The sequence below is a fragment of the Sciurus carolinensis genome, chromosome 7 (assembly GCF_902686445.1).
Source record: "Sciurus carolinensis chromosome 7, mSciCar1.2, whole genome shotgun sequence".
In the NCBI taxonomy this organism is placed as follows: Eukaryota; Metazoa; Chordata; class Mammalia; order Rodentia; family Sciuridae; genus Sciurus; species Sciurus carolinensis.
Window position 1 is genome coordinate 60,300,121 of NC_062219.1, and position 72,089 is coordinate 60,372,209.

A 72,089-nucleotide genomic window follows, 5' to 3' on the forward strand; every position below is an offset into this window, starting at 1 on the left:
TTCATCCCTGAAATGCAAGGATAGTTTAACATCCATAAGTCAATAAACGTTATCCATCATGTCAATAGACTTAAGGATAAGAATCATATTGTTATTTCCATTAACACAGAAAAAGCATTCGACAAAATACAACACCCCTTCATGCTCAAAACACCAGAAAAAATAGGGATAGTAGAAACATACCTGAACATTGTAAAGTCTATTTGTGCTAAGCCCATGGCCAACATCATTCTTAATGGAGAAAAACTCAAACCATTCCTTTTAAAAACAGGAACAAAACAGGGATGTCCTCTTTTACCACTTCTATTCAACATTGTCCTCGAAACTGTAGCCAGAGCATTTAGACAGACTAAAGAAATTAAAGGGATACGAATAGGAAAAGAGGAACTTAAGCTGTCACTGTTTCCTGATGACATGATTCTATATTTAGAGGATCCAAAAACCTCCAGAGAACCTCTCGACCTCATCAATGAATTCAGCAAAATAGCAGGCTATAAAATCAACACGCATAAGTCTAAAGTATTTTTATACACAAGTGATGAAACATCTGAAAGGGATATGAGGAAAACAACTCCATTTGCAATAGCCTCAAAAAAAAAAAAAAAAACAAAATACTTGGGCATAAAACTAACCAAAGAGGTAAAAGATCTCTACAATGAAACTACAAAACATTGAAGAAAGAAATTGAAGAAGACCTTAGAAGATGGAAAGATCACCCATGTTCTTGGATAGGCAGAATTAATATTGTCAAAATGCCCATACTACAAAAAGTGCTATACAGATTCAATGCAATTCCAATTAAAATCCCAATGATGTACCTTACAGAAATAGAGCAAGCAATCATGAAATTCATCTGGAAAAATAAGAAACCCAGAATAGCTAAAGCAATCCTTAGCAGGAAGAATGAAACAGGGGGTATCGCAATACCAGAACTTCAACTATACTACAAAGAATAGTAACAAAAATGGCATGGTATTGGCCCCAAAATAGACAGGTAGATCAATGGTATAGAATAGAGGACATGGACACAAACCCAAATAAATACAATTTTCTCAAACTAGACAAAGGTGCCAAAAAAATGCAATGGAGTAAAAAAAAAACCTCTTCAACAAATGGTGCTGGGAAAACTGGAAAACCATATGCAACAGAATGAAACTAAACCCCTTTCTCTCACCCTGCACAAAAATCAACTCACAATGGATCAAGGACCTTAATATCAGACCAGAGACACTGAATCTTATAGAATAAAAAGTAGGTCCAAATCTTCAACTTGTTGGTTTAGGATCAGACTTCCTTAACAGGACTCCCATAGCACAAAAAATAAAAGCAAGAATCAATACAAACTAAATAGCTTTCTCTCAGCAAAGGAAACTATCAGCAATGCCAAGAGAGAGCCTACAGAGTGGGATAAAATCTTTGCCACTCATACTTCAGATAGAGCACTAATTTCCAGACTATATAAAAAAATCTAAAAACTCTACACAAAGAATACAAATAATCCAATCAACAAATGGGCTAAGGATATCACAGACACTTCACAGAAGAAGATCTACAAGCAATCAACAAACATAAAAAATGTTCACCATCTTTAGTAATAAGAGAAATGCAAATCAAAACTACTCTAAGATTCCATCTTACCCCAATTAAAATGGCAATTATCAAGAATACAAGCAACAATAGGTGTTTAAGAGGATGTGGGGAAAAAAGTACACTCATACATTGCTGGTGGGGCTGCAAATTAGTGCAGCCACTCTGGAAAGCAGTGTGGAGATTCCTTAGAAAACTTGGAATGGACCCACCATTCGACCCAGCTATCGCACTCCTCAGCCTATACCCAAAGGACTTAAAATCATGTTCACAGTTGCTCAATTCACCATAGCCAGATTGTGGAACCAACCTAGATGTACTTCAATTGATGAATGGATAAAGAAAATGTGATATCTATATATATACAATGGAATATGATATATTCCAAATGTGATATATATATATATATATATATATATATATATATATATACAATGGAATATTACTCAGCCATAAAGAATAATAAAATTATGGCATTTGCAGGCAAATGGATGAAATTGGAGAATATCATGCTAAGTGAGATAAGCCAATCTCAAAAAATCAAAGGACGAATGATCTCGCTGGTAAGCGGATGATGACACATAATGGGGGTTGGGAGGGGGGTAAGAATGGAGGAAGGAGGGACTGTATAGAGGGGAAAGAGAGGTGGAAGGGGTTGGGGGAAGGAAAAAATAACAGAATGAATCAAACATCATTACCCTATGAAAATGTATGATTACGCCAATGGTATGCTGTTACTCCATGTACAAACAGAAACAACATGTATCCCATTTATTTACAATGAAAATAAATTAAAATAAAAAAGAAAGATACATTATAAATGACACACACAAAATAAAAAGTTGACATATTTTCAACTTCATATCTATATGAAGCACTAAGGAATGCAAGATACTTTAGCAAATATAATTTGATCATAAAAGAATCCTATTTTGTATAAGGAATTGTTAAATGCCACATAAAATTAAAATATCTAAATTTATAAAAAAAATTCTTAAGATTTAAAAAGATTAAACTATACCTAAGGTTAAAAAATAATGACTAGGAATCATAATAAAATTATATGATAGGACACAAAGTGAATTAGAAGAAATTTATTCATGCCATACATAGTCACAGAAGGAACTTTTTAAATATACTTTAAAACTGGATTATTTAGGCCACTACTTATTTATCAATAAGAAGAATATTCACTGGAATAAAAAAGCTAACCATCGTAAATAACAAAATAAAGACACATAAGAGAAAGAAATAAAGCATATAATTAGTCAAATATTTTAAAGTATAAAATTAGTAAACAGAACACAAAATAAAATATAGAAATAATATAAATATGGTTCTTGATGCTCTAAAATCAACTATTAAAAAACAATAAATGGATGATGATACATAAGAATGGGGTAAGGGAAGAATGGAGGAAGCATGGATTGTGTAGAGGGAAACGTGGAATGAGGAGGGTTAGGGGAAGGAAAGATAACAGAATGAGACAAACATCATTACCCTCTGTATATGTATGATTACATGAACAGTGTGACCCTACATTGTGTACAATCATAGAAATGAATAGTTGTACACTATTTGTGTACAATGAATCAAAATGCAGTTTTTAAAAATAAACATTTAGAAAAGACTTGCATTTTCCAAACTAAAAGTAAATCAGTCTTTAAACATGTACACAAATATTTCAGAAGTAAAATGATACATAAAAATTACAAATAAAATATCTACCTATGATCTTAGATTTTAATACAGTAAAGAAAGATAAACCTAAATTTTATTACATTAAGAAAACATCTAACAGCAACAGTATCATCTATTTTCAGTAATAAATAATGTTTGATAAATAGCTATCACTTGTATCAGAAAACATAATGATTAATAATAAAATATGAAGAAAATACTTCAAATGGAGAGCTCAAGACCACATCTATTCAACATTGTCCTTGAAACTCTAGCCAGAGTGTATATACAGACCAAAGAAATTAAAGGGATATGAACAGGAAAAAAACTCAAGCTATCCCTATCTGGCCATGATATGATTCTATATTTAGAGGACTCAAAAAATGCCACCAGAAAACTTCTGGAATTCATAAATTCAGTAAAATAGCAGGATATAAAATCAACGTTCATAAGTCTAATGCGTTTTTTCATGAGTGATTAATCACCTGAAAGAGAAATTAGGAAAACTATCCCATTCACAATAGCCTCAAAAAAAAAAAAAAAAAAAAGAACTTGGGAATCAACTTAACAAAAAAGGTGAAAGACCTCTACAATGAGAACTACAGAACACTAAAGAAAGAAATTAAAGAAAACCTTAGAAGATGGAAAGATCTCCCATGTTCTTGGATAGGAAGAATTAATATTGTCAAAATGACCATACTACCAAAAGTGCTACACAGATTCAATGCAATTCCAATTAAAATTCCAATGATGTAACTCACAGAAATAGAGCAAGCAATCATGAAATTCACCTGGAACAATAGGAGACCCGGAATAGCTAAAGCAATCCTTAGCAGGAAGAGTGAAGCAGAACTTCAACTATACTACAAAGCAATAGTAACAAAAACGGCATGGTATTGACACCGAAATAGACAGGTAGATCAATGGTACAGAATAGAGAACACAGAGACTAACCCACATAAATACAATTTTCTCATACTTGACAAAGGTGCCAAAAACACAAAACACAAAATGGAGAAAAGATAGCCTTCAGCAAGTGGTGCTGGGAAAATAGGAAATCCATATGCAGCAAAATGAAACTAAACCCCTTTCTCTTACACTGCACAAAACTCAACTCAAAATGGATCAAGGACCTCAGAATCAGACCAGAGACCCTGCACCTTATAGAAGAAAAAGTAGGTCCAAATCTTCAACTTGTTGGCTTAGGATCAGACTTCTAAACAGGACTCCTATAGCACAAGAAATAAAAGCAAGAATCAATAATTGGGATAGATTCAAACTAAATAGCTTTCTCTCAGCAAAGGAAACTATCAGCAATGTGAAGAGAGAGCCTACAGAGTGGGAGAAAATCTTTTCCACTCATACTTCAGATAGAGCACCAATCTCCATAATCTATAAAGAACTCAAAAAACTCTACACCAAGAATGCAGATAATCCAATCGACAAATGGGCTAAGGAAATGAATAGACACTTCACAGAAGAAGATCTACAAGCAATCAACAGATTATGTTCAACATCTCTAGTAATAAGAGAAATCCAAATCAAAACTACCCTAAGATTTCATCTCACCCCAATTAAAATGGCAATTATCAAGAATACAAGCAGTAGTAGGTGTTGGCGAGGATGTGGGGAAAAAGGTACACTCATACATTGCTGGTGGGGCTGCAAATTAGTGCAGCCACTCTGAAAAGCAGTGTGGAGATTCCTTAGAAAACTTGGAATAGAACCACCATTTGACCCAGCTATCCCACTCCTTTGCCTATACCCAGAGGACTTCCAATCAGCACACTACAGTGATTCATCCACATCAGTGTTCATAGCTGCTCAATTCACAATAGCCAGATTGTGGAACCAACTTAGATGTCCCTCAATTGATGAACGGTAAAGAAACTGTGGTATATATACACAATGGAATATTACTCAGCCATGAAGAAGAATAAAATTATGGCATTTGCTGGTAAATGGATGCAGTTTGAGAATATCATGCTAAGTGAGAGAAGTCAATCCCCAAAAACCAAAGGCCAAATGACCTCTCTGATAAGCAGATGATGATACATAATAGGGAGTGGGAGGGAGGCAAGAATGAAGGTAGGATGGATTGTACATAGGAAAAAGAGGTTTGAGGAGGGGCAGGGCAAGGAAAAATAACAGAATGAGACAAACATCATTACCCTATGTACATGTATGATTACACAAATGGTGTGACTCTACTTCATATACAACCAGAGGAACAACAGTTGTACCCCATTTGTGTACAATGAATCAAAATAAATAATAAATAAATACATATAAAGAAGTTACCACTCCAAATCAATGATTAGTATTGGTATTAATAAAGGTGGTGAAGCAAAATAGTATATGTCTGCTACATAAAGCAATACAGATGATGGCACATCATATAAGTTGTTCCAAGTCAAGAATTTTTAAGTTTATTCAATTCTTTTAACCTATTTACATTTAGCAGGAAATATAGCAAATGGAGAAACAAAGATAAAAATCACAAAATGCAAGGTCTTGTGATAAAGTGAGTGTTGTGAAGAAAATAGAATATTTAGAAAGATTGCTGGAAAATTAACACTCTAGATTAAATACTGTTTTGGAGAAATTATTGTAAAGAACAGTTTGGAGATAAATGTCTTTGGAATAGAATATAGAACGTAGAACCGAATAGATATAAGTCATCACTAAATTTGTTGTGTATAATAATGACATTTTGTACATTTAGATTTTTTCTTGATTTTACAAATGTATTATTTTGGGTCAAAATACCATAATCTATCATTTGCATGTTTACAGTTTACATTTCACCATAACATGATGACTTTAAAATATTTAGCATAAATCTTCTCAATGTTTTCTGACATTTTAGTTTGTTCAACAAAATTTTCTTTTTATGCTCATGTATAATTTTAGTTCATTTGTACTTTATTTTTTAATAATCATTTCTCAAGCTTTACCAAATTTATTAGATTTTCAAGGAAACTGCTTAAATTATCTTTATTTTCTATGTTACTAAACTCATTGCACTTAATTTTTCTTATTTCCTGTTTTTAATTTTTAATTTTTGCATATTAATTATGCAGATAATGGGTTATATTGTTGCATGTTTGCACATATGCATAAGATAATTTGGTCAATTTCAAAATAGAGAGTTTTTCTGTAGTTCTTCCAACTGAGTTTGAATGTAGTTTGTTTTATTTTTAATCTTGCTTGTATCGTGCTTTTAAAATTTGATCATTGAGTATGAGCTCCTGGCATTTTTTTTTTTTTTTTTTTTTTTTTTTTTTTTTTTTTGTGACGGTTGAGGCCAAGGCAAGAGAGGGTCCTTTCAGATAGCATTTTATTTATTTGCCAGGTTCCCAGAGTCACTAAAACTTTGGCACCAGTTTAAACTTGTGACTTTAATACGTATGAATTTAGAATTTAAAACTGCATGAGAAGAAATACCTAGGAAATACTTGCACAGAGTTTTCTCCCCTCGTGAAAGTATTTCTGGCAAGCAATTGCTTCACTCTGCTAGTAGTGAAGTTGAAGGGCATATCTCCTTCTATCACACCTTTCTACCAAGTACAGCCCTTAACAGTCGCAACATTACGTAGGGTTTTGGAAAATAGACTCTTCCATTCTCCATGAAAACTATTCTGTTCTTATTCCTAAAAAGAAATACAGCTTAAAATATTGAATATGCATATATGTGTGTGTGTGGTGTGTGTATGCAGTAGATTATAAGAAATAAAGAGAAACCCTCTTAAATGCCAAAGCATTTCATATGATAGCTTCACTTTTCTAGTTAGATGAAATTATTTCAGAATATATTAATGAAATCTGTGAATAAATGAATGTATAAGAAGTAAAAATCAATTTCTTGAGTAAACCTGCACAGTCAAGTGTCATCATAAGTACCTTCATAGGTTAAATAAAAGCATCTTAATATTTTAATGCTAAATGGTGCTTTAAATGTTGAAACAATTTTTTTTTTCTATTTCTAAGGGTTTCCTTGAGGCAGAGGTTGGATATAGAAGAAAAGAATGGTTCTTTTCCCATCAATGTTTATTACCATAGTGTAAACTTAATGAGGCTACTTAGCATGTTTCAATTTTCATTTATTCACAAAGAAACATAAATAATAACTAACTTTCATATTGACTTTCTGATTAAAACCAAGCATATAAAGAACCCAATATTACTAAATAAGGTTACTTTTCTTAATCTCATCATTGCCAGATGGTTGAACAATCCAGTAGCAGCATTCAAAACAAAAAAAAAAAAAAAAACAGAACATACAGACTAAGAACTAACAAAAATTCTTTATGATTCAGAAAATTGTTTACTACATGATTTTCTTAAAACCCTAAATGATGAGATTTTTAAGAATATTATTTCATTATTGAGCCTACTTCCATATTCAGAATCGCCATAGTCTATAAAATACATCTAAAATATTAAAACCAACTCTAGTAATGATATCTTAAACTCTTTTTCTCAAATAAAAAAAGGGTATTGGATAGTGGTCCCAGGTCAGTATAACATAATCTATCATACCTCTCAGGTCATGCTATCTTAGTTGCTCTAGTAAATAACACAAGCAGAAATGATTGTGAGTAGATTTTATTACTCCTGTAGTAAATCCTTTGCATCCTAGATCTCCATTGAATATGTTATGAACTCTTGGGTTTCAGTAGAGTAGGTTTTGCCAGTTGGGGAATAAATTACTTAAGCATTTTTTTCAAAATAACTTTATGATTAATTTATTTTGAACTTCTAACATGTTTTATCAGCATGTAATGGATTTATTATGTTTTTTATAATTTTGAGTACTTTTACCATGAATTATGCTGAGATTCATTGAATTAATCATTCTGATAATATTGGGATAGATCCTTTTTATTTTATTATGTATTTTTAAATTATGTTTTTTATTAGCTTCATTTGACTGCTATCAAAATTTACCATGAACTTATTGCCTTGAAACAAATTTTTATTTTACAGTTCCACAGGTCAGAAAAATCAAAATTGGTACACTGAGCTAAAATCAAGGTATTGTCAGGCTGTCTTCCTTTCCAAATCACCAGAACAAAATTATATTTTGTTTTGCTTTTTGTACGTGTTGTTTTCTCTTGCCTTGCAGATACCACATCTTGGTTTGTAGCCCATATGTATGTATGTATGTATGTATCTATCTATCTATCATCTATCTATCATCTATCCATCTATCATCTCTCTCTCTCTCTCTCTTTCTCTCTCTCTCTCTCTCTCTCTCTCTCTCTCTCTCTCTTTCCTCTTTCTTTCTTTCTTTTTTTCCCCCCTATTTTCTTTTATCACTGGGGATCAAACTCACACAAGCTAGGCAAGTGTTGTACTTCTGAACTATATCCCCAGACCAACACATTTCCATCTTAAAAACCAGCAATGTGCACTTAAGTCTTTCTTATATCTCAGCATTTTTATATGGTTTCTTGTGATTGTGTTGGGCTTAAGAAGATATTAAATGATAATTCATTTACTTAGCATCCCACCATTTAATTTCATTAGCACCTATACCACTATCAGCCCTGTCCACGTAATAACATATTCATAGGTTCTGGGGATTGGAATATGCTCATCTTTGGGAGCCATTTACATTGACTTGGAGATAGATTTATAGAAAATGTAAAAAGAAGACAGATGAAACAGAAAATTTGTGTAAGTTCACAAGTCTGGGATTCTGATTAGAATAAGATATAGTCTATGCTTGCACAATATGTCAACATAGATTCTACTACTAAGTATAACTTAAAAGAACAAATAAAAATGAAAAAAAAATGTCTCGTATATTTGTGGGGCTGGTTAAACAAGCCCAAAGTCTACAGTGCAAGCCTTCAAGAAGGGAAGAAGGACAAATGAGCCAGAACACCAAGAGGCTGCATTTAAGGCCAGCACCAACCCCAGTGAGAGCCCTTTATTGTCTCTCCTTTGTCATTCTGAGCGTTACTTTCACCTCTTGACACCCTCCATTCTCTTTTGCTCCCCATCCAATATCTCTGCAAGTCTCAAAGAAGGAATTAGATAATATCATAGAAACCAGCTGAGCCCCTCACTGTGACCCACACCTCAGGTCCAAATTCAAAGTATCTGCATATGACAAATTACAAGATGCCCAAGGCAAAGGTAATTTCAATGGAATTTAATATGTGACATTGAAGAATGTCAGAATAACAGAAAAAGGATTAAAAAGACAAAGGAATAAAAAGAGTGAAAGTGGTGAAATAGAAAAAGTTTATCTTATTTTTTGATGTTCTAACAAAGTAACTGAGACTTGGTAAGTTATAAACAACATGTATTTATTTTTTTCTGGTTGTAGAGACAGAATTCCAAGATCAAGGTGACATCAAACTCAGTGTCCAGTGAAGGCTATTCTTTGCTTCCAAGATGGAGCTTACTGTTACAGTGTCTGGAAAGGATGAAAACTACGTCCTCAAATGGTGAAAGACACTGAAAGAGTGGAGGCACTCCTGTAAGACTTGTCATAAGGTCCTTTACCCCAAACATGTGGCTCCACCCTCATGACTTAAACACATGCTGAAGTCTCCATCTCTTACCATCACACTCATGATTAATTTTTTCAACATATAAATTTTGGAGATTGTACTTAGATCATAGAACAAGTAAAATGAAATATTAGTAAAGGCATCACAATTTCAGAGTAAAAAGGAAATCCTACAACAGAAAATTTGTGAGCATTCAGATATGAAATAAGAAGGAATAGAAAAAAATAGATATTATCTGTTTACAAGTGACCTTGTTGCATCTCTTCCTTTTTAGTTTTTCCAATTTTTTTTTCATGTCAAGGAAATGAATAAATAAAATGAAAAAAAATTGATAAAATTATCCTTGTTCAATAGGCCCAACAAATGTTAGCAGTGACATTTTGTCAAAATTCTCTTAGACAACTACACTGTTTTTAGGAGTAAGGGAGAAACAATAGTAGACTGTTGCCTAGGTCTGACCCAGGTTGACCAAGATAGATAAAACATATCTCTGTGGAGGTTTTTAAAACCCAGTTTCATGCCAAATACTCAACTACACTTAAAACCACAAAGTAACCAGGAGAAAGCCACATGAAATTGGGACACGTGCCACAAATGATCTTCAATAGTCAAAGCCCCTTTCCTGTGTTCACAGGTTACTGTTGAATCATGAAACCTATGAAAGAGGACTTCTGTTCGACCCTCTCTGGTTGCCCTGCCTTGCTTGAAGATCTGTAGGTTATAAAGACTTTTAAACTTCCACATAGTGGTGCGTCACTGAAGCCATGCCCACAGTCCATCACTTGACAATGAGGCTGCCCTTAAAAAACCCTTTCAGTGGATTCCTGGAGTTTGCTCTATGTCTGGGACTTTGGTGATATCAGGGACAGCTACTCTCAGCTATATTAACAAATAAATAGTTCTGCTCAAAACTGTCTTCAGTAGCTACTCTATTCAAATTAACAAAATTATTTTTGTTTGTATTAACATAAGAATTTTCGGATTGATTCTAAATGCTTTTTACTTCACCAGTAGTCAAAAAGTCCCGGGCGGGCCAAGATGGCGGACTAGAGGGCGGCTGCATTTCACGCTGCTCCAGGACGCAAGACTCAAAAGAGGAGATAGTGAGAGACTTGGGACCAACTCAAAGCTGCCGGGTGAGTCTCTCCTGTTGGGGAGGCGTCCCGGATGGGGCGGTAGCCTCGGAATGCAGGGAATTTGTGAAGTGGAGTTGCTCGGCCAGACGCCCCTCCCCCCGCTGGAGCGGTAAACACGGACAACTGGGATCATCGTAGAGGAGGCGGCTCAGCATAGCGCTTGGACTCGAGCAGCCGCTGGGGCTCCGGGTGGCTGCCTGGGGAGGAGCTGCGTGGCGAGCTGTTTGGACCCAGAGTGACCGCTTCCGAACACCGGGGGATTCCCCGGAGGAGGAGGAGAGGCCCGGCAGGTCGCTTGGGTCTAGGAGTGACTGCATCAGAGCCACGGGCGGTTGCCAGAGGAGGAGCTGCGTGGTGAGCTGTTTGAACTCAGAGTGGGCGCTCCTGAGCGCCGGGGGACTGCCCGGAGGAAGAGGAGGAGCGCGGCGGGACGCTTGGTCTGGGAGTGACTGCATCAGAACCACAGGCGGTTGCCAGAAGAGGAGCTGCGTGGTAAACTGTTTGAACCCAGAGCGAGCGCTCCTGAGTGCCGGGAGGTTGCCCGGAGGAGGAGGAGGAGCGCGGCGTGTTGCTTGACCTGGGAGTGGCTGCATCAGAGCTGCGGGCGGTTGCCAAAGGAGGAGCTGCGTGACGAGCTGTTTGAACTCGGAGCAGCTGCTCCAGAACACTGGTGGCCTGCCTGGAGGAGGAGAGCGGTGGGACGCTTAGCCTGGGAGTGACTGCATCAGAACCACAGGCGGTTGCCAGAGGAGGAGGCGAGTGGTGAGCTGATTGGACTAAAAGCAACCGCTCCTGAACACCGGTGGCCTGCCTGGAGGAGGAGCGTGGTGAGTCACCTGGTCTCGGAGCCACCGTTCCTGAACACCTGGGGGGCTACCCCAAGGAGGAGGAGGAGGAACAGGGCGGGTCACTTGGACTTGGAGTGACTGCCTAGGGCTACGGGTGGTTGGCGGGAGGAGGAGACCCGAAGTGAGTTGTTTGGATTCCTAGTGACTGCGTCGGAAACCGGGCGGCTGTCCGGAGGAGGAGGTGTGTGGCGGGTCTCTGTGTCTCTGAGCTATTGTACGGGGCTCCAGGTGGTGGCTCAGGGGAGGGGCTGCATAGCCAGGCGATTGGTGCAGAGTAGGGTCCCAGGAGCTAGGTGGCTTCTTGCTGGAAGAGCCGCACAGAGACACGCCTAGGGGCGGAGCGAAGTTTCCAGGGCGGCGGACAGATTCTCTGGGAGAGGTAGCCTAAGGAGACTCGCCTGCGAAGGGTGAGGCTCCCAGGCCCAGGACGTAGGTCCGGGCCCCTGGGATCGTTACAGAGGAAGATAGCCCAGCCCAGGTGGTAGTTGTAGATTGAGGGGAACCTCTAGGAGGGCAACTGACCAGGGAGACGTCCCCACCGAGTGACTCTTCCCGGCCGGGGGAGGTTTCCCACAGGGACGGTAAAGCCAGAGACATAGGCACAAACAGGCCTTGCCTCAGCCCACAGTCTAGTTCCCCATTGGATGACCATTGGTCAACAAGTGGAGGCACCTCCGCCCACTAGCAGGGAATATACGCCACCTGAGGGTTACCACACCTAGAGAGGCAGCTTCTTTGTGGAGCTCTGCATTATCAACCTCCTCCAAGACTTCAGGCTACTGAAGGATAAGAGGGGATATACTAGCAATCTTCAGGGACATTATAAGTTGATAGAGGAAATCTGCAATATCTTAATGACCCAATGATCCCTGAACAATATGAGAAAACAAGGGAAGAAAATGCCCCAAACAAATCTAGATGTTACATCAATAAAATCCAACGACAGCATGGCAGAAGAAATGACAGAAAGGGAGTTCAGAATGTACATAATTAAAATGATTAGGGAAGCAAACGATGAGATGAAAGAGCAAATGCAGGCATTGAACGATCGCACCAATCGACAGTTAACAGAGCAAATTCAGGAAGCAAAAGATCATTTCAATAAAGAGTTAGAGATATTGAAAAAAAACCAAACAGAAATCCTTGAAATGAAGGAAACAATAAACCAAATTAAGAACTCCATAGAAAGCATAACCAATAGGATAGAACAGCTGGAAGACAGAACTTCAGATATTGAAGACAAAATATTTAACCTCGAAAACAAAGTTGAACAAACAGAGAAGATGGTGAGAAATCATGAACAGAATCTCCAAGAACTATGGGATATCATGAAAAGGCCAAATTTGAGAATTATTGGGATTGAGGAAGGTTTAGAGAAACAAACCAAAGGAATGAACAATCTATTTGAAGAAATAATATCAGAAAATTTCCCAAATCTGAAGAATGAAATGGAAAATCAAGTCCAAGAGGCTTATAGGACTCCAAATACACAAAATTACAACAGACCCACACCAAGGCACATTATAATGAAAATACCTAACATACAAAATAAAGACAGAATTTTAAAGGCTGTGAGAGAAAAGAACCAAATTACATTCAGGGGGAAGCCAATACGGATATCAGCAGATTTTTCAATCCAGACCCTAAAAGCTAGAAGGGCCTGGAACAACATTTTTCAAGCTCTGAAAGAAAATGGATGCCAACCAAGAATCTTATACCCAGCAAAACTTACCTTCAAATTTGACGATGAAATAAGATCATTCCACGATAAACAAAAGCTAAAAGAATTTACAAAAAGAAAGCCAGCATTACAGAACATTCTCAGCAAAATATTTCATGAGGAAGAGATAAAAAACAAAGAAGCAAATCAGCAAAGGGAGGAATTATCCTAAAGGAACTGTCAAATAAAGGAGGAACCAAGATGTGTCAAAAATTTTAAATATGAACCAAATGACTGGGAATACAAATCATATCTCAATAATAACCCTGAATGTTAATGGCCTGAATTCATCAATCAAAAGACATAGACTGGCAGATTGGATTAAAAAGAAAGATCCAACAATATGTTGCCTGCAAGAGACTCACCTCATAGAAAGAGATACCCATAGACTAAAGGTGAAAGGATGGGGAAAAACATACCATGCACATGGGCTCAGCAAAAAAGCTGGAGTATCCATCCTCATTTCAGATAATGTGGACTTCAAGCCAATGTTAGTTAGAAGGGATAAAGAAGGACATTTCATACTGCTTAAGGGAAGCATAAATCAGCAAGATATAACAATCATAAACATCTATGCCCCAAACAGTGGCTCATCCATGTATGTTAAACAAATCCTTCTCAATTTTAGAAACCAAATAGACCATAACACAATAATACTAGGTGATTTTAACACGCCTCTCTCATCACTGGACAGATCTTCCAAACAAAAATTGAACAAAGAAACCATAGATCTCAATAACACAATCAATAATTTAGACTTAACAGACATTTATAGAATATACCATCCAACCAAGAGCGAATACACTTTCTTCTCAGCAGCACATGGATCCTTCTCTAAAATAGACCATATATTATGCCACAAAGCTAATGTCAGCAAATACAAGAAGATAGAGACACTACCTTGTATTCTATCAGATCATAATGGATTGAAGTTACAAATTAATGAAAGAGTAAAAAACAGAAACTACTCCAACACCTGGAGATTAAACAATATGCTACTATATGATGAATGGATAACAGAAGATATTAGGAAGGAAATTAAAAAATTCTTAGAGGTAAACGAGAACAAAGAAACAACATATCAAAATCTCTGGGACACTATGAAAGCGGTACTTAGAGGAAGATTTATTTCATGGAACGCATTTAATAAAAGAAGTAAAACTCAAAAAATAAATGACCTAACACTACAGCTCAAAGCCCTAGAAAAAGAAGAACAGACCAACACCAAAAGTAGTAGAAGACAGGAAATAGTCAAACTGAGAGCTGAAATCAACGAAATTGAAACGAAAGAAACAATACAAAAAATTGACAAAATACATAGTTGGTTCTTCGAAAAAATAAACAAAATTGATAAACCTTTAGCCACACTAACAAAGAGAAGACGAGAGAAAACCCAAATCACTAAAATTCGGAATGAACAAGGAAATATCACAACAAACACGACCGAAATACAAAACATAATTAGAAGCTATTTTGAAAACCTATACTCCAACAAAATAGAAAATTTCAAAGACATCAACAGGTTTCTAGAGACATATGAATTGCCTAAACTGAACGAGGAGGACATACACAATTTAAATAGACCAATTTCAAGTAATGAAATAGAAGAAGTCATCAAAAGCCTACCAACAAAGAAAAGTCCAGGACCAGATGGGTTCTCAGCCGAGTTCTACAAAACTTTTAAAGAAGAACTCATTCCAATACTTCTCAAAGTATTCCAGAAAATAGAAGAGGAGGGAACTCTCCCAAACTCATTCTATGAAGCCAATATTACCCTGATTCCTAAACCAGACAGAGACACATCGAGGAAAGAAAATTTCAGACCAATATCCTTAATGAACATTGATGCAAAAATTCTCAACAAAATTTTAGCAAATCGCATACAAAAACATATTAAAAAGATAGTGCACCATGATCAAGTGGGTTTCATCCCAGGGATGCAAGGTTGGTTCAACATCAGAAAATCAATAGATGTCATTCACCATATCAATAGACTTAAAGTCAAGAATCACATGATTATTTCGATAGATGCAGAAAAAGTATTTGATAAAATACAGCACCCCTTCATGCTCAAAACACTAGAAAAAATAGGGATAGTGGGAACATTCCTTAACATTGTAAAGGCCATCTACGCTAAACCCATTGCTAATATCATTCTAAATGGTGAAAAACTGAAAGCATTCCCTCTAAAAACTGGAACAAGGCAGGGATGCCCTCTTTCACCACTTCTATTCAATATCATCCTTGAAACTCTAGCCAGAGCAATTAGACAGACCAAAGAAATTAAAGGGATACGAATAGGAAAAGAAGAACTCAAACTATCCCTATTTGCTGATGATATGATGGTATACTTAGAGGAACCAGGAAATTCCACCAGAAAACTTTTAGATCTCATAAGTGAATTCAGTAAAGTAGCGGGATATAAGATCAATGCACATAAATCGAAGGCATTTTTATATATAAGCAATGAATCTTCAGAAAGAGAAATTAGGAAAACTACCCCATTCACAATAGCTTCGAAAAAAATAAAGTATTTGGGAATCAATCTCACAAAAGAGGTGAAAGACCTCTACAATGAGAACTACAGAACACTAAAGAAAGAAATTCAAGAAAACCTTAAAAGATGGAAAGATCTCCCATGTTCTTGATAGGAAGAATTAATATTGTCAAAATGGCCATACTACCAAAAGTGCTATACAGATTCAATGCAATTCCAATTAAAATCCCAATGATGTACCTTACAGAAATAGAGCAAGCAATTATGAAATTCATTTGGAAGAATAAAAAACCCAGAATAGCTAAAGCAATCCTTGGCAGAAAGAGTGAAGCAGGGGGTATCGCAATACCAGATCTTCAACTCTACTACAAAGCAATAGTAACAAAAACGGCATGGTATTGGTACCAAAATAGAAAGGTGGATCAATGGTACAGAATAGAGGACATGGACACAAACCCAAATAAATACAATTTTCTCATACTAGACAAAGGGGCCAAAAATATGCAATGGAGAAAAGATAGCCTCTTCAAAAAATGGTGCTGGGAGAATTGGAAATCCATATGCAACAGAATGAAACTAAACCCATATCTCTCACCATGCACGAAACTAAACTCAAAATGGATTAAGGATCTCGGAATCAGACCAGAGACCTTGCATCTTATAGAAGAAAAAGTAGGTCCAGAGCTTCAACATGTCGGCTTAGGACCAGACTTCCTCAACAGGACTCCCATAGCACAAGAAATAAAAGCAAGAATTAATAACTGGGATAGATTCAAACTAAAAAGCTTTCTCTCAGCAAAGGAAACTATCAGCAATGCAAAGAAAGAGCCTACAGAGTGGGAGAAAATCTTTGCCAATCATACTTCAGATAGAGCGCTAATCTCCAGAATCTATAAAGAACTCAAAAAACTCTACACCAAGAATGTAAATAATCCAATCGACAAATGGGCTAAGGAAATGAATAGACACTTCACAGAAGAAGATATACAAGCAATCAACAAACATATGGAAAAATGTTCAACATCTCTAGTAATAAGAGAAATGCAAATCAAAACCACCCTAAGATTCCATCTCACCCCAATTAGAATGGCAATTATCAAGAATACAACCAACAACAGGTGTTGGCAAGGATGTGGGGAGAAAGGTACACTCTTACATTGCTGGTGGGGCTGCAAATTAGTGCAGCCACTCTGGAAAGCAGTGTGGAGATTCCTTAGAAAACTTGGAATGGAAACACCATTTGACCCAGCTATCCCACTCCTTGGCCTATACCCAAAGGACTTAAAATCAGCATATTACAGAGATACAGCCACATCAATGTTCATAGCTGCTCAGTTCACAATAGCCAGATTGTGGAACCAACCTAGATGTCCTTCAATTGATGAATGGATAAAGAAAATGTGGTATATATATACAATGGAATATTACTCAGCCATAAAGAATGATAAAATTATGGCATTTGCAGGCAAATGGATGAAACTGGAGAATATCATGCTAAGTGAGATAAGCCAATCTCAAAAAACCAAAGGAAGAATGATATCGCTAATAAGTGGATGATGACACATAATGGGGGGTGGGAAGGGTTAGTGTTGGGGTTGGAGTTGGGTTTAGGGAGGGGGGCAGGAATGGAGGAAGGAAGGACTGTATAGATGGAGGGGAAGGGTGGGAGGGGAGGGGGGGAAGGGGAAAAAATGGCAGAATGAATCAAACAACATTACCCTATGTAGATTTATGATTACACAAATGGTATGCCTTTACGCCATGTACAGACAGAGAAACAACATGTATCCCATTTGTTTACAATTTTATAATAAAAAAAAAAAAAGTCACTCACCACGTTTATTTAAACATACTTCCTTCTTGCGTCAATTAATTTAAAAAACTCCCAGAAAAAAAGGAAAACTTGAAAGTACCTGGAATCAACTGATCACTATCAATACATATGCATGAATGTATTATAGTGCTTATTTTGATAAGGTTTTCTACAGTAAGATTCAATTTATTTGGCACCAAACCAAGACAAAACCTTAAGGAAAAATAGAAAATCTTCCAAGGTAATTTTACCCCTTGAAATTTGATAATTATAGATTATCCAAATTAAATAATTTTTTAAAACCTCCAAATACCTTTACATCTCTTGCTCCCAGCAGTGGAAGATGTGAACTATTTCTCAGGGGTGCTTTTGTGTTCTTTCACTGGAACACTTTAAATGATAAACACCCAATAGCAGGCTCCAAGCAAGGACAACCCTCACCCATTCTCTAAACATTTTAAGATTTTAAAGATTCAGATGTAGAAAGGAATCACTCAACTGCTGACTTCTCATACCATGAGCTCTCTAAAGATATGGGCCCTAGGGAAACTACTGTTTTCCTCTATTTTGATTCTATATGAGTATTAAATGTGTGATGCCCTTGGGAATATGTTCAGTTTTGGAAGTTGCATACCTGCTCTATTTACAGTCTGTGCACAGAATGTGATTGTTTCATCAGAGTCATCTCACTAGGCCCCAGTGTAATGCTGGTTGCCCAAGAATGAGTTTTTCCTAGGGAGAAGCTAAGTTCAAGTTCAAATACTGACTTAGAATATTCAAGTAGCACAGTGCAGTGTTGACACTGGTTTAGAGACCTATAAAGTACTCATGAAAATACAAAGTATCCTTTAGTGATTCTCCAAAAAAGCAAGCCAATTTTAGTCATGTCAGAAAAATATTAGAACATTACTAAATAAGGAGAACAAATAGTGAAACAGAAGATATCAGTTATTTTTTTGTTGGAATCGTACAGAAACAAAAAGCAGTAACAACTTTCAGTTTTTCTGGAGACTAATGGAAGAATTATATTCCTACAGTAATCAAATTCATGTAAGAAAAATGAAAGAATCATTAGCTTTAATTATCATAGGAAAGAAACAACCTAGAAATTAGAAATTAAGTTGTCTATCAAGTTGCAAACAATTCTGAAAAAAATAATTTTGAGGATTTAAAAAATTACCTCCAGATGTCTCTTAAAGGAAAACACTTGAGCACCTGTTACTGAAAGTTTACCTATGATTTATATGAAAATAAAGCTAGTTAGCAGATGACTAATGAAGTTTCCTATCACTCCTCTGATTTTCTGTATTACCAGTCACTTCATGCAAAGATGTCTAGAAGTTTCAAATGGAAGTACTTCCATTTGCTTGATTAAAGATTTTATTAGGACTCTACCATAACAACAGATAAATAACAATGTAAACTTTGAGGGCTTATTGATGAAATTATTGCCAGATTAAGAAAATGGGCTCCACCTGGTTCACCTAATACTCATAGAACAACTAAATTGAAGATCCACCAGAGGTATTTTCAAGAAGAGCGTCCAGCTATTCAATTAACATATAAATCTAAAAACAAACACAAAGATATCTGGATACATCCCTGCAGTCCCTACTCTATTTTATCAGTAATTATGTTAAAAAACATAAAGCAAATCAAATTTTTAAAGTATATATTTAAAAGATATTCATTTGAAATAGTTAGCTCTTAATGCATATTATCAATTTGCTACATATTTAGTCACTTATTAATTGAACACAACTTTCTTGAATGCTATTAAGAAAAATGTGCTAAGTCATAGACTCTAGTTTTCTGTTTCAAATCAAATCTGTACATTATGTATTCAACTGCCGACAAATCTGTTTGAGCAATATTTCAATTATTTCAATTAATGAAAACTTGTCAACAAGAAACTCATGTGAGAGATTTCATGACCATATGATTAGCCACATATCTCTACAGACAATGAAAGATTTTGCTTGAGCAATTCTGGTATTTCTAGTAGTTGCATAGCATACTTCTATCAGGAAAAAAATGTTTTAATTTTAATTATCTTTAGAGAATAAAAATGATGTGTATTTACAATGTGTATTGTTTTAAAATACATTTACACGGTAGATTGGTTAATTCATGTTAATACATGCATTATGCATATATACTTTAGCTGTGAAAACACAATTTACTCCCTAGCAGTTTTTCAGACTACAAAACATTGTTGTTAACTTCAATTTTCAACACAGTTTATATGCATTTTAACTTCAGAAAGTACTCCAAGGTTTATACAAATAAAATCAAATTTCCCTCTCATCACAATATCTAACTTGAAATACAATACCTTCATTTGCTGCATCAGTGGGTTGCCTTCATATTTCTCAATGTTACTTTTCCACTGGGAATTTATTCTCATGATCCCTTTAATTCATTTACCTATCTTTATTAATGTAATTCATATAATCAAAAATTATCACAATAAGAAAACCTCATGGAAAGGAATGGAATCCTGTCCTCCCTGACTCCATTCAACTTTCCAATTTCTATATCATATATTTTTAAATATTCATTTATTTTAAATACTAGAGGGTTGACTCAATAGTATTCATCCTCCTGGAATCTTTCTTGGCTAAATATTAACAAAGATAATTCAATTTTCTAATAATTATTGTCATATCATTTTCCATCTTACTTTTAACCACTTTGTATATCTGTTTTATAACACTATTGAGTTCGTTTCTGTCTTTTGACCACCATTTCACAATCTTCTAATTGCTTTTCATTCATTGTTTTAAGTTATTTTACCTAATTGTTTATTTTTATTAAGCAAGGCTATCTCCTGAAAGGTACCATATTCTTTTTTTTTTATATTTTAGGAGTTTTCCAAGATTTCCTACATGCATCTTTATTTAGCATGATGTACTCTAAATGCTTTTCCTTTTATCCGTCTTTCTTTTACATATCATGGAGTTCATTAAATATCTGATGATCCTTGACTGCCTGCACATATCCAGTGATAAGGAAAGAGCAATACTGCTGTAAGCATTATGCAAGTATGTGGACTTGACTGGAAGTGTCTACATTTGAGACTGATAAAGGAATTCTCAAGTAATAGTGCATTTTTAATTGTCACAATATCTGGGAACATCAGTAAAAACAGCTAACTCTTCAAGAACATAAAGAGAGAGCCTACAGAATGGGAGAAAATCTTTGCCACCTGCACCTCAGATAGAGTATTAATCTCCCAGATATACAAAGAACTCAAAGAAGTTAACATGAAAAGAACAAATAACCCAATCAATAAATAGGCAAAGGAACTGAACAGACACTTCACAGAAGAAATATTAATGGTCAACAAATATGTGAAAAAAATGTTCATCATCTCTAGCAATTAGAGAAAAGCAAATTAAAACCACACTGAGATTCTATCTCACTCTGGTCAGAATGGCAATTATCAAGAATACAAGCAACAATAATTGTTGGTGAGAATATGGGGAAAAAGGTACACTCATACATTGCTGGTGGAACTGCAAATTGGTGCAACCACTCTGGAAAGCAGTATGGAGACTTCTCAAAAAAAAAAAAAAAAAAAAAAAAAAAACTTGGAAGGAAACCACCATTAGACCAAATTATCCAACTCCTGAGTATATACACAAAAGACTTTAAATCAGCATGCTACAGTGACACAGCCAAATCAATGTTTATAGCAGCTCAATTCAGAATAACTAAGCTATGGAACCAAACTTGGTGCCCTTTTACAGATGAATTGATAAAGAAAATGTGGTATATATACACAATGGAATATTTACTTAGCCACAAAGACTAAAAGCCTGACATGTGGATGTTAATCCACAAAAAATGAGGGTGGTGGTGGGGAGAATAGATGTTCATTGGATTAGAAAAAGGAGATTGAATGGAAGGGAGCAGGGATAGGAATAGGAAAGTCAGTAGAATGAAATGGAGGTAACATTCCTATGTTCATATGTGATTAAACAAGCTGGGTAATTCTACATCATGTACAACCACAAGAATGGGATCCTGGCTTCTTCCACCCCACCACACACCGACATGCTGCACTGAATTCTCCCAAGCTACCAATGGCAGCCACCTCCATAAACATCTAGACATAGTAGCCCTCACCACAGGACACAGACAGAGCCTGGAGGCAGACTCCCTCCACAACACCACCCACCAGAGCACTTCATCTCTAACCATGTCGCCCAACACCACTGCATGGGCGCCCTCACTGCCCCATCTCTGAAAGTGGTCACCTCTATCTTAAGTCACCTCTGCTGCCATCTTGAGTTACCTCTGCTGCTGCCATCACCATCTTTAGTTTGGGTACCTTCCATCTTGGGACACTGACTGGGGCCTGGAATTCCAACATCAAGGCACCTACAGTTTTATCACCACCACCACCAACTTAGAACACAGTCACTGTGTCTAGAGACAATAGTCAAGACCTGGAAGACCACCAACAAGGTTCCTGCAGGCTTTGTTACACCTGAGGTCACACCGCTAGGTGGACTAATAGCCACCATCTTACTGCAGAGGCAGGAAAGAGTCTTTCTCAGAGTCTGCAGGTTGGAAGAGGGTGTGAAGGCATCTTGATCAGAGCTCGCCCAGCCAACCAGCCCACACCCACTGGGTTCCTGGACCAACTCTGGTGGTACTTGCTGGGACTGGACACAAGTCCAGTCCCCGACTCCCTCCCCATTCCAGCATACACCAATTACTGGGTTCCACTATTTGGCAATCAATTCCAACTCCCCAATCCCCAGTCTCCCAACAACCCCTTAACCACCAACCTGGCCTAGTGATTGCAACTGCTTGACTCACCTACGACTCTCAATGCCAGTCCTAAGTTGCCCAATACAGAGCATCTCTCCACTCAGGCCCATAGGTCTTGGCACTCAGCCCTCAGAACCTCCTGAGAGAGAGGTTGGTTCCTGATAGGGAAGTCAAAAGGGCAGAGGTAGGAGAGATGTGGTGTAGACCCTAAATTAGAGACCAGGAATTGTGGGGTCCAGAGGCATTGTAAGGAGCTAAGATCAGGCTCCTACATCACACAAGTGGATACCAAAGGAGATTCCTGGGGTGCAGTCTTCCAACAGGAACCAGCAATCACTATACCCCACGTATAGTTTTGCCTTCAAGACTAACCCTCCTACCCTAGTATCCTTCACCATCCTGAGTGTAGAGATACCAGTAAACTCCAGAAAAACCCACCTATTGGATAAGAAGGGAAGCAGAGAAGATATTGAACCCCAACAGAAACAATTATTCAATTTCCTTTGAGATGTTTTTCTTCTTTCTTTTCCCACTCTCCTGCCCCCAATATTTTCAAAACCAAATACTGTTCATGCATCTGGATACTAAGGAATGAGATGTCTAAATAGTACATTACACTTTTGTTGCATATTTTTTTATTTTTTACTTTTTTCCCTTCCTTTTTAAAATCTCTGTCTATATTTTCCTCTCACTTTTTTGTTTCCTCAAAGTTTCTTTCTCCCTTTTCTCCTGCTAACAGCAAAATTCTTTTGATTCCTCCTTCACACTTCCTATGACATCATATCTCTGTATTCTCATGTCCTACCTCATAAATGTTACATTCTACATCCCTCCCTGTTCTCTCTTTGTCCACATTGGAAACCATAGACCCTTTTGTAAAACTACTGTTTATAGTGTATATTGTAGATAATAATTGAATGTATCATTACTGTTTACTGTGACAAAAATATACTAATCTAAATAAGAGCTATTTGGTTTAAGGCTGCATATTGTTTGCATTGGGTGCTGTTAATATTGATCTACCCCTTAAAGGCAGTTTCCAATACTGCAGGGACACTATAAATCTATAAGGTAGAAACCATAATACCTCGGATCTGCACTGCTAGAGGGGAAGACACACGAATAATATGAAAAAAACAAGGGAACAAAGTGCCCCAAACAAACCAAGATACTACAATAATAGAATCCATTGACAACACAATGGAAGAAATTTCAGAGGAGGTCAGAATGTACATAGTAAAAGTTATCTGTGAAGTAGAGGATGATATAAGAGAACAAATACAGGCAACGAAAGATCACTTCAATAAAGAGATAAGAGAGCAAATATAGGTAGAAAAATATTATTTTAAGAAAGAGATAGAGATTCTGGAAAAAACACCAAACAAAAACTCTTGAAATGAAGGAAATAATAAACCAAATTAAATACTCAAGAGAAAACATCACCAACAGACTAGATCACTTGGAAGACAGAACCTCAGGCAATAAAGACAAATATATAATCTTGAAAATAAAGTTGACCACATAGTGAAGATGGTAAGGAACCATAAACAGAACTTCCAAGAATTATGGGACAATATGAAAAGACCAAATTTTAAAAATATCAGGACTGAGGAAGACACAGAGATACAAGTCAAAGAAATGCACAATCTTTTCAATGACATAATATCAGAACACATATGGGGGAACCACTTTGAATTTCAGCAGATTTCTCAACCCAGACTTTCAAAGGTAGGAGGTCCTGGCACACCATACACCAAGGTTCAAAAGAAAATGGATAACAACAAAGAATCTTATCCAGCAAAATTAATCTTCAGATTTGATAACAAAATAACAACCTTCCATGTTAAACAAAAGTTAGAAGAATTTACAAATAGAAAGGCTGCACTACAGAACATTCTCAGCAAAATATTCCATGGAAGAAAATGAAAACAACAAGACAAATCAGCAATGAGAGGAACTACACTAAAGAAAAGATAATCAAAGGAGAAACCAAGTCAGGTTAAAAACCAAAAATAAACCAAAATGACCAGGAATACAAACCATATTTCAATAATAACTCTGAATGTTAATAACCCAAACTCATCAATTGAAAAAGATGAATTGGAAGATTGGATTTTAAAAATAAGACCCAACAATATGCTGCCTTCAAGAGACTCATCTCACAGGGAAACACATCCACAGACTGAAGGTGAAAAGATGGGAAAAAATATATCACTCACATGAACTGTGTAAACAAGCAGGGGTTTCCATCCTCATATCAGATAAAGTGGACTTCAAGCCAAACTTAGTCAGAAGTGATAAAAAAGAACATTTCATACTGCTTAAGGGAATTATACAGCAACAAGACATAACAATCATAAATATCTATGCCCCAAACAATGGAGCATCTACACACATCAAACAACCCTTCTCAATTTCAAGAATCAAAATAGACCACAACACAATAATACTGGGTGACTTTAACACACCTCTCTGACCACTAGATAGATGTTTCAAACAAGACCGAAAAAAGAAATATAGAAGTTAGCAATACAATCAATAATTTACATTTAACAAACACATATAGAATATTTCATCCATCAACAAGCTAATACACTTTTTTCTCAGAAACACATGTATTCTTCTCTAAAATAGACCATATGTTATGCCACAAAACAAGTCTTAGGAAATACAAAAAAATGCAGATTCTACCCTGCACTGTATCAGATCATAATGGAATGAAATTAGAAAGCAAAGGTAAAATTAAAATGTAGAAGTTACTCAACACATGGGAACTAAATAATACACTATTGAATGTTACATGGATAGCAGAGGACATCAGGGATGAGATAAGAAAAAACTCTTATAGGTGAATGAGAACACTAACACAACATATCCAAATCTCTGGGACACTATGAAGGCAGTGCTAAGAGGAAAGTTCATTGCATTAAGCTCATTCATTAAAATAATAAAAAGTCAACACATAAATAACCTAACCTTATGTCTAAAGTCCTAGAAAAAGAAAAACAAATTAACACCAAAAGAAGCAGAAGACAGGAAATAATTAAAATCACTTCATAGTTTAAATCAATGAAATTGAAACCAAAGAAACAATTGAAAAAATTGACAAAACAAAGTTTGTTCTTTGAAAAAATTAAAATAAAGTTTATAAACCCTCAGCCACATTGACAAAGAGGAGAAAGAAAACACAAATTACTAAAATTTGTAATGAAATGGAAATATCACAACAGAAACTAATGAAATACAGAAGATAATTAGAAATTTTTTAAATTATAGGCTCCAACAATATAGAAAAATCTCAAAAACATTGAAAAATTTGTAGAGATATATGACCTACCCAAACTGAATCAGGAGGACATACACAATTTAAACAGATCAATTTCAAGCAATGAGATAGAAGATGGCATCAAAAGTCAACCAACCAAGCAAAGCCTAGGACCAGATGGATTCTCAGCTGAGTTCTACAAGACTTTCAAAGAACAATTAACACTGATACTCCTCAAATTATTCCATGAGACAGAAAATGAGAAATCACTTCTAAACTCATTCTCTGAGGCTAGTACCACTGTGATACCAAAACCAGACAAAGACACATCAAAGAAAGAAAATTCAGACCATATCCCTGAAGAACATGCATGCAAAAATTCTTAAGAAAATTCTGGAAAATCTCATACAAAGAAATATTAAAAAGATAGTGCCCCATGATTAAATGTGGTTCATCCCAGGAATACAAACTTTCAACATACCAAAATCAACAAACTTAATTTGTCATATCAATAGACTTAAAGACAAGAATCATATGATAATCTCAATAGACCCAGAAAAACATTTGGCAAACTACAGCACCCCTTATGTTTAAAACACTAGAAAAACTAGGGATAGAAGGAAAATACCTCAACATTGTAAAGGCTATTTATGCTAAGCCCAAGGCCAACATCATTCTAAATTGGGAAAAATTGAAAGAATTTCCTGTAAAACTGGAACTGAATAGGGATGCCCTCTTTCACCATTTCTATACAACATACTCCTTAAAACTCTAGTCACAGCAATTAGGTAAAAGAAATTAAAGGGATATGAATAGGAAAAGAAGAACTCAAACTATTGCTATTTGCCAACGACATGATTCTATATTTAGAGGACTCAAAAAATTCCACCAGAAAACTTCTAGAACTAATAAATGAATTCATTAAAGTAGCAGGATATAAAATAAATACCGATAAATCAAATGCATTTCTATACATCAGTGATGAATCCCATGAAAGAGAAATTAGGAAAACTATTCTATTCACAATAGCCTCAAAAAAGATAAAATACTTGGGAATCAATACAAGAAAAGAGGTGAAAGACCTTTAATATTAGAACTACAGAACACTAAGGATGTATATTGCAGAAGATTTTAGAATATGGAAAAATCTCCCATGTTTTGGATAGGAAGAATTAATATTATCAAAATGGTCATACTACCAAAAGCATTACATAGATTTAATGCAATTCCTATCAAAATCCCAACAACATTCCCCATAGAAATAGAAAATGCAATCATGGAAATAATTTGGAAAAATAAGAGACTCAGAATAGACAAAGCAATCCTCACCAAGAAGAGGGAAGGAGGAGGAATCACAATACCAGATCTTAAACTATACTACAGATAAGTTGTTACAAAAACATCATGGTATTGGCACCAAAATAGACATGTAGACCAATAGTACAGAGTAGAAGACAGAGATAAACCCATATAAATACAGTTATCTCATACTAGATAAAGGTGCCGAAAACATACATTGGAGAAAAAATAGCTTCTTCAACAAATGGTGCTCGGAAAACTGGAAATCTATATGCAGCAAAATGAAATTAAACCCATATCTCTACCCTGCACAATACTCAAAGTGTATCAAGGACCTAGGGATTAGACCAGAGACCCTGTGCCTAGTAGAAGGAAAAGTAGTACCAAATCTTAATTATGCTGGCTTAGTACCTGACTTCCTTAACATAACTCCTAAAGCACGAGAAATAAAATCAAGAATCAATAAATGGGATGGATTCAAACTAAAAAACTTCTTCTCAACTAAGGAAATAATCAGTAATGTGAAGAGAGAGCCCACAGAATGGTGAAAATCTTTTTTTTTTTTTTTTTTTTATTTATTTATTTTTTTTTTTATTTATTTTTTTTCTTTTTATTGTAAACAAATGGGATACATGTTGTTTCTCTATTTGTACATGGTGTAAAGGCATACCATTTGTGTAATCATAAATTTACATAGGGTAATGTTGTTTGATTCATTCTGCCATTTTTTCCCTTCCCCCCCTCCCCTCCCACCCTTCCCCTCCATCTATACAGTCCTTCCTTCCTCCATTCCTGCCCCCCTCCCTAAACCCAACTCCAACCCCAACACTAACCCTTCCCACCCCCATTATGTGTCATAATCCACTTATTAGCGATATCATTCTTCCTTTGGTTTTTTGAGATTGGCTTATCTCACTTAGCATGATATTCTCCAGTTTCATCCATTTGCCTGCAAATGCCATAATTTTATCATTCTTTATGGCTGAGTAATATTCCATTGTATATATATACCACATTTTCTTTATCCATTCATCAATTGAAGGACATCTAGGTTGGTTCCACAATCTGGCTATTGTGAACTGAGCAGCTATGAACATTGATGTGGCTGTATCTCTGTAATATGCTGATTTTAAGTCCTTTGGGTATAGGCCAAGGAGTGGGATAGCTGGGTCAAATGGTGTTTCCATTCCAAGTTTTCTAAGGAATCTCCACACTGCTTTCCAGAGTGGCTGCACTAATTTGCAGCCCCACCAGCAATGTAAGAGTGTACCTTTCTCCCCACATCCTCGCCAACACCTGTTGTTGGTTGTATTCTTGATAATTGCCATTCTAATTGGGGTGAGATGGAATCTTAGGGTGGTTTTGATTTGCATTTCTCTTATTACTAGAGATGTTGAACATTTTTCCATATGTTTGTTGATTGCTTGTACATCTTCTTCTGTGAAGTGTCTATTCATTTCCTTAGCCCATTTGTCAATTGGATTATTTACATTCTTGGTGTAGAGTTTTTTGAGTTCTTTATAGATTCTGGAGATTAGCGCTCTATCTGAAGTATGATTGGCAAAGATTTTCTCCCACTCTGTAGGCTCTTTCTTTGCATTGCTGATAGTTTCCTTTGCTGAGAGAAAGCTTTTTAGTTTGAATCTATCCCAGTTATTACACACCTCAGATAAAGCACTAATCTCAAGGATATATAAAAAACTCAAAAAACTTTACACTATAAAAACTAATAACCCAATCAATCAATGGGCTATGGAACTAAACAGACACTTCACAGAAGAAGAAATACAACTGATCAACAAACATATGAATAAATGTCCAACATCTCTAGCAATTAGAGAAATGCAAATCAAAACTACACTGATATTTCAGAATGGCAATTAACTAGAATAATAGCAACATAAGTGTGGTGAGGATGTGGGGAAAATAGAACACTCATGCATTGCTTATGGGACTGCAAATTTGTGCCACCACTCTGGAAAGCAGTATAGAGATTCCTTAGGAAACTTGAAAAGGAACCACCATTTGATCCAGCTATCCCACTCCTCAGTCTATACCCAAAGGACTTAAAATCAGAACATTACAGTGACGCAGCCACATCAGTGCTTACAACAGCTCAATTCACTACAGCTAAGCTGTGGAACCAACCTAGATGCCCTTCAGTGGATGAATGGATAAAGAAACTGTGGTATATAAACACAATGAAATATTACTCAGCCTTAAAGAAGAAAGAAATTTTGACATTTGCCGGTAAATGGATGGAGTTGGAGAGTATCATGCTAAGTGAAATAAGTCAATCCCCAAAGCCCAAAGGTTAAATATTTTCTCTGACATGTGGATGCTGATTCATAATCAGGTGTGGGGGCAAGGGAAGAATGGAGGAACTTTGATTGGGCAGAAGGGAGTTAGATGAGGGGAGTGGTATGGGAATAGGAATGATGGTGGAATGAGATGGGCATTATTACCCTAGATACCTGTATGATTGCATGAATGGTGTGACTCTGCATCCTGTATAACCAGAGAAATAAACAGTTATGCTCCAAACAAAATAAAAATAAAAAATAAATTATCATGAGCTTCAACATAAAAAATGAAATCCTAATTAGAACAAGTTATACTCCATGTAGGTATAGTATGTTAAAATGCATTCTACTGTCATGTATATCTAAAAAGAACATATAAAAGACAGTCAACACTTATTTAGTACTACATCCATTAATTTTCATAGTGGTTTATTTTCTTCAATATTTTCACTAACAATTCAAACAATTTTTCTGTGAGTTAGGCAATATTTTTGCTCTTTTCAAATGAGAATCCTTAATGTAGTTTTCATGTGTGGTAGGCAAGCTGCCAAATGTCCTCATCTGTGAGAAAGTGCCAGTAGCATGAAATTGTCCTGCTCCAAATCATAGTACTTTCTCACAGTGAATAAAATCAGAGCTGCACCTACTATTTGATGCAGCTTCTATCAAACATATTTTTTTTGGAATTAGTACCCATACCATCTGCTCTTTCTCTTCCACTTACTTGCTTTGATTTTCAGAGAAACATCCTTCATTTGTTACAAAAGTACTGTACTACCGTTAGGTCATTCTAAGTAGAAAGGTGAATGAACTAATTAAGTGTAAGAAGGTTTTCAAATCACCCCTTGTTATAAACTCTACTTCCTATTTCAATCCTCCGTTTTACCTGGTTTTCAGATCCCAAACCTGTACATTTACTTTAAAAATTGGGCTTTTGTGTCCTGTTGGTCTTCTATGTATAATATTGGTTTATACTTCTTCGATTAAGGATTTTATATCTGAGTCTATTCGTGTATATACACACACACACACACACACACACACACACATATATATCTGTATCCATATGCCATCTTCAAATGAAAACTCAATCAAACTTCTTACCTTCATTTTTAAGACTTTGAACTTTCATCTGAAATTATGTGACTAATCAGAATTAGAAGTAAAATATATTCTTGGTTAAGATTAAAAATTAGGAAGGATTATATATTAAGTTTAAGATTATATAAAAGATATTTTACTCTGGGATAATAATGGAAAGAGGAGATTATTTTTATTCAGATGTGCAGTGATTTGATCTATAATACGTTACTAAAACTAAGTTAGAATAAGTTAGAATACCCATACTCTCTCCACTGAAACTGCTTCCTCGTCAGTTCCTTCTCTCCTTTATCCTGTGATTTCAAAATCAGTCTGACAAGTCAAAAAAGGTTAAAAATCAGAAACTAAAATTTTAAGAACAAAATAAGAGGGAACAAGTTTAAAAATGTTTTTCTCTTACAGTGTTATAAATATCTATCATAATTTGCTATGACAGAATCTTCTGATTTCTTAATTCACATCATTAGTGGTGTGTCACATGTGGAATTTCTCCTAGGTTTGTGGATAAATTTTACATATTCAGTAATTATTAAGTAGAATAAGTAATAAATGTTTTACATTAATGTCCTGCACTCAGAATAGTATTCACTGAACTTAGAATAAGAACTGAGAAACCTCAATTCAAAATTATGCAAAAAATATTTCTTCATTTATTCCAGTGAAAAGTAAAGTAAAATTGTTGTATTTTTAAATTTAGCTTTGAATTGCTGCACATATATATTGGTATACTGGAAAAGTTTTTAAAAATTAAGACATGGAATGAGAGCAACTTAAGGAAGAAGTGTCTATTCATTTTATTAACACAGATGCCACATATAGCATATCTATTTCCTCATGTCTCTCATAATTTAGTACTTATTGTCTATTTCTCATTTTTCTACTAAATTTAACATGTTTTTACTGACTCATGTAGTAATTTCTCTATAGACTTCATTTCTGATTTCTATATGCCTCATAGCAAGAATTACAGCAACATAACTGAAAAACATTGGAAAGTTTTCAGTGGTAGATTTTCATTTTAACACTTTTAAAACTTGTATAAAGAATGCAGTCTTCCATTTGGGAATGCAAAATGGTGCAACCATTATGGAAAGAAGTATGAGATTCTTCAGAAAACTTGGAATGAAACCACCATTTGACCCAGCTATCCCATTCCTCAGTTTAAACTCAAGGGACTTAAAATCAGTCAACTCCAGTAAAGCAACCACATCAATGTTGCAGCTGAACTCACAATAGCTAAACTAAGGAACCAACCTAGGTGGTGCCCTTCAATATATGAATGGGTAAAGAAAATATGAGATATATATATATATATATATATATATGATGGAATATTATTCAACTTTAAAGAATAAAATTATGACTTTTGCAGGTCAATGAATGGAGTTGGAGAATAGCATGCTAAGCAAAATAAGTCAAACCCCCCAAAAAACAAAGGTCAAATGTTTTCTCTGATATGTGGATGGAAAATCACAATAAGCAGGAATGAGGATAGAGAAGAATAGAGTTACTTTATATTCAGTGGAGGAGAATGAAGGGAGGGGAAGGAATATAGGATTAGGAAGGATAGTAGAGTGAAGCAGACATTATTACCTCATGTACCTATATGACTGCATGACTGATGTGACCCTACAATATGTACAATCAGAAAAATGAGAGATTATACTCTACTTGTGTATGATCTATCAAAGTGTATAAGTGCATTCTACTGTCATATACAACTAATCAGAACAAATAAAAACAATTTAAAAAGACAAGAAAAAAAAGGAATGCAATCTTCCAGAAACAAGTGTTATAAAATCTACTTTTCCTGTTTTCCTTGTTAATTATACACATAGAAAATTTAATACAGAACCCTGTTAAACATTTGCTTCTAAACCATGCCCAAATGCCAAAAATGTAATATTTATCATTAAAGATACATTTTCAGTGACAGAAGATTTTTATTGATTGGGCTTTTATCTATTGTTAGATGTGTGCATACATATTTCTATATAGCATAGTCTTTGCAAAGTATTTTACTAATAAGTAAGATAGCCATGGATATTTCCAAATTAGGGAAATAGGTATAAAAACAAACATAATTGTGGTGGAATCATTTTTACACATTAAAATCTTTTATTTTAAAAAATATTCTAACAGAATGACATTCATAGAAAAGGAGTAAGTGAAAGAAAGAAATATAATTAAATACACATGAGTGATGCACACATTATAAAATATCTTAATGAACATATTATATAATACTAAATAACTTATTTAGGAGCTAAGATTATGGGTTCCTCATATTTTATATTTCAAGACTGAGGTTTCTAAATTTTTACAGAACAGAGAAAAATTAAATGAAGTCAATATAACACACACAAGAATATAATAAACACTTCAAAGGCATCTCAATGGAGAACATAAAACCATATATTAATAGAAGATAACTGTACTAGACCCCCCCCCCATAAACTGGATGTAGAGACAGGCTTTCCTATTATACCAAAATTTTGGTTAAAGATGAGTGCATGAAAGTAAAAATAAGTAGTATGTATTCACATAAAAAACTACAAGAAAATATTTGCAATATGTATACTACTTATTTGAATATGTGTGATAGATGTGTGAAAACTCAGTGGATAGGTAGGAAGAGAGGAAATTGATCACAGTCTAATCTAAATTGCACAATGTCATCTAAAGTATTAAAATATCCTTTAAGGATATAAAAAAATAGTCAATCTCACAGCTGGAAAAACACAAATGATTACCACAGTGAGATACTGTATAATCCTTAACAGATTTGCACAAATTAAAAGTTGTGATAAAATCATTCCCTGGGCAAGACTTTGAGGAAAAGGGACACAAATGATGTTGGTAGAAATACAAACTGGCACAATTTTGGAATTAAATTGGCAAATTTATCAAAATTATATATGACTTTACCTCTTCACTCAGCCTTCTCACTTTGGGGAATTTTCCCATGAAGTTGTAACAAAACAAAAATGCCCACATACCACATTATTTATTACAATATTACTTTCAATTGCAAAAAAAAAAAAATGAGAAAATGCCAAATGGCATTATTAGAATTCCTCAATTAACTATAGTGCATCCCATAACGATTTATTCTGAAGGTTCAAGAAAGAGAAGGAAAACTTAAACAATTTCTTATAAATATTATTAAATAAAAATGCAAAATAAAAAATGTACATACTATACAACTTCTTAGAATAAATTAGGGGACAATAAGAATATGTTTAACTATTTTTTTTATATACTAAAAAGACATTTAAAGAATAAAATGTAATACTTTTTAGAAATACTTATTCTACTGAAAAATTATCCAGGTACTTAAAGGGTAAAAGTTATTCGCCTAAATCTCTGAAACATACTGGTACTTTTAAGATTTTTGTCATATGGTTACCAGAAAACAGAGAAATATGTCTCTTTCCTTAGAGAATTGACAGAACCATAGAGTAAGAAATATATATTAACTTGCTAAAACTAAAAAGCAATAGAAATCTGTTGATGTTACAACAGAAATGTAAGTAACATAATGGAAGGTAAGCAAAAACTGTGTTTTATTTTACAAATCACAATAATATCAAATCTGATTAGAATTAAGTGGTTTCTACTTTTGTTTACAATCAAATTTGACACCAAGAATTGTGGCCAGAGAGACCTGGGGCCCAAGGTTATGACACATGCATCTAACATGGCGACTGGCAGAGAGCCAAAGGGCATGCTGAATGCACCTTGAGAAAAACAAGAAGTGTTTACCATTGGCTGTATGATAATTATTTCAGCCGCCTAGCACGTGGACAGATATATCTTACATGTATGCTTGAGCTCATGATCGCTTGACCTTTAATAGGATTGGATGGACATATCTGGTTACAACTGCTTATGCATGAGACTGCTTATATATTAAGGGTGTTATCCGAATAAAGTGGATGTTGCTTCATGAACCTCTGAAGTGTACGTGTCATTTGTCCCGTTGGTCGGCGGCAAGCAACAAAGAATTACCAAGGATTTTCAACAGATACAGGAAGCTGACATGTTTTTCCTTTGAGTTCCTTGCCCATTGCTCATGGAGGTAAACCCTGTGCTCAGGAGAGAGCTCCTTTATCACATGAGATTCCTACCAGCACAGAAGAGGCCATGGAAGAGGCCTCACTGCTGTTATTCCAATGGCTAAGGAGGATATCACCTTAGTACTCCATGTGTATCCAGTAACAAATCCAAAAATCTTCACCACGTTCTGGTTATACACTGTGCAGGGTGCAATTTCTTCCTGTGTCATCAGGCCTAACGCAGGCATGGCCGTGACCCACTAGAGTTAACCAAGAGTCAGAAGGGAAGTATTGCATATTTTACTGATGGATAATCAGAAAGAGTTTCAGAGAAATCCTGATATTCAACTTGAGCCTTGCAAATGATTTTCTTCCCTAAGCAGAGAAAAGCATAAATATGTTTTTGAATATAAATTAAGGGATTACTATTAATATTATTATTTTTAGATACACATTGATTCATATTCAGTTGTAAGGTATTGCAGAGAGAAATGCCTCCTACTCTTTATCCAGGTTTCCTAGATGGTAAAACTTGTCCAACTATAATAAAATGCTACAACCAGAATATTGACATTAATACAATCAAGACGTAGAGAAGTTCCATTCTGTTCTGTCATTACAATGATCCCTCATGGTGTACTTTTATAGCCACACCCACTTCTCTCCACCTTTACCTCCACTCCACCTCTACTTCTTCCTGTCATTGGTAACCATTCATTTCTCTATTTCTCAGTCTTGTCATTTCAGGGATGTTATATAAATGGAACTTATATAAGTACATTATTTTTTCATTTTTGGATTTTTTTACCAAGCATAATTCTGTGCAGAATGATCTCAGTTCTGGTTGATATCAATAATTCCTTCCTTTTCTTCCTCAGTAGAATTCCACTGCATTGATGTACTGCAGTTTGTTTATTCATTCACTTGTTGGAAGATATTTGGATTGGGGGTTATTATGAATAAAGATGCTGTGATAAGATATGAACATGTTTTTACGTAAACATAAATTTTGCTCTCTCTGGGATAAATGTTCAGAACTACAATATCTGTGTCATATGCTAGTTACATATCTAGTTTAGTGTTAAGAACAAATTCTTTTGCAAAGTGAATGTACTCTTTAACTTTCTCACCAGAAATGCATGAATGACCCAATCGCTCCACATCTTGTTCAGGAGTTGATGTTAATATGTTGTCTTTCGGTCATTCTGCTAGCTGTGTAGTGGTATTTTACTATAACTATAACTTGAATTTTCCTAATAATAAATTAATTTGAACAACTTTTCAAGTGTTTATTTGCCATCTGCATGTTCATATTAATCATGTCTTTTTATATTTAGATGCATTATTGCCTGTGGAGAGACTGTCCTTCCAAGGGCTAGCCAATTCTTAGAGATAGAAAACCACTCATGTGCAGGTTCATCTTTCACACACAAACTAATCAGTCCTGAACCAAGCTTTCCACCTCATTTTTGGCCTCCTAAAAATGTGACCACTACTTTCCTATCCTCATGACCCCAGGGCTAGGTTTTTGAACAACTAGAGACAAGCCCACAGCAATTATCCAGAGTACCCAGTTTACCGGTTTACTTTGCTCTGCCCAATCCTTCCTATGAAAACCACAAGAAAGACTCTTTCCTAATTTTCTTCCCACTCTGACAAGACAGACCCTAGTGCTTTCCCAGGTGTTCCTGCATGGAGGATCGTGCTGTCTCCTGTTGAAATCTCTAAAGAACAAAGCATCTTTACAGGGAAGATCTCTCATGATCCCTTACCCTCACCATAATTAAGAATGAAACCTACATTTTAAAACATTTTATTTTTGTTGAGTACCTTTTTGTGACTTTTGCCCATTATCAAGTTTTATAGACAGTTCTTGGAATATTCTCTATACTAATACCTTATTGATTATGCATTAAGTATTCTCTCCACTTCTCACATTCACTCATTTTTTCATTCTTTTAACAAAATTTTTCAAAGAGAAAAATCAATATGATGAAGTCTATTTCTTCCTTTTTTCCCTTATACTTTAAAGTTTTGTACTATTTACTAAAATTTCTATACTTTTGCATTTTTCATTTAGTGTAGTGCCTCATCTATTCCGAATTAAGAAATACTTAATTGTTCTATCTGCACTTCTTGAAAATACTGTCATTTCTCACATGTTAAATTTATAACTTAGTCAAAGACCAGCTTGGTGTTTTTGTGCAAATCTTGATTTCCTCTTCTGTTCCATTGATTTCAGTCTCTCTCAAAATCTTGATCTTTCTCTCTCACTCTTGTTTTCTCCGTGAGTGTGTAATATATGTCTTAAATTGATAGACTGATTCCTTCTGTTTATCTTCCCTTTTACATTTTTAGCACTTTTTAGGCTATTAATGTTCCTTTCTTTACTCATAATTTTGGACTATCTTTGTGTATGTCTACCAAAAAATTGCTGGTATTTTGATAGAAACTGCTATTTAGTGGTAGTTGCCATTCAGCAGAGATGAAATCCCAACTCTCTTCTTGGCTTTTTCTTCTATAATATGTTTTAGCATGTTTTCCATGACTGTATTGAAATATCTGAGGCTAGGCTTTTTAGAAAAATAGTTTATCTCACATTTTTTGAGGCTGAAAGTCCCCAAATAATTTAGTGGCAATTTTTCCAAAGGCCCTTTTGTATCATGTCAAGGCACATGTCACCATCATGTTAATATATGTGAGAGAGAAAGATTACATGTTGATGCATAAATCCAGAAAAAGGCTGTGAGGAGACCTGCATTAATCTCTTTGAGGGGCATCTTCAATAACTAACTAAGTTCTTCCTCTTAAAGGTCCCACTCCTTCTCACTATTGTCAAACTGGGAAGCAAGCTTCCAACCCATGCAATTTTGTAGGAGCACTCATAACTTTATTCAAACCATAGCATTATTAAAGCAAGGTATGAAGAAGACATTTTGTACATGTGTACAGTGTCAAAGGCTAGGCTTTTCCCTCAGACTTTGTTGGAGTGTATGAGATTGAGGGGCTAACATTATCTTTATGTTGCTGTGTTAAGAGAGCATGCTGGATGGGAGAATATTTTTCTTGGTGGTTTCTGATTCATTACTTCTTTCAATTCCAAGTTTGGGTTATGCTTAGCACAATGAAATTCAAGAAAACACATCATCACGATTTTATTCCTTACTTCCCATATTCCTTCTTTTTTTTTTTTTTTTGCAGTACTGGGGATCGAACTCAGGGCCTTGTGCTTGCAAGGCAAGCACTCTACCAGCTGAGCTATCTCCCCAGCCCTCCCCATATTCCTATCCAGTATGACTACATTACCTTTCAGAATCATCTTCTTTGACTCCATATAGGTTCTTGTTTATTTGTTCTATTTGGCTGTGGGCATATGGAGAGATAAGGAAAACTATGTCTGGTGTAAGATTTGCATTTCTGAGAATGCTTAATGTGATACTTTAACACTGACTATAATTTATTCTACAATATATGCTAATTTAACATATATTTGAAAGATTTAAATCTTTCATCCCAATTAAATAAATGTTTAAGTCAAATTTAAATATAGATTACAATATTCAAATTAGAATGTCCTCAGTCCAAATATCAGGTAATTATGTTGACCAAAGAATTATCTGAACATATGTTTCTGATCCTTTTACATAATGAAAATATTCAATAAAGAAAAAGACTTGATGTTCAAGAAATAAAAGTATTAATTCAGGAGAAGTCAATAATAATAACTGGTCATCAGGTTTAGATAATTTCAGAATATAGCATGAATTCAGATAACTATATACGCCGCCAAAATTAAGTTCCTTTTACAGTACTGTTATCAAGAATTTTGCCAGAAACAGTAGTGCATACCTATAATCCCAGCAACTCAGGAGGCTGAGGCAGGAGGATTGTAATTTGAAGCCAGCCTCAGCAATTTATAAAGGCCCTAAGCAACTTAGAGAAACACTTTCTCAAAATTAAAAAAAAAAAAAAAAAAGGGCGGGGATGTTTTACTGTGGTTAAGTGCCCTTGGGTTCCATCCCTGGTACCAAAATAAATAAATAAATAAATAAATAAACCAAAGAATTTAGATGATGACCTCAGTATTTATCCTAAAGAATTATAGACATTATACTATAGTGAAAATGTATACCCATGTTTATAGCAGCACAATTCACAATAGACAAATTTTGGAAACAGTCTAGGTATCCATCAAAACTCAAATGAATAAAAATAATGTGATAAATATATACATAATGGAGTTTTATTCAGCCATAAAGAAAAATGGAATTATGTCATTTGCAGGAAAATGGTGGAACTAGAGACCAGTATGTTAAGCAAATTAAACTGAACTCAAAAGTTCAAGGGTCACATGTTTTCTCTCATATGTGAAAGTACAGAGGAAAAGGGGAAGGAAAGTGAGAGATTGCACAAAAATTGAAGGGAGATAAATGGAGTGCATGTATGAATACATAATAACAAATCCCACCATTAACTACAAATAGGATGCACCAACAAAAAATTCGGTAAAGAATTTGAGCCAAGTGTGTTGACACACCCCTGTAATGACAACCCATTGAGAAGGCTTAGGCAAGAGGATTGCAAGTTCAAAGCCAGTCTCAGCAAATTAACAAGGCTCCAAGCAACTTAGAGAAACCCTGTCTCAAAATAAAAAAAAAAAAAAATAATAATAATAATAATAAAATAAAAGGAACTGGGGATGTGGCTCAGTGTTTAAGCATCCCTGGGTTCAATCCCTGGTGCCAAAAGAAAAAAACATAGTTGAATGACTTTGGAGCAAAACTGGAGGTATAGTATGGTAAATACAGATTAAACTCACACTATATTAACATCTTTTCACCTCACTCTTTCCATATTTAAGATTTTATTTTGGCTTGTAGAGTATAGCTTTATAACATACAATTATTTTCACCTTATTCCCTATTTTAAAAGTATGACTAAATTTGCATATGTGGCATTATATGAATAATATACCAACCACTGATTGTTGAAGAAATTGTTTCTTTGTAAGTTTACTGAACAAGATATGATCCAAATAAAATTTTAAATGAACTATGAAATAATTTTGGGCACAAAATATTTTAAATATTAAAATATTGTATTAAAATGCATGTCATTATTTTTCAAATATAACAGCACTTGTTAATGCCTTGGAAAAATGTAGAGTTACAAAGTAAAAGAAAAACAAAAAATATAATTTGACTAATACCTAATAATAGATGGAAATAGTAATCAAAACCAACCACCAGCTCAAACCTTCCAAAGTTCTATTTTTTTAGAAAAAATTTAAACGACTTACATGCCATATTTCCATCAAAACAATGCTGTCTTAAAATTGTGCATGTCATAAAAGAGAAAATTTACAACTCATTTAACAATAGTGAAATATTAATTACATAACCTATTTGGTTGGATCACTATTGAAAACCTATTTTGAAAACCAGTTTCACCCTTGGACAATCTGGAGCAAAACTAACTAATTATATTATGTGGGCATGATGAACTAAAAAGAGAAAACAGATACCAGATGGTAATAAAAGGACAATTATCAATAACTTAGCAAGAAAGAACTGCCTACATCAATTAAATCTATCAAATCAGTAGGAATGAAAATAAGTTAATTTACATGCATTTTCTACTTGCAGGTATATAAGAGTTTAAATAAAATATTCATCTATCTATCAGTAGGCTTTCTCCAATAAATGAGATCAAGATTTCTTTTAAGCACACTAGCCCACAAAACAAATGAAAACTGAGGTGCCAATTAGTGCCTACTAAGTTACCATGTTAGGATTGGCAGAAGACTTCATGGCACAGAAGATCTTGCTGTGGTCAAAAGATGAACATTCAAACACTCAATATGTTCTTGAAAATCTATTAATAGTGTGATTAATGCCATTCCACCACTTTCCAGAAAATAAGTTTTCTCTCACATGAATGTCCACTTCCTGCTTTGTTCAGTCTTCATCACAGTTGCACAAACATTAAAAAAAAATCTGGGAGAAAATAATAACTTTTTTGAAGCACGTTTGCTGGTTGTTGATTAACTTCTAGTCCATCCATTATTTTAGTCACATATACCTTATTTATCTTTGGTGTGTTAAAAGCATGTTATCTTTAAAGGTTTTGTAAAGATAGATTTTATCTTGTTAGTGATTACAATTTCAAACCAAGTGCCCTCTAGATATACTTATTTTATTGTCACATTCATAGAATTTTTTTCATAGAAATAAATTTAAGCTAACTGACCAAAAGAGGTCGAACTGGGAAAAAATATGAATCTTATGCCATATTGGTATAACTTAATAGATGATCATTATAAAGAGAGTTTTATTGATGTCTGATGTATACTATTGGGGAAATAACTTATCTGGCTATATAATCTAACATGATATTTCAAAGCCTGAGTAACTTTATAAAGAAAAAATGTGTAATAAGGTCAATTAACATTGCATAAGATGAGACCATGGACTTAAGTCCAATCTACAAGCTAGAAAATGTAAAAGTTAGATTTTATTGGGCATAGTAACTTGACTCAATATTTAATAAATACAGTTGTTTAAAATTGAGTTTTCCAGTCATTAGGATAGTGTAGTTCTATTGGAATCTTGCATTATTATGTCATTTTACATAATAGGGTAGTTTTACTATTGTAAAATAAGGATTCAGTCTTAAATATCAGCAGTGTGTTCATTATGGTCTATTGTCAGTTTTTTAAAAGTATTCTAAAATCAACACAGTGAATTAGGTATTTATCTTTACCAAATAGGAGATTAGCCTTCCTGGGAAAATCTTTCTAGATTATTCCTGTGCAGGGTTGAACATGGTATTTATTCCTCAGTCAGAAAAGATTTATGTTGTCTGAAAAAGTAACAGACAAACTGAATTCACAAATAGTATCATATTTGATACTCTCAATAGTACTTTGAAAAAAAAATAGTTAAGGAAGAAGAAGACTTTAAAATAAAATTAGGGAACTATGCCAAATCTGTTTAAATCAAATGTAACAGATCTAGGTTAAGATACATCTTTAGAACAAAAAGTTTTAGCCACCACTACAGAATGAAACTGACATGAAAACATGTCACAGCCGAAGGGATGTTTACTCAGTGTCCCCGAACTAGGGTGTTGAGTGGAATTAGAAATATGAGAGATATGATCAATTTTAAAAATAAAGACGAAGACACAGAAATAAGTGAAAAGCAGGGCCCCTGGGATGATCCAGGTCTGATGTAGTCCGGATTTAACACAGGAACAAGAGCCCGTGCATTTATTTATATAGGTATGAGCATCAAAGGGTTTCAGTGTGAAAAATCTTCTTGAGGTAAACAGGATGAAATTGAACAAAATAGCTTGGTTGTAGCTTAGCAGTTTATGCCCATCTCTTCTACCTTTTGACAGCTGGGATTTGAAATCAAGGCTTTTGAACCAGTGAATTCCATGACAAGCAGGGTATCTCCCCTATCAACCAGAGTCATGCTGCAAATGGGCTTTCCCCGTGGTGTTCTCGTACTGCAGGGTTCCCAGAAGCAGCGTCTCACTGTCCCGGTTTTACATAGTTCAGAGCAGTGATTTATTTACTGCTCATACAAAAACAGGCACATAGACCAATGGAACAGAGTGAAGAACCTAGAAATTAATATATTTTCCTATAACCACAATACCAAGAAGATACTGTCGTGATAATACAGTGTTTTCAAAGCAATGGTTCTAAGCAAAGTTGAATATACATATGGGGATAAAAAAATAATTGCATCCTCTCACTGTACACAAAAATTAACTCAAGATGGACCAAATACCTAAATGTAAAACCTGGAGCTATGGAATTACTGCAAGACAACATAAAAGAAATAAGACATTGGTTAGACAATGATTTTTTTTTAGATGTGAACCCAAAGGTACAGGCAATAAAAGTAAAACTAGATCAACTGGTTTTATATTCAACTAAGAAACTTCTGTATAGCAAATGTTTTAGAAAAAACTACTAAACATCCTATTGAACAGAAAAAGGTATTTGAATATTAATAACCCAGAATCTTTTTAGTAGTGAAATCTATGTGGACTAGTTTTTCTCTACTCTCATTCTTGGATAAGACATATATTGTTTATCCTATAACATTAGGCACATCTCACTTCATCAACAGCTGAAATTAAACCCTCATATTTTCTAAAATTTATAATGAATTTATTATTAGAAAAGAACACAGACCTGGTCACATTTAATAATTCATTTAAAAAAAATTAAATTACAATGTTAAGCAAGAGTTATTGATAAGCGATAACTATTGTTATTCTGGAAAGTAGTCATTATAGTGTCATTTAAATATTACTTTTCCTAAAGTGTAGATAATTGTGAAATTTAATTATTATATATGCAGATAACATAATGACTATAGAATGCTTTCAGGTTATTTCAATTTATGGTTTCCATACAAATTAATATTCTAAGAATAATTTTGCATGTTTGTGTTGAAATTTTTTTTAAAACAAGGTATAAAGCACTTCAAATGTAAATTTTTTTCATCTTAATAATAAATATGGTAATTCTAAACTTATTCAAAATTGGGCACTTTTCAAAGTGAGTAGAGACATTTTAAAAATTTATTTGAGGGGCTAGGGTTGTGGTTCAGTGGTCAAGCACTTGCCTAGCATGTATGAGGCACTGGGTTCAATTCTCAGCACCACATAAAAATGAAAAAATAAAGGTGTCGTGTCCATCTACAACTAAAATAAACTTTAAAATATACTTGATAAGTTTATTAATGAATAATAAGATCTTTTGGAAAATGATAAGTTCTAATTTGAAGATTTTAGAATTATTACCCATTTATGAATTATGACTGTATTGCATTCAGGTTGTTAGTGTTTTGACCCTTCCTAACATTTTAGCCTTTTTCTTACAATTTAAATTTAAATGTAGTTTGTCCTCTCACTGCTACATCTTATGCCTTCCTTCTGTGACAATTATCTCTCATCCTTCTAGGCTTCCTGGGTAACTTGTTCACATTGCAAGACTCAACAGATATCACAGACTCCAAAAAGCCTTTTTCAGACACTTATGTCCCTAAATGAGTCTAAACAGGGTTCATTTTCACTAGTTAAAATCTTCCCTAGATCAAATCATATAGTGGCTAATTTTCTCATCCCTCCAACTTCCCATCCAAGATCATGAGCTCATTGAAATCCAGAACAACATTTTATTGTTATGTTTCAAAAAATTTGCTTAGTGCTAGATATTTAGAGATTCATGACTATTTATTTAGAAAGATCCAAATTAGTGAGCAGTAAAAAAAGTGGCATAAAATAATGAAGTCCAAATTAGAGATTCATCCACATTCCAGAAGTGAGATTGTGTTGTCTTTGGAAATACTTCCCAGATAAATTAAACATATATAATGTAGTACTTAATATCTAGACTCTATGTAAAGAAAATTATCTATTAATAAAGTGACCTTTAAATAACTATAAAGTTACTAAGATAAATCATTAGAAATATTAAATAAAAACCCAAATATCAAAATAACTTTGATTTCCTTTCTCATATCGATATAAATTTTTACTAAAAAATTGAGCTTTTGAAATTATTAGAGATTAAGAATTTAAAAATCAGACAGTTTCAGAATGAAAGGGGATCAAAAGAAACAAATAAAGCCTCATTACTTTAGAAATTTTAAAAACAATTGTATAAATACTGTCAATTACTTTAATACTATCTTTAATTCTTAAAGATTCATTATACTATTCTGATTTATTTAATGCTTTATAATTTCTAATTATAAAATGTGATCCTCTAAAGATGTCTAATAAAATATATTTTATAAACTTGAATGTTCTTCCTCCACTGTCTTATTACCTTCATCATGTAATTGACATAATCCTAAAAGTTGTCAATAACTGTAGAACCACAGCACCTTTAACTTTGTAATTATTATGTCAATATATTTTTAGTAAGACTAACATTCATGTCTTTACCTTGAAATATCTGAGTTTTTTAGTAAAATAAATCAAATAATTTCCCAAAGAAAATATTATAACATTAATTCTTACTTTTAAATTTAAATTACTAGGACCAAAGAAATTAAGCATTAAAGGAAATAGTCATATACGGTCAATGGTTATATCACCAGTATGTTGTCATCAGCTGGAATGTCTACCAGTTGACTCATAGGATAACATAATTTCCTTCTATCACAGTCCATGTTTTGTACTGTGAGTGTAAGGGATTAAAAGATATTTTCTATAATCACAACTCAAGATATTGACATATAATATCAGAATGACAAATATGAATAAAGAAAGAAAAATTTAATTATAAATGTGAAAATGTATATATTCCTCTTCTAAGATATTTATGAAATGGGGAAATATTTATTATAAGATTTGATTATAATATATGAGGGATATAGCAAGTGAAAATAATGTAATAGAATCTCTGCAGATCATGCTTAAAAGGTAAAAAATAAAATTACCATAAAATCTAGCAATCCCACTCCTAGGTGCATCTCCAAAATGGTTGAAATCAGGATCTGTAAGGGTTATCTGCACTATCAAGCTTATGACATGATTCATAGAAGCCACGATATGGAAACAATACAAGTATCCATCCATAAATCAATGGATAAATATATTGATATACTGGAATAGAACTCACCTTTAATAAGAAAGAAAGTGCTATCATTTGTGATAAGTTGGATAGATTATAAAAGACATTATGCTAAATATGAGAAGTCTATTAGAGAAGGAGAAGGAGACTGAAGGATAGGAAAGAGCCCAAGAGGGTAACAGGAAAGGTGGATACCATCAGATCACTTTATATGCTTTTATAAAAGGTAATAATAAAACCCATTATGTAATACTAATAACTGTGCTTATTCATATATACTAATAATTATAAAATTAATGTATTGAGTCAGTTACAGTTGGATAATATTTTTCAACTGTTCTTATGTGAAGCATTTAAAGTAATCAAAAGCATAGAAGCAGACAATAAAATATTGCTTACCAAATTGATCACCAGAGAATAGGGCACAGATATATGAAGAGTTGTCCTTTAATGTGTATAGAGTTATAGTTCTACAAAACAAGTTAATTTTCAGAGATCTGTTGTACAGTATAGTGTCATAGTTAATAATAAAGTGTTGTGTATGTGTAGTATTTTTAAGAGTGTAGACATCATATTAACTGTTCTGATAAAAAAGAAAAAGCAAAGACATATAGAAAACTTTTGGAAATGATGGATATATTTATAACTGAATTTCTTGATGGTAATATAAGTGTATACATATGTCCAAACTCTTCAAAATTATATGCATTAATCACATAAAATTTATATATGCAAATTATATCTCAATAAAGTTGGAAAAAATATAAAATTATCTTTATCAAATAATTTAAAAATCAAAAGAATTGATTTTCTTTCTACCATTAATTATAATCCTTAAGTAAATATTAAGTGGCAGAAAAATAGTGAAATATATTGTTAAGAATAAAGAAGAGCCAATAAAATTTCTTTCTGTTATCAGTTGCTTGGTGGATTGTCTCCTTTCTTTGGATACATGACAAAGTCTCAGTTCTATACTATACTGTGTTATATGCTGAGCTATATATATTCTTCGATGTGCAAATCGTTTTCATCACATAATCAAACTAACTTCGAATCTGATTTCTATAATGAATTAGTACATGTTGTCTAAGTATTCTGTAAGCTCCTTTTTTAGTTCTTGTGAACATCCCTAGATTTGGCAAAGAATTCACTTGGCTTCAGCATCATAAAACAAACCACAATTTCAAGAGAAGTAGCACTTCTGAGAATGTGCGTGGCATTCTAAATGTTTTGAAGCCTTGCGATAGTGTTTTCCCTGCTTTCTTTCACTTCTTTCCTTCTTCAAACCCCTTAGGAAAACCTCAGGCACTAGATACTGCAATAAACTGTTATGGATGTTATATTAGAAAAGAAAAGGTGCTCAGAACCACAGAACAGGGGCATATTGTCTATTCTAAGAGGTCAGGAATATTCTCCCTGAGGAAGTTTTGAAGAAATCTTGTGAATTCTAAATAAAAGGGGCAGGTTTTTCAAATAGGGTCAATAACATTTTTAGAGGATTAAGGAAGAAGTAAAGACAAAAACAAAAGTATCTACCAATCTATCATCTATCAGTCAGTCAAATCTCTCAATTATCTATCAATCAATCTATCCATCATCTCTGTGTGTGTTTCTTTGTGTCTGGGTTATCCTTCTCACACTTAGCTGAGACTCCAATGGCAATTATATTCACAGCTTAAAATGACATACTAGACAATCTATGAAAAAATTTAAGGAAAAGCCCTGACACTAGATTTTTGACCAGTAGTCCATACTATTATAAAGAGTTTTGTTGAAAGAAGTTGAGAAATTTACTTACAATAAATTTTTGGAATAATATTCTCTTTTCAAGTTGGAAACAAGTGATGTTCCCTCCTTGTCTCACAGAAGATAAGCTATATTTCAAAGGAACCTCTAGGAACTCAAGGCATGTATCTCTGGAACTTAAAAGCAAGTTTTTGATAAAAAGGGAGAAAGTTTGTATGATTATCTTGAAATGGTAGAGTAGTAAAGTAGTCCCAAGAAAGGGCTAATCCAGGCTGAGATGAGAATGTCTTTCACTAAAATATCCATCAGATTATGAAAATTCAATTAACAACAATTTTGAGTCATTAATGATGAGGCTTCTCTGTAGAGGAGAGTGACCCCAACACAGTGATTAGATTTTAAGATACCCAAGAGCTAAGAAAGAAATCAAAAAGAACCAGTGTACTAAGTAAGTGATTTTGAATATAAACAAATGAGAATTCTCTAACAGAGAAAGTTAACTAATACCAAAATGAAAAAGACCAGTGTAAATTGACACCTGTATTAGAGACTCTAAATATGATTGTAATAGTGTCATCTCCCAAGACTATACACTTTTATCATCTTTTCTGCACCCATCATGAAGATCAGAAACTATAACTAGCAAATGAATAGAAAACGAGACTGAATAAAGAGAAGGGATATACTAATATACTAATATAAAAACGAATTTTGAAACTGTTACTTTCACATTAAGGTAAACAAACTACAAGATGATGAAACTGCACAGCTGCCTTAAAAGCAGGAATAAAATTATTATTTAGATAGATAGCTAGGTTGAAGAAGCTGAAGTCTTGTTTCAAAAGCATAGAGACCCTGAGAAATATGCCAGTGCTCAGATACCAAGATATGCTGCACAGAAAGCCCTGTTTTACTATGACAATATTTGAATACATCAATGCACAGAATCTAACTGAACCTACAACAAATCAGTGAGTTTTGATTTAGGCTTCCATTCAGGAATCTCGTCAGATTAAAGGCCATCCCATTTCTGAAGGTGTATGTTAATTACTTTGTCTACATTGTTATTTTACATAAAACATGCAGCATACAATAATATACAAGTTTTTTAAAATTTATTTTTATTGTAACAAATGGGATACATCTTATTTTCTCTGTACATGAAGTAGAGGCGTACCATTTTATAATCATACATTTACATAGGGTAATAGTTTTTGACTCATTCTGTTATTTTTTCCCTTCCCCCCACCCCTCCTACTTCTCTTTTCCCTCTATATAGTCCCTCCTTCCTCCATTCTTGTCCCCCTCCCACCCCCCATTATGTGTCATCATCTGCTTATCAGCCAGATCATTCGTCCTTTGGTTTTTTGAGATAGGTTTATCTCACTTAGCATGGAGATTCCTTAGAAAACTGGAATGGAACCACCATTTGACCCAGCTATCCCACTTTGTGGTCTATACCCAAAGGACTTAAAATCAGCATACTACAGAAATACAGCCACATCAATGTTTAGCTGTTCAATTCACAATAGCCAGATTGTGGAACCAGCCTAGATGCCCCTCAATTGATGGATGGATAAAGAAACTGTGATATATATATATACACACACACAAAGGAATACAAGTTTCAATTATAGGAAAGAAAAACTAACAAACTCTCAAAAAAGAAAATAACTAAGGGAAGAAGATCCATAGATGGTTCAGATTTTGAAATTATCAAGCATAATTTATTTTTTGTTATCCTGGAGTAAACCCAGATGTCCCCAGCCCCCTTTTCTATAATGTTTATATTTTGAGACACTGTACTGCTAAGTTGCTAGTGCCTCGCTAAGTTACTGAGATGGCTTTGAACTTTTGATCCTCCTACCTCAGCCCTCTGCCTCCTGAGCTGCTGGGATTACAGGCATATGCCACCAGGATCAGCTTCAAGCACGATTTTAAAACAATGATAAATAGAACATCTCATGGAAAAGTTAACTATAGGTTTGGGATTTTTTCCTCTCTATTTCTGCTAACATGTTGAATTATACTTGACTTTTAATATAATAAACTCATCTTCCATTTTTAGAGTATACATCCTTTAAGCTAAAAATATTATCATTTTATTATGGTTGGATTTGATTGTCTTCTGTTGTCTTATATTGTCTTATATTAGGAAATTCATACAAGGGATTTTGATATGCAAATTACTTTTCTAGTGATGACTTTAGTACTTTTGAAATCAGGATGATATATATATACTTACATTCCACTTTAAACCCTACATTATTTGCTGAAAATATCTGTGTAGATTTGGCTTTACTTTTCCTTATTTGCTCAAATTTGATAGTAAAATATTTAGGCTGTATAATTTTATTTTTAATTGTTAAAATCATTTTAAAAGTTTATGCCATTTATGTAATCATACATTTACATAAGGTAATGATGTCTGTCTCATTCCACCATCTTTCATACCCCTGCCCCCTCACCGTCTCATTTCCCTCTAAGCAATCTAAAGTTCCTCCATTCTTCTCTGACATCTCCATTATGGATCATCATCTACTTATCAGGGAAAACATTCGGCCTTTGTTTTTTTGGACTTGGCTTATTTCACTTAGCATGATATTCTCCAGATCCATCCATTTATCTGCAAGTGCCATAATATTATTCATCTTTATGTCTGAATAATATTCCATTGTGTATATATACTATAGTTTCTTTATCCATCATCTGTTGAAGGGCATCTAGTTTGGTTCCACAATCTAGCTATTGTGAACTGACTGCTAAAAACATTGATGTGGCTGTGTTACTGTAATATGTTAATTTTAAGTACTTTGGGTATAAACCGATGAGTGGGACAACTGGGTCAAATGGTAAGTCCATTCCAAGTTTTCTGAAGAATCTCCATACTGTTTTTCAGAATGGTTGCACCAATTTGCAACTCTACCAGCAATGTACAAGTGTGCCTTTTCCCCCACATCCATGCCAACTTCTATTATTGCTTGTGCTCTTGATAATAGCCATTCTAATTGGAGTAAGATGAAATCTTAGATTTGTTTTAATTTGCATCACCCTATGTACATGTTTGATTATAAGAATGGTATGAATCTGCATCCTGCACAACCATAGAAAGGAAAGGTTGTACCCCATTTGTGTACAATGAATCACAATGCAGTCTATATAAATAAAAAACAAATTTAAAAAATTTTATATAAGGTTATTTAAGCTTTCTATTCACTCTAGAGTAAATTTGTGTGATTTTTTGTCTTACAGGGAATCTATCTAGTTTGTCCAAGTTGTTAAATAATTGATATGAATTTGTTCAATATAAATTTGGCATAAATTTATTCTGTTATCATTTTAGTACCTGAACAACCTGTAATTCCATTGTCTTTTTCATTCTTATTATTGCTAATTTCTCTTTTCCTTTTTCTTTAATTATTCTGGAAATAGGTTAATCGACTTTATTGATTGTTATAAGGAATCAGTGTTGAATTTTATTGATTTTTCTGAATTGTGTTCGTTTTTACATTTTCTTTGGTTTATTTACCCTTTTTTCCACTTGAATGTTTTTTTTTATTTTTTAATTACTGCTGATTGTCCACTACATTTTTCCTCTGTATAGATTTTTATGTGCTAAAAGTATGTTTTGTTATATTTATTAAAGTTATTTATAACTGCACTTCTTTGTAATATGCTTAGACCTTCCTTTAAAAATAAGGCTTGGAAGAGGAAGGTTGTTGAACAAATTACTGACATAGAATTCAGAAGTTCACAAACCATACATTTCATGAAGAAAGTTAGTTATGATACAGAATTAAGTGCAAGTGAGACAGAAGATGAACTTGAATAAATCAGTTGCCATACTATGTCATGCATGAGAAGGAGAAATAAATAAAATTGAAGAGGAGGATCAATAAGAAAAAAAATCAGTGGAAACAAAAGCTGTGTTTTTTTTTTAATATTAATAAAATTGACAACCCCTCATGTCAGGAGGGGAAATGAATTATGGTTCTTGAACTGTCCAGAGATGTAGGTGATGCTCCTCCTGGGAACTCTTTGCAGCACAAAAGTGTTCATTTGAGACTACTCAGGTGCTGATACCCTCTTCTAAGGGAAAATCCATGCCAGCCACAGATCTATCAGTTCTTAACCTTGGGTTCAAATACCAGCTGCCCTGGGGTAGAGAATTATGGGTGTAAGCATAGTTCTAAACGAGTTGTTTATACCCTCAACTTTGGTTCATTTATCTTGAAGAAAATTTCTCACAATAAATCTTTTTGATTTTTAAACCTATATAATAAACCTTCTGAGCTTGCTCATGGTCAAGGTTTAATGATCCATTTGGCTCCTGCTTTTGCTCTCTTTGTGTGTTTGTTTATTTTTTCTCCATCCCCTCACCACCTAGTCTGGGAACCTGAATTAATGGCCATGCTGGACAGGGCACCCTCGGGTATGCTAAAAATAAAGATATAAATTATTTAATATCACAAATAAAAGAAAGTCCAACACTTCAGATCCTTCTTGACATCAAAAGATAAGGGAACCCTATGAAAAAATTATATACAAATTGCATAACCTAGATGAAATGGAACACTTCAGTGAAATGTAAATCCTGCCAAACACAGAGAAAAAATAAGCCTGTATTTATTAAACTTCATTAATAATTATTAATTTTTTACAACAAAAAGCAATAGTCTCAGTTTTGATCCCTAGTGAATTCTACCAAAAGTAAGAAATCATAACAATTCTTTAAAATCTCTTTCAAAAAATAGCATCAGAGGGAATAGTTTCTAACTCATCCTAAGTATAGTCTTACATAAATGCAAATTAAAACAACTCTTAAGATTTCATCTTACTCCAATTAGAATGTCTATTATCAAGAACACAAGCAATAATAGATGTTGGCATGGATGTGGTGTAAAAGGCACACTTGTACATTGCTGGTGGAGTTGCAAATTTGTGCAGCCACTCTGGGAAGCATTATGAAGATTCCTCAGAAAACTTCGAATAGGTCCACCATGTGACCCAGCCATCCCACTCCTTGGTTTATACCCCAAGGACTTAAAATCAACATACTACAGTGACACAGCCTCATCAATGTTTATAGTAGCTCAATATGATCGCCCACCGCCCGAGGGGACAATCACAACGCATACGCTCTTCTTGAGCACAGGAACTAAAAGAGCTTTATTCCACAAGTCTCAGACTTATATTGAGAACATCAGACTATCAGAGAGTAGACTACCAGGAAAGTCAACCTATCAAGGAACAGTCTCCAGGCAGATACCAGGATCGCCTCATGTACAGCAGCCAACCAGAGTTACTTCCTAAAACTTGTATATGAGTGCAGCTATGTCTGGCAAGCTGCCAGGTGCCATCTTAGAGATCAGGCCACAGTGTGGCTCTGTGGCCCTCAGAGCCCGCCCCTGACAGCTCAATTCACAATAGTTAGATTGTGGAACCAACCTAGATGCCCTTCAACAGATTAATGGAAAAATAAACTATGGTGTATATATACACAGTAGAATATTATTCAGCCATAAAGAAGAATAATATTATAGCATTTTCAGATAAATGGATGGAATAGGAGAATATCATGCTAAATGAAGTAAGTCAATCCCAAAATACCAAAGGCCAAATGTTTTCTCTGATAAGTGGATGATGATAATAGGGATGGGCAGGTGGGGAGTGGAGAAGAATTTAGGAACTTTAGATTACATAGAGAGAAATGAGAGGGAGGAGGGGGTTGGTATATGAAAGATGGTGGAATAAGACAGACATCATTACCGTATGTACATGTATGATTACACGAATGGTATGAATGTACCCATGTCCATAACCATAGAAACAAAATTTGTACCCCATTTATGTACAATGAATCAAAATACAGTCTGTAAAAATTAAAAAAAAAAACAAATAAAAAAACTAAACAAAAATATTACAAGAAAACTGCAGGCCACTATCTCTCATGAACATGGATGCAAACATTCTCAACAGAATAATAAATCCAACAATTTATAAAGAGAATTTTATATCAGGTGCAAATAGGAGTTTTTCCCCACAGGATGCAAGTCAGGTTTAACACTTGAAAATCAATTAATGTAATCTATCACCTCAACAGGAAAAGGAAGAACAATCATAAGGTCATATCAATAGATACACAAATAACTTTTTAACAAAGTCCCACATCTGAGTGTAATAAAAACTCCTGGTAAACTGGGAATAGAAGGTGACTTCCTCAACTTGTTAAATAATATTGTTAAAACATTTTCAGCTAATATTTTCCATATCATAAGACACTTAAAACTTTCCAACCTAATATCATTAACTAGACATGAATGTCCCTTCATACCCTTCCTTGATTTTCAAAACCAGACTGGAAGCAATAGCTAATGCAATAAAATAACAAAATAGAATGGAAGGTACATGTATTGGGAAAGAATAAATAAAAGTGACTTTATTCATGAATAACATGATTACCTTATCTGGACATTTCAAAATAATCAAACAAAGTCTCCTGGAATTAAGCAGTTATACTGAGAATGTAAGATACAAGGGTAATATACACAAAAGTCATTAGATTGCATATATTCCAGCAATGAACAAGAGGAATTTGAAATAATAAAATACAACCACAATTTTATTAATACCCCATAAAGTGAAATACTTAAGTACATTTTTTTCTAAAAAAAATATGATTTTATGTATAATATTTCAAAACATGTAGAAGACTTCAAAACTCTGACAAAAGTAATAAAAAGAGTCAAATAAATGGAGTAATATCCCATGTTCATTGATAGGAGACTCATTATTGTCAAGATGTCAGTTCTTTCCAAACTGATCTACAGAATAAATGCAGTCTCAATAAAAATCAAAGAAAGTCATACACATAAAGCAACAATTTCATTCTAAAGTTTACATGGCAAAGTGGAATTTCCAAAATAGCCAACGCAGTACTGGAGAAGAAAGGTAGAGGACTAACACTACTGTACTTCAAGGTTTATTATAAAGTTAAAATAATTAAGATGGAAAATTAGTGAAAGAACATATTTCGTGCTAATAGAGCAATAGGGAGCTCAGAAATGGACCAAAATAAGTATGGGCAACAGATCTTTATTAAAGGCACAAAGACAGTAGAACAGAGAAAATGTTGCCATTTCAATGAGTCATGCTGGAACAATGGGATGTCCTATGAAGATATCCTTCAGTAGGTAGATGGATAAATGAACAGTGATACATCCTGAAATAAAATGTTTTCCAAAGCTGAAAAAACAAACAAAAAACAGAAACAAACAAACAAACAAACAACAACAACAAAAACTAGTGCTGTGGCACATACCTAATAATCCCAGTGACTCTGGAGACAGGGCAAGAGGATGGCAAGTTGCAGGCCAGACTCAGCAACTCAGTGAGGCACTAAGGAATTTAGTGAGACTCTGCTTCAAAATAAAAAATAAAAAGGACTAGGGAGGTGACTCAGTGGTTCTGCATCCCTGGGTTCAATCCCCAGTACCGAAAACAAAACTATTGAGTCGTGAAAAGACATAGAGAAAAAGAAAAGTTTTGAGTAAGTCAAGAAGAAAAGACAAAACTTTGAGAACAACAAAAAAATCATTTTTTAAAAAATGCATTTGGAAGCAAGACGGGATGAAAACAGAGTGTAGAGAAATTTTAGAGGAATGAAATTATTCTGTATGATAATGAAGGATGGATCAAGTCATCATACAACTACCCTTAGAATACACATCACCAAGAGTGAAAGTTCAGTTACCCATGGACTCTGGATGGTAATGATGTGTCAACAAACATTCATTGATTGTTAACGGATGCACTGCTGGGTTGTGCAATGTTGGTAATGGGGGAAGCTTTGCATTTGTAGGGGGCAAGGGTGGGGGCAGGGATCATTTACAGGAACTTTGGGTACTTTCCACTGAAATCTGCTGTGAAACTAAAACTACTCTAAAAATTAGTCTATTAAATGAAATGTATGTTAAATAGATGCTCTTTAAATTCATCAAATTGAAACAAAATGTATAGAACAAAGTTGGAGTAGTAAAGAAATAAATGGTGTGGATTTTAATGACTTGGTAGCCTTCACCAAGATTCCAAATAAAATGTTACATGAGGCAAAGACTTGGAGAGCTCTAACAATTTTTGTTTACTTCTTCTAGAAGTAAATCAATTTTTCTAGATTTTTACTCTTGAAAAGCTTCATTTCCAAATGAACTTTCATCTTATGTGAACTACCAACTAGTTATAACCGCTTTTAGTCGATCATTAAATACGCATACATGAATCTACCCTGATGTATTCCATGAATTTGTTGTTATCTCACAAATAAAAAATTATACTTAATTGTAAATGAGAAAACTATTAACTGGGGTTGCTTTTACAGAGCTTTTTTTTTTTTTTTTCTTTAATCTAACCTGGTATTTATTGTTAGAATACATTAGAAGCATATTTGAACATGGTCTTGAGTGGGTTTTATAACACCACATTTTCTGTCCATCCAGTTACCTTCCAGAATCTAAACTTTGTATTGTCTTTCTAACTACCGAATAAATTACCTTTCCATTTCTTCAAGAACAGTAAAACATAGCTCTCACTTGGAAGAGATTAGGAGTGAGTAGAGATCAGAAATTCCAAAATATTATCCATTTTCATTTCCATATTATTTTTCAAATTAATACAGTATCTTGAACATATCAGGTCAACTAATATGAGAAGTAATTAATCAATTATATAATCATACAATCAGAAATATTTATTTTAGGTTATGCAAAAGTAATTTGCAAATAATTATGAACAGAGTTCAAATGGAGAAGTTTTCTAATGTACATAGTTACCTCTCAGAGGGTATTTTAGTCAACTTTTCTGTTGCTGAGAACAAAAGAACTGAGAACACTTTTTAAATAATTTTTTGCTTGCTGTAATTAGTTATACATGATAGTAGAACACATTTTGACACATCATACATAAATGGAGTATAACTTCTCATTCTTCTGGTTGTACATGATGTAGAGTTACACAGGTCATGTAATCATATAAGCACATAGGGTAATAATGTCCAAATCATTCTACTATCCTTCCTCCTTTTACTCCCCTTTGTCTAATCCAAAGTACCTCTATTCTAGGACCCTGTGGCCATTATTGTGAATTAGCATCTACATACCAGAGAAAATATTTGGCCTTTGTTTCTTTAAGGTTGTTTTATTTCATTTAGCATAATATTCTCCAGCTCCATCCATTTACAGGCAAATGTCATAATTTAATTCTTCTTTAAGGCTGAGTTTGGTCCCATAGTTTAGTTATTGTGAATTGAGCTGCTATAAATATTGATGTGGCTGTATGCTGATTTTAAGTTCCTTGGGTTTAAACTGAGGAGTCGGATAACTGGGTCAAATGGTGGTTCCATTCCAAATTTTCTGAGGAATCTTCATACTGCTTTCCAGAGTGGTTGAACCAATTGCAGTCTCAGCAGCAATGTATGAGTATACCCTTTTCTCTACATCCTTGCCAAAATTTATTGCTGCTTGTATTTATTCTTTTTTTGGTGGGGCAGGGGAAGAGTACCAGGGATTGAACTTGGGGGCACTCAAACAATAAGTCACATTACCAGCCCTATTTTGTATTTTAATTAGAGACAGAGTCTCACTGAGTTGCTTAGTGTCTTGCTATTGCTGAGGCTGGTTTTGAACTCATGATCCTCCTGCCTCAGCCTTCCAAGCTGCTGGGATTACAGGCATGCACCATTGTGCCTGGCTGTATTCTTGATAATTGCTATTCTGCCTTCAGTGTGATGAAATATCAGTGTAGTTTTGATTTGCATTTCTCTAATTGCTAAGGATGTTGAACATTTTTTCATATATTTGTTGATCAATTGTATTTCTTCTTCTGTAACGTGTCTGTTCAGTTCCTTAACCCATTTATTGATTGAGTTATTGCTACTTTTGTTGTTGATTTTTGAGATCTTTATATATCCTGGAGATTAGTTCTCTATCTGAGGCGCATGTGGTAAAGATTTTCTTCCATCCTATAGGCTCTCTCTTCATTTTATTAATTGCTTTCTTTGCTGTAAAGAAGATTTTTAGTTTGATTCCATCCCATTTATTGATTCTTGATTTAACTTTTTGTGCTTTAGGAGTCTTGTTAAGGAAATTAGTTCCTAAGATAACATGGTGAAGGTTTGGGTCTACTTTTTCTTCTTCTAGACATAGGATCCCTAGTCTAGTGTCTAAGTCCTTGTTGCACTTTGAGTTGACTTTTGTGCGGGGTGAGATATAGGGGTTTAATTTCATTTTCTTACATATAGATTTCCAGTTTTCACAGCATCATTTGTTGAAGAGGCTATCTTTTCTCCATTGTATGTTTTTGGTGCCTTTGTCTAGTATGAAATAACCATATTTATGTGGGTTTGTCTCTGTGTCTTCTATTCTGCACCATCAGCCTCCATGTCTGTTTTGGTGGCAAAAACAAGTTGTTTTTGTTACTATGGCTCTGCAGTATAATTTAAAATCTGATATTGTGATGCCTCCTGCTTCACTTTTCTTGCTAACAATTGCTTTGACAAGAACAATTTTAGAGACAGTAAAGTTCCTTGGGGCTCATGGTTTCAGAGATATTTGTCCGTATTTGGCAAAATCTGTTGCTCTTTGCTCAATGTTAGGCAGAACCCAAATGCACGCCTTCAGAGACCCACCACTTCCAGCTACACCATACTTGTCTACAGTAAATCCCTATCAGCGGATTAATACACTTATTAGGTTAGGACTTTCATTACCCAATCCTTCAGCTCTAAACATTCTTGCATTGTCTCACACATAAGCTTTTGGGGGACATCTTATTTCTAAACCATAACAGAGGGCTATGAAAATTAATGAATTAACATTTAAAAAATGATTGGAAATATTTTTATGAGATATAGTATTAAAATCTTTATAACCTCAACTTAATTAAATTCTGTAAGTAATATTAATTTATTATTATGAAATTCAAGTACAGAGTATTCTTTCAATGTGACTTACAGAATAGAATTAGAGCTTTTACCCCTGGAAACAGCAAAGACAGTAAAAATACATGTTTTTGCAAAGTTATGCATATGGAGTTAAGATGAAAAAGCAAATTTTTTCTTTATCCAAAAGAATAAATAGTCAAAAAAGTAACAATCATTTCAAAATACCAATAAATAAATATTTTAAGATATCAGCTAAACCAATTATTAATATGATACTCAGTTGAAATACTTGACGTGCAAAATATTCACCTTGTCTACTTAAGGGGTAGAAGAGAGGCCTCAGGAGGAGCGAGTAGTTTAGACCTTTGTTTTAAAAAAAGATTTTTCCATATTTAAAATATATATGATTGGCTTATGTCATTTAGTTTCTTCTTTAGATCACCATAATTGAATTCTTCATTAAGATATATCTCAAATTCTCTATTTTAAAAAAATCATCCAAGTCAGCAAATGTAACTTCTAGACTTCATGCTAAATCTAGAAAACCTGAACTTTTCCAAGATTCTTTTACTTAATAGTAACCTACCAAAGTTTTTCCATTACTTTCATTATATATATGCATCAGAATGTTTTTTCAACTTTTTCTTATTTTAAGCAGAGGAAATGAAGCTTTTTTAAAGTAATTTTCACCATCAGACTAGCATTACCTACAGTTATAGTTTCTAAGGTCAATTCTACTTATTCTAAGAGGATTAAAATCTACAGAATCCACCAAGGTACCAGGGGCTAAATAAATCAGGAGTCACAAATATTCTTCCCAGTTACATATTTTTTTCCTCTATGAGTAGTCAGAATTTCCTTTTGTACTTTCTGAAAATGTTGGGTTGTGGCCTAAGCCTGGGCAAAGACACTAGAGAGAATTATTAAGGTAAATACTTTCTGGAAGACTATGGAGAAGTAAGCCTCAAGGTAATTTCAGCTAAGATATATCCTTGTTATAATAGCTCACAGAAAAAAATATCTCTGCCTCAATGGGAAATTCCCAAAATTGATGGACTGTGAACTAAATCCCTGAAGGATTATATAATTCAATTAGGTGGCAAAGGATGAAGAAGACTAAAACACATCGGGTAACAGAAGTGATAGTAAAATAATTACACAGAGAGTAGAATATAAAGCACAATGAAATTGGTAAACAAAGACTATATGAGAAATAATGAAGAAAGCTTAAAACAGATTAAGAACCTTACAATAAATATAAGACATATTTTAATATATACCTCTAGATTATGGAGGACATTCAGTTCTATGTAAGAATATGACATGACCTATGGGTAAAGGCACACATGGAGGAAAGGTTCAAAGTCACAATGAAAAATGAGGTAACCAGATTTTATCTATAAAAATGTGGGATTTTGTCGCTCTCGCCAGCAAGAACGACCCGGAGACGTGATGGGTGGCAAGCTTCTTTATTAACAGCTGATTCTTCTTTTTATTTCTTTTTCTTTTGAGAAGTTATTGTCACTTATATAGGTTATATCAACTAATTAGAATATTTATGATATGTGGGGAGAAGATAGACGTATATGGGTATAACTTGAAGCACCTAAGAATCACGCAAGAATCATGCAGAGGCCCTGACCAATTACTGAGACTTCCTCAAGGTGAAGTTAGTTGTATACGTGTAGAATAGCAGTTTTTTAACCTCACTGGCAGCTTGCCAGGCGCCATCTTGGCCAGGCTCCACCTAGGGCCAGGGGTCCGGCCGAAACCCCGACAGTTCCCCCTTTTTTCTTTTAAAAGAAAAGCTCGGGACCAAGCCTGTCTTAGGCGGAGTGGTCAACCACCGTCCTTACCCGTCATCGGATAACTGTAGAGCATGCTACAGCTCCTGTCTTAGGTTGGTACGGCGTTACCTACTACCTTACCCGTCTGGTCAATGGTCCAGCCTCGCGAGCCACACTTGTGGGGAGCTGCCAGCCTCTAGGGCAGCCATGGCCTGATGGAAGATGATACGATCTCTCGCTTGACTCTGGCGCACACGCATGATAGTGCGTGAGAGGAAGATAACAGCAATGATCATAAGCATGCATAATGTTCCCATACCAGCCCACTGCTTAATAAAACTGAAAGAGGAGGATAACCAATTTAGCACTTCAGACATTGGAGCTACATCAACTCTAGTAGCATTAAGGCTAACAATTTGAGATCTAAGAATAACTGTAAGATTATCAAATTCATAAGACCAGTTGGAACGTAGCTGAACAGACAAGATTCTAGACAAATTTGCTGCATAGCTGAAGTTATGATAAGCTATGGGTGTAACACAAAGTCCTCTTAGGTGATAAATGCATCCTACGCTTAACAGTTCCTGCAAAATGTCCATTTGTTCCTGGAGTAAGTCCACCCTCTGGTTCACCAAGAGAATTCCCGCTTTCATGTGTTGATCTACTGTTTGTTGAGTAGACAGAGCAGTAGCTGTCTGCTGGACCACTTCATTAAGCTTAGTTGCTGACTGTACTGATGTCGTCAAGGCTACAGCTGCTGCGGCTGCTGATGCAACTATGGTGGTAATGACTGCTGCGGTGATTCCAAAGTCTCTCTTGTTTCTAGAAAGCAATACTGGCAATTCATCATCTGTAACATAGACTGGGACTGGTAGGAAGGTAGGAACACACATTAAGTCTGCCAGCAGGAACCTAGAAGCATTTTAACATTGAGAGATAGCACAAATCTGAAGTACAATTGAGAGAAGCAGTTGTTTTGTTACATAGTTGAACTGTTCCTCCTAAGAGACTAAAAAGAGGTAGTAAATTAGTTTATTCCGTGGAAACACACAAACTGAGCCGCAGCTCCAGTAAAGCACCGAGTTACCCTTATTACCCAGAGTTAAAAAAAAAACCCCAAACAAAGAGACAAAGAGAAAGTTTATCTTTAGGGGACCTGAAGGTCTCCTCTATTCCCCCTTTTTGTTTATAAAGAACATTTTTGAGGGTGAGATGTGTATGTTCAACAATACCTTGTTTTTGTGGGTTATAAGGTACATCTGTGGTTAGAGTTATTTTAATTTTAGTGAGGAATTGGTTCTTACCAATTTTAGTTTTTAAAGAAAAATTTAGACTTTATAACGTAGTACAATCTTTGACAGTTGCTTAACCATAATTGTATAAACCCCTATTTTTAAGACAATTGTTCTAAAGAATAAAACTTAAGAGACACAAAGTTAAGAATGAATTGGTGTTTCTAAGAAATCCTTGTCATTTTACCATGTCATTTTACCATATAGATTAAACTTTGGCTTATATCAGAACATTAGTATTTCACCTTAGGAAAAACCTTAAATAGCTTTAGCTGATTTACATACATACAACCAACTTAGTTACACATAGACTTGTTGAAACTTGTCCTTTATTACACACAGACTTTCTTATCCAGAAACATTTTCTTTTCCTTTTTATTAAATACATTTTTAAACCCAGAACCTTTTATTTTTTCTTTTTTATCTGTCGACCCCTTTTTGTTCACATTCTGAAGCAACTCTTATGAAATTTTTGAATTTAGATAAATCACCCTATTTTAATAAGATTAAATATTTTGTTGTTTATAGTACCCTTAATTGAAACACAGTTGAAACTTTTGGGACCCTTTATATGTAGAATTCCACTTGTTAGGACATAACTCTTAGTAACCTTGTTTCTAGTTTAGTGAGGACATAAAGTAATTGTAAACCCTTTTATTTACCAACCTATGAAAACACCAATAATGTTTAAGTATGATACCCCATGGAATTTGAGGAGTTAAAAGTACTTGATGTTATTTAACAATTAGCATTTCAACTTTGTAAATTAACCAGACGTCTCTACAAACACATTTGAGTAATCCCATACATGTTAACTCCAATTTATTTATTTTATAAAAACCAAGATATCAGACAAGTGTCCTGAACAGGATCCGTTGCCTCTTTCCTGCTGAAGAAAAGTCCTAGAAGCAATTGATATTAGACATTGTTTAACATTAACATTTCATTAGTTTGACCACCTGGAAACTTGCAAGTTATTTTTAAAAATATTTTACTTTTATTAGTTTACCCAATTTAAATTGAACCCTTTTAAATCACGTGAATAAAAGTATTTGGATCCATTTTTAAATTTTAATTTTAAGAGCGCTCAGTTTTGATGTAGATAAGACATAACACCAGACAGTACGACATACAAATAACACAAAATCAAAGGCCTTGTAATTTATAGGTGAATGTTCATTGCAATGAAACAGCTGTTTAAAAAAACTTCAGTTGAATAAAAAATAGAACTGATCAAAAATAAAATCATTAACCTAGGTATGTAGGATTAAAATTATGAGCTTAAAAATACAGCATTAAAGAAAAAAAAAACAAAACAAAACAAGAATCCTGAAGAATAAGTCAGTTTTATGCAGCGGCCCAGGAATTTAAAACGGACACTTTTTTTTTTTTTTTTCTTCTTATCTTTAGGTTACCCCCCTTTTCTCCTTGAGACGCTGTAGTCACATTCCAATGTGGCAGGGGGAGGGAGGATCACCCAGGACTTTACTTTTTAACCCCTTTTTTACCTGGTTGAGAAATCAGGTTAGGTTTGAATGCAGAAAATCATGAAACAATTATCTCTTACAATATTAAGAATTGATCCAAGACACAAACAAGCCACACAACAAACACAAAAATAACACACCACACACACAATTTGGTACCCCTTTATAAATTGAAACTAACTAATTTTACCGGGCAACGAGTCTGCCTTTTGTGAACTTTTACCGGGCTTTCAGTCTATTAACCTCTCTCTGTTACCGGGCTTCCTAGCCTTACTTATTTTATTACTTTATTGTTTTATTATTTTATTACTTTATTACTTACTACTTATTTTACCCTTGTCTGTGAAAAATTATTGTTCTTATGAAATTTTTGAATTTAGCCTAGTTTTAGACAGTTCTATTCCTATGATTAAATCTTACAGCACTAAGAGGTAGTTTACTAGTTTAAACACACAAACAAAAAGACAAGCGCGCGCACGCACACACTCTCTCACGCACGCACACACATACACAGTTTGGTACCACTATATAAATCTGTATCTGGCCACTTCACTCGTCCCTCCTATGGGGATCCTTTTGTGATGAATTGTCCCTCCTCTGGGGAACCTCTTGTGATGAATCGTCCCTCCTCTGGGGAACCTCTTTTTATGACTCGTCCCTCTTACGGGGATCCTTTTGTGACTCTTCTTTTACCTTTTTTAATACTTCCTCTCCCTGTGTAACTGCCTTTTGTAAAGCCTCCCGAGGGGAACGCAAACAAGTTCTGACTAATGACCAAACTGCTAACGTCCCTGGGAGCGTTACCGGACAGCGCTTTAAATCTTCCCCCGGGTGTTCCCACTGTGGGATAGTTAACAATCCTTCTTCCAGAAACCAAGGTGAAATCTCCTCTACCTGCTTTAAAAATGCCCAAGCAGTTTGTCTTTAAGGAAGTGCCGTTAGCTTTAAGAATTTCTTTCAAGGGACCTTCCATTCTACATCTAGCAACCTCGTTCCCCATTTTTTGAGGAAACTTTAACCTCTCGTTCCTAGGAACTTTATCGCAATCACAATATTCTCGTCTCTAGGAAACTTCCCTGTCCACTGACAGATCTGGGTGCACACTTTCACGGATCGTTGCTCACCTCACTCACCTCTCCGCGGCACGTGAAATTCCCGGGGTTCAGCACCACTTGTCGCTCTCGCCAGCAAGAACGACCCGGAGACGTGATGGGTGGCAAGCTTCTTTATTAACAGCTGATTCTTCTTTTTATTTCTTTTTCTTTTGAGAAGTTATTGTCACTTATATAGGTTATATCAACTAATTAGAATATTTATGATATGTGGGGAGAAGATAGACGTATATGGGTATAACTTGAAGCACCTAAGAATCACGCAAGAATCATGCAGAGGCCCTGACCAATTACTGAGACTTCCTCAAGGTGAAGTTAGTTGTATACGTGTAGAATAGCAGTTTTTTAACCTCACTGGCAGCTTGCCAGGCGCCATCTTGGCCAGGCTCCACCTAGGGCCAGGGGTCCGGCCGAAACCCCGACAGGATTTTCCATTGTTGAATGTGAATAGGTGGTGGAGGAATGTGTGAAACAGTTCACACAGGTTACTAAACCAATACTCAGCAGAATCCTAAAGAATACCCATTTACAACTTATGGACAAAAGAAGAAAATCCTTTTTAACTAAGATTATATCCCATGGTATAGCAGAATCATGAGGACTTTCAGTGAATAAATCCCTAGGTCCATGAGCCAGTCAATACTATGTGGGGTTTCAGTATTTTTTTTTCTTACAGCAAAGTTAGAAAATTCTGATGTGTCCAATTGGCAAGCATTACAATTGGGGGTTCAGGATTATTAAAAGACAGTTCATAAGTAGGCAGTCTTTGAAAATAATCTGGCAGAATTCCAAAGCCAAGAGGAAATAATCCTTCAGGTAAGAAGGTAAGGTTTCTACTGGCAGTTAGTATGAAATTGAGCATCTTAAATTCTAGAAACAATAAGTCAGAATAGAAGAATTTGAAGATATTCGAAGGAAAGACAATAACTGAGAGAGCTGGACTAAGGATGTAGGAAAGGAATATTAAAATAAAAAACAGAGAGATTAGTCTTAAACAGAATAGACAAATGACCCAGAAGTAAGCAGATGTTGTGAGTTTGACTACAGAAGATTTGAACTAATCAGTTTACAACATAGGAAAGATAATTGCCTAAGGAAACAATGTGGAATTTGGAGAAAGTTTTGAAATGTGGTTTTTTGGTTTGTTTGTTTTGTTTCATTTTTGGTATCAGTGATTGAACCCAGGGACACTTAACAACTGAGCTGCATTTTCAGGCCTTTTTTATTTTTTATTTTAAGACAGCATATCACTAAGGTGCTCAGGACCCCACTAAATTGTTAAAGTTGGCCTTGATTCAGAATAGCCAAAGTAATCCTTAGCAAGAAAAGTGAAGCATCCAGCAATTAGAGAAATGCAAATTAAAACTACACTAAGATTTCATCTCACTCCAGTCAGAATAGCAACAATCAAGAATACAAGCAACAATAAATGTTGGTGAGAATATGGGGGGAAATTTTCACTTATACATTGCTGATGGGACTGCAAATTGGTGTAACCACTCTGGAAATCAGTATGAAGATTCCTCAGAAAACTTGGAATGGAACCACCATATGGCCTGGATATTCCACTGTTTGGTATATACCCACAGGACTTAAAATCAACATACTACAGTGATGCAGCCACATAAGTGTTGATAGCTAAATTGTGGAATCAAACCAGGTGCCCTTCAATGGATGGATAAAGAAAATGTGGTATATATACACAATGGAATATTACTTAATCATAAAAAGAACAACTTTATGAATTATGTAAAGGAATGTATCTGAAGACTATCATGCTAACTGAAATAAGCCAGCAAGGGGGAATGGATAGAATTTCAGTGGATTAAACAGGGAGAATGAAGGGAAGGGAGGGGGAGGAAGGGAACAGGAAAAGATCATGGAATGAATCAGACATAACTTTCCTGTATTGGTGTGTGAATTCACCACAGTGAAACTCCACATGATGTACAAGCACAAGAATGGGATCCTAGTTCGAATAAGTTATACTCCATTTTTGTATGATATGTTAAAATACACTGTACTGTCATGTATATATAAAAATGACCTTTAAAAATTTGAAATAAAAATATATATATATATATGGTTGGCCCTGAACATGCCATCTTCCTGCATTAGCCTTCCGAATCATTTAGATTATAGGTGCGTGCCACTGAGCTCTACTGAAATATGAATTTAAGTTGGGGAGAAACATGCATTTTTGTACTGATCTGAAAATATGTGATACTTTCATCATCAACCAACATAGGACAAATGAATAAATCTAGTTTCAAAGAATTTGTCAGTGGGCAATTGAATATATAAAACTTTGGTTGGGCACAAATTTAATGGTAATATAGAAGAAAATATTTCAAGATTGAAAGGATTCAGGTTCAAATCCCAGTTTTTCTGTGATCTAGTTTATTGACATTGCATTAGAATTATCCAAAGACGACTCATACAGTACTAAGTGAATATATAACATTATCTGGTGGGTGAGATGATATAGGGATCCATCTTGTAGATAATTTCAAAATAGAGTTATACACTCCACCCTATGCTCACCTCCTCATCTCAGGAACAGGTACAAATCCTGGTTACCAAATAAGGGAGAAATGTAGGGATTTTATTTACACTCAGGATAAATTCCACCCTACCTGGAGTTTACAATTTCATTATTACTGTCATTTCTCTGAGACCAAAATTTGCCACTCAGTCCCTTTAGAATATAAATTCAGTCAATGAACACATTATTTCAGTTCTTAACCAACCAAAGCTTCCTTTATGTATTTTCACTTCTATCACTTGATAATATGAGAATTTGCAAAGATCCCTAGCAGTATAGTCACCATGCTTTATAGTCATTGATACATTTTTTCCCAAAGTTTTCTTTACTCTTTTTCTCTCTTCTAATATCTAAACACCTGCACCCAAAGTATTGTCACACTATGTGTGAGATCTTAGAGATCTCACTGTAAGTTGAACACAAAGGATTTTAATGCCTGATGATGCCACTTATGCACAACTATGTTCTTGTATGCTATATCTGCCCACCAATATACCAGGGAGCTGGAATTTATGCTATAAATACAAATAAAATCCCCACCTTTCCTCTTACTTTTTCTGGTAAACAGAATTTGTAATTGTTCCAGGCATGGGATTGCAAGCAGAGGATAGAGATTATAACTATATTTAGAAATTCTCTGCAAGATGGAGCCCTATTGAGCATAACTGACTTCAGTAGTCTGAATTTTGCTCATATATTTATGGTTTAATTAAGGAAGAAATATTCCCTTAAAAAAAGATAATTTTTCAGTTTCAAGTTACTGTGATAAGTAAATCTCGTGACATTTTAAACCTTCCGTTGTGACACTAGTGACCTTATTGTTGAGGCTTAAAGCAGAGAACCTTATCAGAGTTCATTTACATAGAACGTTAGTTATATAACATTCTTTTTTTAAAGATGTTCATTCTTTTCTGTAACATATTTTATTTGTTATAATTAGTTATACATGATAGTAGAATGCACTTTGATACATTATATACAGATGGAGTATGATTTTTTATTCTTCTGGTGGTATGTGTAATTTCAAAATTACTATTAATATTATAACATATTCTTATAAAACTAGTTTGAAATTACTATTTTATAAGCAGAACATAAGTGGAAATGATGACCTTAAGTTTTAAACATGAAGACAGTTTCTATGGTTCAGTAGGAGAATCTAAGAGATAAAGACATAATTAACAATAATTGAATGGGTAATGATCTATCTTCCAAAGAGCTAAAGACTAAAATTCTCAGTGCCTTAATCCCTGCTGCATAACCTAAAATACCCGCACAGCTTCTGTTTCTAGATAAAGTAAACGGAACACAGTAGATTTTTTGGGGGGGAGTGGGGGGAGGCTAACAATGAATGGGGAAATCGCCCAACTCTAAAAATTCAAAACAATTATGTAATGTTAAATCTTTGACCTTTGTTAGACTTATATTACTTTTTGTCTTCTAGTAAGACTGTGATAGAGTGAACAAATGAATTTGAGAATGAGGAAGTGGTCAGTGCGTTAGGATTTCTCTACATTACTGATAGAGAGTTTATGTGGTCTCTCATCTGTACAATTGATTAGTTTGAGTAGGCTACTGTAGAGTGAACTGATTACATGGAAGGGGAGATAATAAGTTGTTCCTACACAGGAGTTGGGCATGCTGCCCAATGCTCCATGCTTACTTTGTTCAGATATGAAATCAACCTAGTAAGAATGAAATCACTACTACATGCATGTAATGTAAATGAGGATTTTTTAACTAATTTCTAAACTAAAAAGATTTAGAAAATCAGAACAACCACTTAGTGTTTATTTTCTCTCCTTATGGCATTACTTTATAAAGTTCTTCTGGTACAATGTAAAAGAAAGTATGTTATTTAATTTGCTACACACTACCCCCAGCAGTTAGTTAATACAAGTTCATCCTGAGGAAGCAGTAAATACAAGAGAATGTTTCTTAAGAACATGTAACCATATTGGACAAAAGAGTGAGTAAACTATTACAAAGTATTTACTATATAAAGTAGCTTCCATATTCAAAAGCCATTTCTGAAGATATTGTTATTAAATCTGTTGCAATGTGTTTCTTTTAAATGAGTTTGGAAAAAGCAAGACAGTTTTCATTTCTTTTTGCTCCCAACTCATATCTCTCTTTTTCTACCACAGCACATGAAGATTAAAAACTTTGACAATGACACATTTTGCCATAGCTCCAGTTCACGTTTGAAACAGCCAATGTATACATACTGTGTCTACTCATGGTCGCATGAGAGAGTGAGAAGTGATGTGGACATGCTGTCACATGATCTGGGGATTTGAGTGTCTGTGAGTGAAATCAGTGAAAATCTCTCTACTGTTCTCTTGTTTTATCCTTTCTTTCAGAGGGAGGCCATATTAAGAAGTTTTAGGAGTGAGCAAACTTTTGAGCAAACTTTACCACATTGTGTGGTTAAAACATGGAAATAGCAACTAAAGAACAAGAAACCTATTTGCCAATGCTGTATTAAATTTATATATTCTTTAAAAAATTCTCATATATTCAATGACTGGTATATTTTGTTTTGTCCCAATTAATCACAATATCATAGTGTTTATGTCAATTTACAAATTACATCGTATTAGGAAAGTGAAGGGGTCAAAGTTAGGTGAGGCCAAAAGAGATGGTTAATGATTGTTAAATATGCCCATACTATAAAATTGTAGTTTTTTTTTTTCATTTTACTGTACTTTTCTATTTGAAAACCTAAATAGATCAATTACTATGCTAAAGATTTGCAGTAGCATTAACCATCAACCTGAATTTCTACTGTTACTTAGAATTCCAATTTTAAAAGTTATATTTTGGGCAGTCAACCACAAACATCTTTCTGATTAATGTAATATGTAAAACTGTGGTAATTAAAATTTCTTAGATTTAATGTCTAAAATGTTTTATTTTCTTTCTTTCTTGATACATACTGAGATAAACCTTACAATTTAATTTTATTTTACAAACACATAAGAAACCATTGTATATTGTCTGAAATATTAAGGGATGTTCAAAATCCAGAAATGTTGGGAATTTTTTTATATTTATTTATTTATTTATTTGGTACTGGATATTGAACCAGGAGCACTCAACTACTGAGCCACATCCCCACCCCTTTTTTTATTTAGAGACAGGGTCTTGCTGAGTGCTTAGGTCCTCCCTGAGTTGCTCAGGCTGGCTTTGAACTCAGTTTTCCTGCCTCAGCCTCCAGAGTTGCTGGGATTACAGGCATGTGCTACCACACCTGGCTGGGAATTTTTAATTGTAATAGAAGTAACACCAACTATCTTTTAACATGCGCTACAGTGTTTGGCACCACAGCTCAGAGCCTAACATTGAAATCTACCTGTCATAATAGTAAGTAGGAAGGGTATTTGTGAATATACTCATACTAGTATTGGTTGGATTTTGCCACCAAATAATTTAACAAAATGATTTTCATTTCTTACTTTGTTTTGTATTTACCCAAATTACATATAGGTGATAATATACCTATGTTAATTATTAAGTTTTACTTACCTTTTAATAAGATATACATCCATGGCTTAATAATATAAATTTTTTATTACACTGTTACACTAACTAAATTCATCCTACATTTGGATTAAACTACTCTAGGGAAAGCCATTTTTATGCTTTTGTTACATTTTTATCCTACTAACACTGTACATTATTTCCTCTTGCCCCCTCATTTCTCAGTTTAGTTTAATTTTATGGAAATTTACTACTCATTTCAAACTGACACATTCTTGCTTGTCTCATTCAAATATTCAAATGTTACTTTCTGTCAATATCTCTCTCATTTGAATTTTATATATACTGGGAATTGAACCCAGGGGTACTTTTTTCCACTGAGCTGCATCCCCAACCCTTAATTTCTTTTTTTTTTAATGGTCTCTCTATGCCTGTAATCCCAGTAAATCCAGAGACTTAGACAGAAGTTTCATAAATTCAAGGCCAGGCTCAGCAACTCAGTGAGGCCCTATCTCAAAATAAAAAATAAAAAGAGCTGAGAATGTAGTTCAGTGGGAAAGCATCCATGTGTTTAATCCCAGTACCTTTCCAAAAGGTAAATACATAAAAATAAGTAAATAGATTGCCAAACTTTTTTTTTCTTTCTCCAATTTTTTTTTTTTTTTTTTTTTTTTTTTGGTACCCTGGACTGAACCCAAGAGCAGCACTTAACCACTGAGCCACATCTCCAGCCATTTTTTAAAAAATATTATTTAGTTTCAGGATCTTACTGAGTTGCTTAGGCTCTGACTAAGTTGCTGAGGCTGGTTTTGAACTCACAATTCTCCTGTCTCGGCCTCCCAAGGTGCTGAGATTATGTCCTCAAACTTTCAATCCTCCTGCCTCAGCCTCTAGAGTCTATGGGATTACAGGTGTGTGCCACATGCCTGGAAACTCATGTATGTGGGTATTTGTGTTTGTGTGTGTGCTTTTATGTGAATATATTTTATTAATGATAGATTGTATATATTATATATTAGGAGTTGATTTTACAACAGTTAGACTTTTAAATTAATAGATGAACTAACTTTTTATTTCATTCTCCATCTTCTGTGCTTCAAATGTTTTAGTGAATGTCATAATTAAATGGATAATGTGTTGATGGCAGTGATTAGTTGAAAAACTGCATTGACATCATGCATGGTTCTCAATGTTTCATAAGGAAGACAGATGATTGCTTCTCCAATCACTGAGAACCTCTTCAGACCTGATCTTGTATTGGCTCTATTTGGTTTGACTGGCCAAAGCTTGGACCAGTTATTGAAAAAAAGGACTTAGAGTATTTTTATTAGTCAATTTGAATCAGACTCCCCTCCCTGGATTAAGATCAGAGAAGATCTGTTTAAGAGGTGGTCAACATCCAAAGTAGATGAGAACTTCGGGTCTCAGAATAAGAAGAAAAGAACAACTGGCAGACAAAAACTCAGATATCTACTAAAAATGAGGGTATCTATGTTCCCTTTGTTATCTGTCAGTAAAAATCTAAGAATTAATATAAAATGAGCATTTTAACCAATTTTGTATTACATTAAATCTAAAGAGATTGGAACTTTTTACTTAACTTTTCTAAGAATTTATTTTATTTCATTTCACAAAGCGAAGAATTTCAATTGACAATAACCACCATTCTTCCCCAAAATGTAGTTTGCAAAGAACTATGCTATCACTTCCAAACTCTTTTTCCACCTACAAAGAAAAGTTCTATTTGAAGTCATCAAAATTCTCTTTAATGCTTCTTATGTTTAAAATAAATTGTAGTATACACTAATTCTGTTGTTCAGCATTATTACTTTGCTTCCATTCTTATCTGATATTCTGATTATTTCTATCTTTAGCTTGAACACATAGATACTATTCATTTTTCCTTTAAAGTGTCAACCATATTCTAGATGCAAAAATATGAAGCATACATTATTGTAGTAATAAAATAATAATATATATATGCTATGCATATTATACATATATAGACTTCATAACTTTAATATTAGCTTCTGCTTTTATACAAATATTGACCACATTAGGAATTTTTCCAATATTTAGTATAAAATAATGGAAAAGTTTTTAAAAGATGGGGAAATCAAAGACAGAAGGGAAGACAGAAAAATGATCACACTATCCATTCTTAAAATATGTAATATGTACTTTCAGAACCATACTTTCTGTCAATATGCAGTCTGTGGAAACATTTTATTTCAAACAAATACCTGAGAAACTTATTTATATGGGTAAATATCCTTATTTTCCTTTTACTTCCATATAAAAAACTGAACATATTAAAATACACCATCTTCAAATCCTAGATTTATATTTCAGTCATTCCATGCAGCTTGAATATTTAAGCAGCTTAAATTTTCTTGTCATTGCTCCAAGTATTAAGTAGCACTCAGCAAGTTGGTGAGTCATATGGCAAATGCTGGGTGAGGAAGAAGTCAGCCAAGGTAAC